Source organism: Piliocolobus tephrosceles, chromosome 17 (genome assembly GCF_002776525.5).
Source record: "Piliocolobus tephrosceles isolate RC106 chromosome 17, ASM277652v3, whole genome shotgun sequence".
Classification (NCBI taxonomy): Eukaryota; Metazoa; Chordata; class Mammalia; order Primates; family Cercopithecidae; genus Piliocolobus; species Piliocolobus tephrosceles.
In genome coordinates, this window is record NC_045450.1 from 70,458,817 (window position 1) to 70,528,754 (window position 69,938).

At 50.1% G+C, this 69,938-nt stretch overlaps 2 protein-coding genes and 1 pseudogene across 4 annotated transcripts; 1 reads left to right on the forward strand and 2 right to left on the reverse strand.

Moving 5' to 3' along the window:
- Positions 1-12,642: 12,642 nt before the first annotated feature.
- On the reverse strand, positions 12,643-34,722 carry EMC8 (ER membrane protein complex subunit 8). Of its 2 annotated transcripts, XM_023229024.2 has the most exons (5): positions 34,179-34,652; positions 23,227-23,303; positions 15,220-15,289; positions 14,386-14,480; positions 12,643-13,874 (listed from the first exon to the last, which is right to left on the reverse strand). In XM_023229024.2, exons 1-5 carry the CDS (start codon positions 34,407-34,409, stop codon positions 13,715-13,717), a joined length of 633 nt encoding a protein of 210 aa, XP_023084792.1. In that variant the 5' UTR covers positions 34,410-34,652; the 3' UTR covers positions 12,643-13,714. The 2 variants fall into 2 exon arrangements, with proteins under 2 accessions (XP_023084792.1, XP_023084793.1); XM_023229025.1 differs by lacking the exon at positions 14,386-14,480 and having other exon boundaries at positions 34,179-34,722.
- On the reverse strand, positions 15,764-15,897 carry LOC111553888 (annotated as a pseudogene).
- LOC111553886 lies at positions 34,650-41,877 on the forward strand. Of its 2 annotated transcripts, none has more exons than XM_023229026.3 (5): positions 34,650-34,865; positions 36,342-36,415; positions 39,958-40,125; positions 40,808-40,939; positions 41,628-41,877. In XM_023229026.3, exons 2-5 carry the CDS (start codon positions 36,343-36,345, stop codon positions 41,762-41,764), a joined length of 510 nt encoding a protein of 169 aa, XP_023084794.1. In that variant the 5' UTR covers positions 34,650-34,865; position 36,342; the 3' UTR covers positions 41,765-41,877. The 2 variants fall into 2 exon arrangements, with proteins under 2 accessions (XP_023084794.1, XP_023084795.1); XM_023229027.3 differs by having other exon boundaries at positions 39,961-40,125.
- The last annotated feature ends 28,061 nt before the right edge of the window (positions 41,878-69,938 follow it).

A 69,938-nucleotide genomic window follows, 5' to 3' on the forward strand; every position in this document is an offset into this window, starting at 1 on the left:
CCCACTCTTTGCAGACTCTGCCCATTCGGACTAAATGGCTGGCCTTTGCAGAGAAGGGAAATTATCCTTAAGCTCAGGCCTTGCTGTTGCCCCCGTGGCTGTGGGAAGCTTTAATCCCTTGTTCCATATCCCAGTGTTAGAGGAATGGACCAACCGGAGCCCACGCTGAAGACAGAAGCCCACGTGGTGGGGGAACCAAGCCACGGCCAGGGAGAAAGACTGACGGTGGGCGTGTTCCCGGAAAGAGGAGAGCACTTCTGCAAGTCTGTCCTGGGGAAGGCAGGTGTGGGGATCTTGGGGGACCCTAAGGGTGACACTGGGGTTAGTATGGGAGATTCAGGAAATGGTTTCCATACAGCACAGGGGGAAATTTCTGGCCATCAGCAGTGGGCTTGAGCTGCTCAAGACCCAGTGAGTTCCCCGCATGTTGGGGGTTAGGCACGGGATGGTCGCTGCCCTGGATTTATTGGAGAGGTTGGATCTGATGCCTCTTTCATTTCCTTGCAACTCTGAGAGGCTTGGAGGAGTTTCCAGTCTCCTCATGAGAACTAGCTGTGTGTGGCCTCAGCTCTTCGAGGCTGGGACCTCAGGGAGGAAAAGCCGAATCCAGTCCCCCCCATACCCAGCTGGGACTGTTAACATGGCGGTGGGAGAGAGGTGGTGGCTGCTGGTGATCCCCATAGTGGGGTTTCAGGTGGCCCAGGAGGGTTCCCCCTTCCCTGTGCCCCCTTTCCAGATCTCTTTTCCTGATGCTCCACTATTGTTTTCTTTAATTATTTATTTTGAGACAGGGCCTTGCTCTGTCACACAGGCCGGTGTGCAGTGGTGCAATGATGGCTCATGGCACCCTCGACCTCCCGGGCTCAAGTGATTCTCCCACCGCAGCCTCTGAGTAGTTGAGACTATAGATGCGTGTCACCACGCCCATCTAATTTTTGTATTTTTGAAAGAGACAGGGTTTTGCTATGTTGCTCGAGCTGGTCTCAAACTCCTGACCTTAAGCAATTCACCTGCCTCGGCCTCCAAAATTTCTGGGATTACAGGCATGAACCACCGAACCCCACCTTATTTCAAAATTAAGATAAAGTTCACGGCCAGGCACGGGGCTCACACCTGTAATCCTAGCACTTTAGGAGGCTGAGGATCACTTGAGTTCAGGAGTTCAAGGTCACCCACTGAGGCGAGGGTTCCTGTACCCACTGCCAGACTCTGTCCATCCCCCGGGGCTGCCCCACAAGGCACAGAGGGAGTGACGCTGCGTGGACCCGCGGCGCAGGAGGTGGCAGCTGGGGTGGGAAGAGGCAGCTGTGCTGTCTCAGCTGTGTCTCCTGACCTCTGCCCAAACCCCCACAGGCTGTCACCCCTGTGCCACCCGGACACGCAAATGGGAGCCCCACCTGAGACCCTTCTTGCTTGGGGTTCCATCCTCCCCAGATACCTTCCCGCCCCTCCAGGCACTCAGGTTCCTTCCTGTCTGCAGCCTTCCCCGCACCCCATTACACTCTCAACACTGCCCGCAGTCCCCAGGCTACCTTTTGTGCCTTCCGTTATCCCAAACACAGCACCCAGAAAGGCTGAGTAATAGGACAGTGCGTCAGCCTGGGTAAGACTTTCGAAGGCGGAGTCTGGGTGGGGCAGCTCAGAGCAGCTATGCCTAACATTCCTGGAGGTCCAGGGAAGATGTGGGATCTTCAGAACACCCAGGGCTGTGCCAGGGTGGGCTGCTTGGGATGTGCATACGGGAAGTGAACCAAGGGACCCCTTGCTGAAGATGGGGAGACACCCCGGGAAGCTGACACTTCCTTTGGGTCCTGGACTTTTCCCCACCTGCTTTGCCCCAGGGTTCCCCCAGTGAAAACGCATCCCTCCTTTCTCTACTTCCAGCCTACGCGCCTGCCCAGATGCAGTCCTGCCCGCTTCCCTCTGCCCAGGTGTAAAGGTGGAGTGGCTGTGTGTGCAGACGCTCTACCTACCGTGAGAACCACATCTTAGTAACCATGGAGACCACCACCCTGACGGGAGAGTCTGAGAATGTCTGTTTAAACACTGCCTTCCTCCCAAGGCCTCCAGTGGGTGAGGAGCTCTGGGTCTCTGGGACTCTCAGGCACGGTTTGGAAAACTGCCTCTTATTGCAGAAGTAATTTAGCACAGAGCTCAGCTGACCTCAGGGCAGCCATTTTACCAGCAGGGTCTGCAAATGGTTTTGAGCTCCTCAGAAAGCTGGCACTGAGAGAATTCCAGGCATCATAGGTGATTAACAGAACAATCAGATTCTGGGAGGTCTTGCTCTGAGCTCCAGGGCAGGACTGGTGGGAGGCCAGGCTGGTAGAGGCAGTAGGTGATGACAGCCAGGGTGGGACTCCAGTAACCTTTTTTAAAAGCCCCCCAGAGGAAAACCACTCAACAGTGCAGGAGAGATCCACGGCTGAAACCCTCAGACCACTGCTCCCTATGTGCCCAGACCAGGTACTGAGGCCGAGTTTCAAGAATGTTCGGGCCTAGGACTGAAAGAGGCAGTGGAGGCCGCTGTTTGTTTGAAGGCATCTGACACTCAGTCACACGTGTGAAAGTGTCCTGGGGGATCCAGGGCACTTGGACTGTGCACATAAAGAGGATTCCGTTTCTAAACATTTTCTTCCCATTAAGAAACACACTCATGGCCCTGTGCGGTGGATCACGCCTGTAATCCCAGCACTTCAGGAGGCCGAGTTGGGCGGATCACTTGAGCTCAGGAGTTTGAAACCAGCCTGCCTAACATGGTGAAACCCCGTCTCTACTAAAAATACAAAAAAAATTTGCCAGGCGTGGTGGTGCACACCTGTAATCCCAGCTACTTGGGAGGCTGAGGCAGGAGAATTCCTTGAACCCGGGAGGCAGAGGCTACAGTGAGCCGAGATCGTGCCACTGCATTCCAGCTTGGGTGACAGAGGGACACTCCACCTCCAAAAAACAAACAAACAAAACAAAACAGACTCATGGGTGGGCACGGTGGCCCACACCTGTAATTCCAGCACTTCAGGAGGCCAAGGTGGGCAGATCACTTGAGGTCAGGAGTTCGAGACCAGCCTGGCCAACATGGCGAAACCCTGTCTCTACTAAAAATACAAAAACTAACTGGCTATGGTGGTGGATGCCTGTAATCCCAGCCACTTGGGAGGCTGATGCACAAGAATTGCTTGAACCTAGGAGGCAGGGGTTGCAGCCGAGATTGTGCCACTACACCCCAGCCCGAGCAACACAGGGAGACTATTTCTTTTTTTTTTCTTTTTTTTTAGACGGAGTTTCCCTCTTGTTGCTCAGGCTGGAGTGCAGTGGTGCAATCTCAGCTCACCGCAACCTCCACCTCCTGGGTTCAAGCGATTCTCCTGCCTCAGCCTCCCTAGTAGCTGGGATTACAGGCATGCACCACCACACTGGGCTAATTTTGTATTTTTAATAGAAATGGGGTTTCTCCATGTTGATGAGGCTAGTCTTGAACTCCTGACCTCAGGTGATCTGCTCGCTTCGGCCTCCCAAAGTGCTGAGATTACAGGCGTGAGCCACTGTGCCCGGCTGAGATTATTAAAAAAAAAAAAAAAAAAAAAAAGGAAAGAAAGGAAAGAAAACAAGACTCGGCCGGGCGCGGTGGCTCAAGCCTGTAATCCCAGCACTTTGGGAGGCCGAGACGGGCGGATCACGAGGTCAGGAGATCGAGACCATCCTGGCTAACACGGTGAAACCCCGTCTCTACTAAAAATACAAAAAAACTAGCCGGGCGAGGTGGCGGGCGCCTATAGTCCCAGCTACTGGGGAGGCTGAGGCAGGAGAATGGCGTGGACCCGGGAGGCGGAGCTTGCAGTGAGCTGAGATCCGGCCACTGCACTCCAGCCCGGGCAACAGAGCAAGACTCTGTCTCAAAAAAAAAAAAAAAAAAAAAAAAAAAAAAAAAGAAAACAAGACTCATGGCCGGGTGCCATCGTCCAAGTCTGTAATCTCAGCACAGGGAGGTCAAGGGGGGAGGATCACTTGAGCAGTCCAGGCCAGGCAAAAGAGTGAGACCCCGTCTCAAAAAAAAAAAGCAAAAACAGACTCATGTTCTCACTTGGCTTCTCTTTGAGGACATTAGTGAGGCAATTTTCATGTTTCCTAGCCACTTGGATATCTTCTTTTGAGATGTGCCTAATCTGGAAAGAAGCCTTTTTGTTTTTTGTTTTTGGAGATGGGGTCTCGCTCTCTCATGCGGGCTGGAGTGCAGTGGTGTGATCATAGCTCACTGCAGCCTCAAACTCCTGGGCTCTAGCGATCCTCCCATCTCAGCCTCCCAGTTAGCTGGGACTACGGGCGTGTGCCATGGCACCTGGCTCTGCAAAGAAGTCTTTTGCTGGGTAATTGTATTACAGACATCTCCCACTGTGGGATTTCCCTTTTCACCATCCTGTGTTTTAATGAACAAAAGTTCTGAATTTTAATGTAGCACAACTTATCATTTATGTGTCCTCTTAAAAAATCTTTGCCAAGCCCAAGGTCCTGAATATATCCCCCTGTTATTGTCTAGAAGTTGTATCATTTTACTTTTCATATTTAGACCAAGAATCTAGGAGATACTGCTATATACCACCAAAATGTCTAAAATCAAAAAGACTGACGGCCGGGTGCAGTGGCTCAGGCCTATAATCCTAACACTTTGGGAGGCCATGGCAGGCAGATCACTTGAGCCCAGGAATTTGAGACCAGCCTGGGCAACAGGGCAAAGCTCTGTCTCTACAAAAAAAATTAGCTCGGTGTGGTGGCACACACCTGTAGTCCCAGCTCTACTCAGGAGGCTGAGGTGGGAGGATTGCTCGAGCCAGGAGGTCAAGGCTGCAGTGAGCCATGATTGCATCACTGCACTCCAACCTGGGCAACAGAGTGAGACCCCATCTCAAAAAAAAAAAAAAAAAAAGACTAACAGTGCAAAGTTCTGAAGATCTGAGGAAGTGGGAACTCTCAAGACACTGTGGGTGGGAGGTTCAGCTTGTACAGTCACTTTGTAAAACTGGCAACATGTCTTGAAAAGTGAACACACACACCCCTAGCAAGTCCACGCTATATATCCTGAAAGAAAAGCACACATAGGTGTGTGGCAAGGCACGTGCAGGAATGTTAACTGCAGCATTAGCTGTATCAGTCCAAGTCTGGAAATAACCCAAATATCCATCAACATAGAAATGGATAAATTGGGGTACATTGATATAACAAAATAACACACAGTGGTGAAAATGAAGAAAAGACTGCTACGTATCAGGTCACAGGCGAATCTCACACACACAGTAAGAATACTTATTGTCTGCTCCCACTTAACAGGCTCAAAGCCAGACAGAACTAGTCCAGGGTGGGGACACAAGGGCTCCTAGCTGTTGGGGCATCTTAGAGCCTGGGATTTTGCGCTTGGTGGTGCTTCCAGGAGCCTGTCCTTTTGCTCACCTTGTGAACCTTCACTGAGCTATACACTTGTGATTTGTGTCCTTTTCTGGGTACCTCTTAAACGTCAATAAAAAGTTTTATTTTCAAAACACCCTCTGCCAAATACATGTAAGATGAGGAAACAAACAAAATTTAGGGTATTCACATAGTGGGGAAACAGCAGTTCTGGAAATGAAGTGTTTACATAATCCTGAAAATATGAATTACACTTTTTTTTGTTTGTTTGTTTAGGCATCTCGCTCTGTCGCCCAGGCTGGAGTGCAGTGGCGCGATCTCGGCTCACTGCAAGCTCCACCTCTGGGTTCAGGCCATTCTCCTGCCTCAGCCTCCCGAGTAGCTGGGACTACAGGCGCCTGCCACCAAGCCTGGCTAATTTTTTGTATTTTTAGTAGAGATGGGGTTTCACCGTGTTAACCAGGATGGTCTCCATCTCCTGACCTTGTGATCCGCCTGCCTCGGCCTCCCAAAGTGTTATGATTACAGGTGTGAGCCACCGTGCCCGGCCTTGAAGTACAGTCTTGCCAATAAAAGTGTTCCACCACCAGGTGCGGTGGCTCATGCCTGTAATCCCAGCACTTTGGGAGGCTGAGGTGGGCAGATCACCTGAGGTCAGGAGTTCGAGACCAGCCTGACCAACATGTAGAACCCTCCTCTCTACTAAAAATACAAAATTAGCCTGCATGGTGGCACATGCCTGTCATCCCAGCTAATCAGAAGGCTGAGGCAGGAGAATCGCTTGAACCCGGGAGGCGGAGGTTTTAGTGAGCCGAGATCGCGCCACTGCACTCCAGCCAGGTGACAGTGCGAGACTCCGTCTAAAAAAAAAAAAAAAAAAAGTGTTCCACCATACATCTCTATCAACGAATTTAAATGTAAGACTTCAGAAGCCAAAAATAAAGAATCCCAACATTTAGGAGAGAGATGATTAGAAGGATATTCAGCAAACGGGGGGATTTTAGGTGATTTTGCTTTTTCAGTTTGTACCTTTTTGTGTTTGGATTAAAAAACAAAACAAAACCCAACAAGCCATTATCCTGGTGACAAAGGTAGAGCTATTTTGAAGGAAACAGGGATCAATACTCTGTCTCTGGGGGCATGTCCTGCATACGCAGGGACTGGGCCAGGGCCCCAGAGACCAGAGAGGCAGCTGACAGAGAGGCCTTGCTACAGAGCTGCCTGCTGGAAGTGGGGAGTGCGTGACAGACTAGAGACTCAACTTCTCAAAAATTAAGTAAACATAACAACTATGGCCGGGCGCGGTGGCTCACGCCTCTCATCCCAGCACTTCGGGAGGCCAAGGCGGGCGGATCACCTAAGGTCAGGAGTTCGAGACCAGTCTGGCCAATATGGTGAAACCCCCGTCTCTACTAATAATACAAAAATTAGCTAGGTGCAGTGGTGGGTGCCTGTAATCCCAGCTACTCAGGAGGCAAAGACAGGAGAATCGCTTGAACCCGGGAGATGGAGGTTGCAGTGTGCTGAGATCGCGCCATTGCACTCCAGCCTGGGTGACAAGAGTGAAACTCCATCCCAAAACAACAACAACAACAACAAAAAACAGCAAAAACAACTAGGTCTTCTATGTGTAGGATGCTTTGGGAGCCAGAAAGCAGTGCAAAGCCCTGTTCTTTCTTGCCATCCTGGCTCCAGGGTGGAGATGGTTCACAGTGTCTACTCGGTGTTGCTCCAATGTTCTTAAGCAAGATCACGTTCACGCATTCTCTGTGCAATACATTTTGAAAGAGAAGAAAATCAGATGGCCTCCTGTGGAGACAGATAACAGGGTTCATTCGGGAGGCCTGAATTCTGTTAGGTCAACTCCTGTGAAATTGCTGATGTTTGAGGTTTTGACCTAGTAAATTAGCAATTTCATAGCGTTCAACCTTATGGCCCAATTCTGCAGTCCCTGGTTGAACATGTGCCATTGGCCAAATTGCTTTATTTCTGCACATCCGATATTCTTAGGCCGGGTGCGGTAGCTCCGATCTGTAACCCCAGCATTTTGGGAGGCTGAGGTGAGAGGATTGCTTGAGTCCAAGAGTTCCAGACCAGCTTAAGCAACATAGTGAGACTTCATCTCCATAAAAAATTTTAAAAAAAATTAGCCAGGTGTAGTGGTACGCACTGGTGGTCCCAGCTACTTGGGAGGCGGAGGTGGGAGAATGGCTTGAGCCTGGAAGGTCAAGGCTGTATGTAGTGAGTCGTGACTGTGCCACTGCACTCCAGCCTGGGTGACAGACCAACTCTGTCTCAATAATAATAATAATAATAATAATAATAATAATAATAATAAATTCTTCATAGTAAAATGCAGGTTTTGGTTAAAGATCAGGGTTATTCATAGCATGGCCTGAATCCACCTGCTAAAAATGCAGGCTTTGGGCCCCAAATCTCAATGAATCTGAATTCTCTGGACCTGAGCCCAGGAATCTGCGCAAACTTTGTAATGTTTTACTTGTATTTATGCCTTTAGCTTTTTTTTCTTTTTTTTTTTTTTTAAAGAAATGGGGTGCTGGGTGTGGTTGCTCAGGTAAACCCAGCGCTTTGGGAGGCTGAGGCAGAAGGACTGCTTGAGCCCCAGAGTTAAAGGCTACCCTGGGCAACATATCAATACCCTGTTACCAAAAAAAAAAAAAAAAAAAAGAGAGAGAGAGAGATGGGGTCTTGCTCTGTCACCCAGGCTGGAGTGCTGTGGTATAATCATGGCTCGCTGCAGTCGCAAACTCTCAGGCCCAAACAATCTTCCTGCTTCAGCCTTCTGAGCAGCTGGGACTACAGTGTGCCCCACCACATCTGGCTCATTTTATTTTATTTTTTTTGTAGAGATGGGGTCTCAGTATGTTGTCTAGGGTGGTCGTGAACTCCTGGCCTAAAGTGATCCTTCCACCTCAGTCTCCCAAAGTGCTGGTATTTCAGGCATGAGCCACTGCACCCAGCCCACCTTTTACTTCTTAAATTACATTGTAAGCTCCTCAAATGCAGGTGCCATGCTTTCCATTTCTTTGTATCTCAGGATCTGGGACAATAAAGGTGTTCACAAAATCCCTGCCGGTTTCACTACTTTCTGTCTTTCTTACGCTTGTCTAGTGAAGGGGGGGTATGGGAGAATGGAGAGATTTGTATTTTCTCTTTGATTTTCTACCATGAACATACATCGATTTTGTATAAAGGAAGGAAGAAAATGTATTAAAACTGGGGTGGGGGGTGAGCAAGAATAGGGAAGGGGAGGATGGAAAGTAGAGGAAGAGATGGCTTCTGTGCTCCTCTCTGGCAGCAGCGGGTCGCCGGGTGCAGTCCTCTGCCACACCCTCTGCTGCTTACTGGGTGTGCAGCCTCAGGCAGTCCCTTCTGCAGCCTGGGCCTTGGTTTCCTTGTCTGTCAAATGGAACTGTCATAGGGTTGCTGGGAAGGCCCATGTAAACTGCTCTAATTTGGGAATGAATAGTTTGATTCACTCATTCAATCAATGTTCACTGAAGGTTTCCTATGAATAAGTACCTCTCAGATCAATCTGGTCAACAGAATGTTCTATATTTACCAAACCACAACAACAATAACAACAACAAACAAGTTCAGAACTTTTTTCATCATGGCTCTAATATTCTGCTAAGTATTAGCAAAAGCATTCTGGTCTCCATAATACCCATGCAAGCAGGTGTTATCACTAAGAGGTAACTTGCCCAAGGCCACAGAGCGAGAAAGTGGTACAGCTGAGATTTGCCCCCAAGAGGCTTTGGGAGCAGCACCCTAACCCCTAACCACACTAGCTCCCCCTGCTAGTGGAAATGGCAGGGGCTGTCGAAGCTCTGCCAGGTTATCTTAAGAATGGGGGCCAGGTGCAGCAGCTCATGCCTGGAATCCCAGCACTTTAGGAGGCCGAGGTGGGTGGCTCACTTGCGGTCAGGGGTTTGAGACCAGCCTGGCTAACATGGTGAAACCCTGTCTCTACCAAAAATACAAAAATTAGCTGGGCGTGGTGGTGGGCGCCTCTAATTCCAGCTACTCAGGAGGCCGAGGTGGGAGGATCACTTGAGCCTGGGAGGCGGAGGTTGCAGTGAGCTGAGATCGCACCATTGCACTCCAGCCTGGGTGACAGAGAGAGACTGTCACACAACATACACAGAGAGAGAGAAAGGGAAATAGGCACTGCTGGAAGCAAGAACAAGATTCTTTTTGAGAAAGTCCAGCCTTGAAGAAGAATCCGTATTCTTAGTAATGAAGGGAATGCAGAGAAAAGAACCTGGAGGCTACTGAATCCTGGCTGACCTTAGAGGTCTCACTGAACTCCTCAGTGAGGGGAGCACCCAGGCTGCTTGGTGGAACTTGGGGGTGCTGCCTTCTGGGGCCGAGAGGGCAGGCACTTGGGCCACAGAACGTCATGAATATTCTGAACTGCAATTCTTTAGGTGTATTTATGGAATCTAGAATTTTTTCAGCCAGCACTAAATACAGGATGCTATTCTGCTTTACAAGGTAACATAGCAAGTGGGAGCCGAAGGGCTCCTCTAGTTAAACTCAAGTGGCCGCTGTGGGGGTGCCTGTCACTTGGCTCTGAAAGCAAAAGACCAAGGAGAACACGATTCTTAGCTGTTCTAAAGCTGGGCTAGATCTCCTATTTCACAGAAGTCTTCAGATCGCTTCTCCAACCGCAGCACTTCAGAAACCTGCAAGGAAACATCTTCTCTAAGAAGTTAATCCTAAAAGGGAAAAAAGGCTCCTCAGAACAGTGATTCACTTTTTTTTTTTTTTGAGACAGAGTCTCACTCTGCTGCCCAGGCTGGAGTGCAGTGGCATGATCTTGGCTCACTGCAACCTTCGCCTCCTGGGTTCAAGTAATTCTCCTGCCTCAGTCTCCCAAGTAGCTGGGACTACAGGTGCACTCCACCACACCCGGCTCCTTTTTGTGTTTTTAGTAGAGATGGGGTTTCACCATATTGGTCAGGCTGGTCTCGAACTCCTCACCTCAGGTGATCCACCCCCCCCCGGCCTCCCAAAGTGCTGGGGTTACAGGCATGAGCCACCACGCTCAGCTGGTGATTCACTTCTAAGAAACAACAAACTCAATTAGATATTATGTCCCATTCAAGGATACTGTGAGCATTTTAAGGAGTAACAAGTCAACTTTATGAGGATGAAAATATTTACATTATCTCCCAGATTCTGAGACGTATGGAAATGAAGTCAGATTAAGACACCACATACCTGAGAGTTGGCAGGGGCAACACTAGCAATTCCTACCAGGCTTTTGATTGAACTGAAAGAAAAAAAAAAAAAGTCCAATGCATAAGAGGTACTGAGAGCTGATGGGAAGCCTCGAGAAATGTCAATTACTAAAGCGGAAGTCTATTTTTAAGTTCAGCTTTCTTCACTAAAATTGCTAAAAATGTCCATAGGATATAGAGTTTGCTGCTCAAGGCTATTTTTCCTGCTTCCATTTACCATGATGCCATAAAGTAGCTACTGTGGCAAGAGAAGTGTAATGCTAAAAAGGAGGGTTTGGAAACACTGTCTTGCCAATGCAAAACAAAACAAAAAAGGCAAGTGTGAAAAGCTGAGAAACACACTTTGCAGAGACAATAGGTTTTTCAACACAACTACCAGAAAAATACGCTGTTAAAGTAATATCAGGATGGAGTAGAGGATCACTTGAGCCCAGGAGTTCAAGGCTGTAACGAGCTATGATCCTGCCACTGCACTCCAGCCTGGGTGACAGAGCGAGACCCTGTCTAAAAACAAAATAAACCAAAGCTAATTATACAAGGCCTTTTTACATCCAGGAGGCTTACAAATACCAGATCCACAGAAAATTGACTTGAAAATTTAACAAAGATTTCTTAATTTTCTGCTCTAAAGCAATCCAATTTCATTAGATTAGCAAAGTTGACTTTTCCTTAGTAAGCGCACTGCTTTTTAGAGTATTTATGAAGTTACTTCCTTTCTTTCATGTTTAGTATCCTCAGATCTTAAAGGTAACCATGACTAGAAATAGAGTATGAGATTTTCATATAAACTAATAATGTATGTGTCTTACTTAATGGATGGATGCCATGTAAGATGAAAATGGCCACCAGAATGGCTGTAAGCAGATGGCTGGCTCTAAACACAGGTGTCTCTAAATGTACATCAACATAAGTGCAACCCCTTTCAGATTTAGTTTTTTTTTTTTTTTTTTTTTTTTTAAAGATATGGGATCTTGCTAGTCGTCTAGGCTGGCCTCGAAATCCTGGGCTCAAACCATCCTCCTGCTCAGCCTCCTGAGTAGCTGGAACTACAGGTGCATAGCACTGGACCTGGCTTCATTTTGTAGGGCAGATTTTCAACACACAAACATACTTTGTGTTGCTCCTGTCTTTTCCACAAAAAGGCGGAGTGTGAGGAAGTTTCCGGTGGGTCTGCAACAGGCTTGTTCTTTCATCCCGGGTGGGGCAAGATAGAGCCTAACTAAGCCCAGGGCCAGACTCTGTTTTTTGGGGGAGGTGGTAAGAGGGAGGCAGCACAAGCCACACAGCACAGTGTGTGGAGACCAAGAGAGAGGGCTCAGCACAGGGTCTAAGGGCTCAGCAGAGGTTTCTGCTATTTTTACAAGGAATATAGGAGCAGGTATCTGCACTTTGGAAATCTGTTTTGGCTTTTCACAATACATCCTTCCCTTCAGGGTATCTCACATGCTTGCTTTAGAAAATTTAAGCCTGACCCAGTCATAGACAGGGAACGGGTTATGGGACTTAAGCTTTGGCCTAAATCCAAAATAGAAGACAGCACATGCTCCTGGGAGGCAGGAGGAAAACCAAGGAAAATAATTCCGCAGGGAGGTGACAGATGGAAAGCCACCTTGAAAGGTTTTAGGAAGGCTGTATCGTTAAAATGCCTCCCAAACTAGCCCTCACCACACCTTCATCCCAAGTAGTTCTGCCAGTTCCCCTGGACTTCTAACTGGAGGTGGCCTATGCTGCTGTTTCAGTCTCAGCACAAAACAGCTTCTTACGTGCAAATGCTGGAGGTGATTCTCCTCCCTTTATGAAGCAAACCCAAGCCCATTCGGAACAAGATCTCGCTCCAGCTGTCATGTGTTGGCATCTGAGGGCAGGAGAGAGAAGGGGGCTACACGGGCACCTCACTCTTCCCTGTGCTCCGCATGTGAGAGAACGCCAGTTTAAAAAATCAAGAGTAAGAGGTATTTGAAGAAAGGGGAAGAGAGAATTTGGTGGATCCAATAAAGCACATTTATTGTAGCGATGTCTGAACGTTTTTCCTACGTGTTAAGAGAAAATAGTGACTGCTGTATCACAAACCCTTTCAGTAGGCCACACTGATTGTTACAAATTCCTCCACGGAGTCGAAGAAAAGACAGTAGGAAAGGTACCGCTCTCTGAACTTTGTACAAAATAATTCATATAAAAAGGAAAAAAGGTAAAGGTACCATAAAGTTTCCCTCTCAATTTCCTAAGGTTCGCTTAGAAAACTTGACCAAATGTTGTAAGTATAAAAAGTACAGACGTCACTCTGTACAACTCGGGAAGTCTAAGTCTTGTTTTCCTAATACAAAAGAAATGATCATTTCCCTTTCCTGGCCCTGCAGGCATGTGAGCTTTCTGGGTGGCTGAAGACTACCACCCTGAGCTCCTGTTACCACCAGCGATGTTTGCTTTTGCCCCTAAGGAGAAAGGCTTCTGTGGCATCAGTGGTGTCACTCCCACTGTGCAGAGCTGCAGCGGCTCCGAGAGGCGACACCGCGTGGAACAGTGCTGTTCACAGCCCAGGCTGACGACAGAAACACCCACACAGAGCTTCTCAAACAGCTCAGCACCGGCACTCCACCTGTCTACCCTGATCCCAGGATGCCTGGACATCAAAATTCAAACAGGATAAAAACTCACAAACACATTCATTGGAGTATAAGATGTGGGCTTTTTTTAAAAAAAAGATAGTTCAAAAGCCTTAAAAAGTATTCTCTCCAGATTATAAAAGGTTAGTTAAAACTGTTTAATAGGAACAATCTTGCACAAGCAGAAAGAGCTTTGATTTGGAGGATTATAGCAACATACAACTGAGAGAGTCCACAGGCACAGTCAGACGGGATGTCTGCACCTCTTCTAGAGACTGTGTTAAAAACACGACCGACTGAACATTCTGCCCCCTTTCAAGGCACGTGCCACTTCTTAAAACGGTCAGCTTTCCACACAGGCTACCAGATATTTTATTTACATTTAAAAATAGGTTTTCTTCTTCAACATAGTGGAAAGGCCTGGAGCCCAGTCACGGCGGTGCCTGCCTAGCACAGGTGCAGGACAGCTTTATTGATCTCTGGGTTTGTCCAGTCATTCCGAATGTCATCCAGGTGGTTATCGAAATCCACAAGCGTCTCGTAGGACCGGCTGTCCAGGAGCGAGGCTGAGATTCTCTGTGCCTCCGGCCAGTCTTCACAGTAGTCACTACGGGTCAAACATGAAGAAGTCAGCATCTAACAGTGAAAACGGGCAGCTTGTAACAGATCAAGAGAGAAGGCCAGCCATATGCACAGTGGGATGAGGAGAGATGGCGCAGAGCACTGAGAAACATGGGCATTTCAAACGCATGAAGACGTACACAGCATAGAAAACATGGTTAATATGTGGAAGGGACTCCCTTCACATGGAATTTTGAGAAAGTTGGAGGCAGATGACTGAAGCTTTCTGAGGGGCCACAGATACATCAAAGCAAAGGCCTGGGAAGAAGAATGTCTGTGCCCTAGGGCCTGGGGTGGGAAGACCTGTGAATACCACTGAGGTTCCCTCTACCGCCTGGAAGCGCTGGAGCACTGGGGCCTACAGCAGCTGGGGAATATGCTTGGTACCATGCCTCTGGAGAAAACGCTAACTGAAAACACAGGCTGGGCGAGAGCGGCTCTCGCGTGGCCAGGTGCTGACGAAGCCCCGCCTGCACGGCGGCATGGGGCGCACTCACTGGTGTGGGTCTCTGCACCGCCATCTGTTCTCATGGTGCTCGTACACGTGGATCGTAGGTGCTACGCAGTCCATCGTAAACTTGGTGTTGTCTACCTGAGCACAAGGCAAAGGACACGAGAGTGAACAGAATGCTAGCCAAACAGCAGCGGCAGGCGCCTCCTCGGGGCTCTCCCTGCAGCAGTGCCCATGCTGGCTGGGGCACAGACTCTTCCCACAGAGCCGGTATGCAGAGTGGCGCGAGTGTCTGGCCTGAGGAAAACTGTTGTGTTATGCAGGAAAATGTCAAGTCCTTCATTGTTTTTTCACAAAAGCGAAGCTTCCAAACAACTTCTTCCCTCATCCTAGGATTCTGTCTGAATCAAGGCTGTTCAGCAAGGCCCTCGATGTCATCTGCTCACATACAAGTGCCTTCCTTCCCTGCGCCCCTAGAGGCTGTGCTGGCTGTTCTAATTCTGTGCTTCTCGCACTTGGCATGTTCAGATCAGAATCACCTAGAAGGTGTGTTAACATGGACCGCTGGGCCCCACCCCCCCACATTTCTGATTCAGTGGGATCTGGGGTGGGTACCTGGGAATTCGCATTTCTAACAAGTTCCCAGGTGCTGCTGCTGGCAGGGGACACCACTCCTACTTGTGTAGTGATGCGGGAGCACATAAGCCACGGTTTGGGATTCGACTGGTCTGCAGCTTGGAGAAAACTGCAAGAGGCGGCAATGGTCTCAAGCAGATAAATGAGTGAAGGGGTTAGCGGAAAGGAAACCGCCGCAGAGCAAGCTCCATGTTGGTGAGGGGAGGTGCAAGGGCCTCCCGCATGCTGTCCAGAAGCGACTTACCATGATGAGTGCAGTGTCGCTGAAGCCCTCGGCGATTCTGGAGGCCACCTTCTCTGCAACCTGGTTTGGACTGTCAGAGAAATAGTCAGGCTACCACATTCCAATCAATGCCATCCAACACTGTTTACAAAAGGCACAGTCAACACCAAGACTTAACAAGCAATGACAGAAAGACTGGCGGAGTCAACAGGCTGCACGTGCTAGCTTCACTGGTTTACTTATTTAATCTTTTGGTAGAGACAGGGTCTTGCTCTGTTGCTCAAGCTGGAGTGCAGTGATGTAATCATAGCTCAATGTAACCTCAAATTCTTGGACTCAAGCAATTCCACCTCTGCCTCCTGAGTAGCTGGGACTATAGGCACAGGTCACCACACCCAGCTACTTTTTAGTGTTTTTTTTTTTTTTTTTTTGGTAGAGACGACATTTTGCTATGTTGCCCAGGCTGGTCTTGAACTCCTGGCCTCAAGCAATCTTACTGCCTTGGCCTCCCAAAGTCCTTACAGGCATGGGCCACTGTGCCTAGCCTACTTATTTATTTATATTGCTGGGAAGAGTCTGAGGGCAGTTCCCCACAGATGAAGAAATCGCAGGGGTCAGCACATCGGGAGTGCAATGGACGAACCTTGCCCTGGGAAAACCACCTTTGCGATCTTGGTGCTTCCCCTGCCAGGTAAATATGTTCTGCCCATTTAAAGTGGCTCTTGGTGATGACAGCCCCACTGTGATGGGTGTGGCCAGCAAGGACGGGGAACGCTGTTGGGTAACAGGGTGCATCATGCAAAGCAGGTCCTTGCCTCACTCCAACCAGAAAGCCCTGGTGATGGGATCCTGAGAGGCATCTCCTAACGGAAGGCTCCCAAGAACCTAGTGGAGAGTTGCCTGAAGCAGGCAGATAAACTCTACTGCGGGCACCTGCCAGCCCCTGGGTCACACTCCCAAGTCTCCCAGGCTGGCCTTCTCAAATTCTCCATCTGCACGCTAGCAAAGCAACCTGTCCACTGCAACAAGTAAGAGCAACCTCAGGGCAGCTGGCGGTCCATCACCCTCTGAGGAATTCCTCAGCCTTTCCACATCTTCTCCATGCTCATGAGCCTCCACTGCTGGCTCTGGCCCTGCCACCATCCAACCCTGATAAATGCTCCCTTTCTATCTTAAGTTAATAGAACTAATTACACAGCAGCTCCTACACCATTCCTGCTCCATGTCTCCAAACACAAAGTTACTCTTCTAGCCCATGTCGGGAAGGAGCCTTCTCCTCGGGGGCCTTATTTATATTCTTTCTGTGCCCGAGCCCCAGTTCTGCCTTCAAATCTGTGTTAAGTCTTTATTTTCAGGGAAAAACAAAAGCATTGAACTGGTTCTCTCTAGCTGCTGTCCAGCCTCCCTCCTCCCTTCCACGCCTGTTTCTTCAACTTCTTTAACAAGCCGCTAGTCTTGCGCCATGTCCTCACCACAGCTCTGTGCAATCTGCCATCTACCCCATTCCCTTGCAGAGCAGCACCTGGAAGTCTCCTGACCACTGCCTGATGGCCGCAAGACTGCTATCCCCTCAAAAGCCTCTCTGTGGGAACCCACCACACTCAGGCAGGCCAGCCCATTTCCAGCCTCTCCAACCTGAGGCCACCTTTCCCTTTGCTCTTCCCCACCCTGCAGGCCACAGGTCCCTTCCTGCATTCTCCCTGCCATTTATTTCCTTCAGGCTCTCACCTTAGGCAGGGGCTTCTAAAACTGCTTCCTAACTGGTCTCATAATTTCTAGGCTCGCTTGCTCTCTTTTTTAAAGAGATAGGGTCGATGGGTGCAGTGGCTCACGCCTGTAATCCCAGCACTTTGGGAGGCTGAGGCAGTTGGATCACCTGAGGTCAGGAGTTTGAGACCAGCCTGGCCAACATGGTGAAACCCCGTCTCTACTAAAAATACAAAAATTAGCTGGGTGTGGTGGTGCACGTCTGTAGTCTCAGCTACTTGGTAGGCTGAGGCAGGAGAATCGCTTGAACCTAGGAGGCGGGGGTTGCAGTGAGCCAAGGTCATGCCACTGCACTCCAACCTGTGCGTGTCAAAAAAAAAAAAAAAAAAAAAAGAGAGGGAGAGAGACAGTCTCGCTTCGTTGCCCAGGCTGGAGCATGGAGGCTATTCACAGTTGCGATCATGGCCATCAACTCCCGGTCTCAATCAATCCTCCCTGCTCAGCCTCACAAGCAGCTGGGACCACAGGCAAGAGCTACGAAGCTCAGCTTAGGCTCTTCTTATCCGATATAACCTGAAAATTCTCCTGAACTAAATTTTCCTAAAACAGAACTCCCATTGCATCCTCTGGTGCTCACGGCCCCACAGACTACTGCTCACCACTGCCTGCAAGATGAAGGCTGTCATTCTCAGGCTGGCAGAGGCAGGCCTTCGTCATGGTGAACTGAGCTACCATGCTCAGCCACAGGGGCAATGCTGTGTCTTCCATGTCAGGAAATCTGCCTACATGTCATCTCCCTCACATGCTCGTCTTGTTCACTCACACTGTCCCCGGCCTGGCCCTCCACACCAAGCCCTCCTTACTGAATTGCTTCCCCTTTTTCAGTGCCCAGAAGACATGCCACCCTCGCCACAAAGCCCTGCTAAACCGCCCTGGACGAGGCCCCCTGCCCTGTTGGAGTTCTAAGAGGCTCTAACACAGAGTCCATGGCACGTGCTGCTTTCCTTCTGTGCATCCTATCTGCCCTGCACAATCAAGAGTTTCAGCTTTTTGTGGCAGGTACCAACCCATCCATCTTTCTTTCTTTTTTTTTTTTTGAGGCGGAGTCTAGCTTTGTTGCCCAGGCTGGAGTGCAGTGGCGTGATCTCGGCTCACTGCAAGCTCTGCCTTCCGGGTTCACGCCATTCTCCTGTCTCAGCCTCCCAAGGAGTTGGGACTACAGGCGCTCACCACCACGCCCAGCTAATTTTTTGTATTTTTAGTAGAGACGGGGTTTCACCGTGTTAGCCAGGATGGTCGTGATCTCCTGACCTCATGATCCACCCACCTCAGCCTCCCAAAGTGCTGGGATTACAGGCGTGAGCCACCGCGCCTGGCCCCATCTTTCTTTTAATAGCCATAAAAATACATGGATTATTGTGAATTATTTAACAAAGCACACAATATACAATTACAATCCTTTCCTTGTGATTAGGCTACAAAATTAATGTTTAAAAAAACAAATTATTTTATATGATTATTCTATTTTCATTTTCAAAATTGACAAAGTGATGTACTGATTATAAGGCTGCAGTGTTAAGAAAAATATGACTTAAAAATGTGACTGTGTTAAGAAAAATATGACTTAAGAGGGAAGGTGAGATTTTCCAGGTAGAAGTCAATCGTATTGATGAAAGCAGCGTGATAGTTGCTCTTAGCGCAGAGGGAAGGCAGTGCTTCACTGCACCAACCAGGACTCAGTGGGCGGCAGGTCCCTACAGCACTGATGGCAAATGGTGAGAAGCGAGTACAGAGCCCTCAGGAAGCCTGACTGTGCACCCACCTCTGCCTGCTCCTGCATTTGCTGAGGAACTTGGAAAGCAAAAGGCAGGGCCGCTTGCCATGAAGAGCTTGCAAAGCCCTTACCCTCGTACTTAACACTGATCATGCTGGTCAGTGATTTTTATTGGCAAGAGGATAAGGAAACCTCATTAAAGAGAAAAACTACCATTTCAGATGCTCAAGAATTCTAAGCATGTATCTTTCTGTTCACCGATTTTTACATGGGGTCTTGTTCCATTGCCCAGGCTGGAGCACAGTGGCGAGATCATGGCTCACTGCAGCCTCAACTGCCCAGGCTCAAGTGATCCTCCCACCCTACCCTCCCTTGTAGCTGGGACCACAGGCGTAGGCCACTATGTCCAGCTAATTTTTGTATTTTTTTGTAGAGATGAGGTCTTGCTATGTTGCCCAGACTGGTCTTGAATTCCTGGCTCAAGTGATCCTCCCGCCTTGGCCTCTGAAAGTGCTGGGATTACAGGTGTGATCCACCATGACTGGCCTAAAATTTATTATTTTAAAAGAAGTTTAAAAATTTGTGGCTGGGCGCGGTGGCTCACGCCTGTAATCCTAGCACTTTGGGAGGCCAAGGCGGGCGGATCACGAGGTCAGGAGATGGAGATCATCCTGGATAACACAGTGAAACCCCGTCTCCACTAAAAAATACAAAAAAATTAGCCGAGCGTGGTGGCGGCGCCTGTAGTCCCAGCTACTTCAGAGGCTGAGGCAGGAGGATGGTGTGAACCAGGGGATGGATCTTGCAGTGAACTGAGATCGCACCACTGCACTCCAGCCTGGGTGACAGAGCAAGACTCCACCTCAAAAAAATAAAAATAAAATAAAATAAAGTAAAATAAAAATTGTAGTTGGCCAGGTGTGGTGGCTCATGCCTGTAATCCCAGCACTTTGGGGGGCCGAGGCGGGTGGCTCACTTGAGGTCAGGAGTTCGAGACCAGCCTAGCCAACATGGTGAAACCCCGCCTCTATCAAAAATACAAAAACTAGCCAGGCGTGGTGGCGGGTGCCTGTAATTCCAGCTACTCGGGAGGCTGAGAGAGGAGAATAGTTTGAACCTGGGAGGCGGAGGTTGCAGTGAGGTAAGATCATGCCACTGTGCTCCAGCCTGGGTGACAGAGTGAGGCTCTGTCTGCTCCCCACCCACCCCCCCAAAAAATGTATAGTTAATGAACTGTCAAAGTATTTGAAAGAGCTGCCAACTTTGCGTTTCTCTGTCTTAGGCACTGAATCTCCAATACCACTTGGATCCACTTCATCCTGAATGAAGACTGCCCCGCTGTGGTTCCTGCTGTCAGGAACTCCGTGTTCCTAGAAAGAAATAGCTGCCAACTGAAACTGCAGGCACCCTGAAGACAGACCACTCTGCTCACCCTCCCAACAGCACCATGTCGGGCCAGCGTGTAGGTGCCATCTTACACTGTGTATCTAAAAGCTTCTTCCTGAGTGTCTGCCTCAGGCCAGGGCTCTCTGCCGGGCACCGAAACCTGCCCATATCAAATGCTAACTGTGAAGAAAAACACTGGTCAACAACGAATCATATAATAAAACTTGACAGAATGACCTAAGGTTTACAAAATTCATAAAAGTTATAAACACTACATTAGAAAAATAATAGAAAAAGTCATCGCAGCACTAGTAACAGCACCAGCCACGACTGTAAACCAAGCACAAGGCCAAACACGCTGCGCTATTTCATTCTGTCCTCAAGACTACTCTCTGAGGCATGAACTCAGCTCCATTTTACAGATAGGGCCACGGAGGCCCAAGGAGGTTAATCAGTAAGTCACCTAGAATTTGAATCCAGGTCTACTTGGCTCCAATTCATGCTGCAAGACACTGTGAATCAGGCAATATTTCTAGAATAAGAGCAAATTTCCAGCTAGGTCTGGCTGAAGAGAGGCGAAGGTTTTCCAGGCAGAAGCAAAACCATACATAAGTCAGAAGTTGGCAAGATCCTAGCTCCTAAGCTCCCAAGCTGTGTGGCCTCTGAGAAGCCACCTTGTCTGGCTGGAGTTTCTTCACTTGTACATTGCTGTGAGGATGAAATAAAATGACCCTAACAGAGCCCAAGGATAGGACAGCATTAACTACCTGAGGTTTACTCCTCAAACAACTGGGCACACCGGGGGGTGGATTCCCTATTCCAGGGTGGCAGACCCCTACCTAAGGTTTATCCTCTCTACACATCTGACAAATGGCTGCTAGGGATGCATTTAAAAGTCTATTAATGAAGGACTGCAAAACCTCCTGGAGGATGCAGAAGGACATGGACTAGGTGAGGACAGGGAGGACATTCTAGAAGGAAGGTATGGAGAGCAGGAAAACTGTGTCTGAGTAGGATAATTCCAGGCTGGGCTGTAATGAGATCAGCACAGAGGTAAGAACATGAGGGCTGTGAGCCAGATGAGGTGTGTGCAGAGAGGACAGGACAGCCTGCACGGGTCCATGTGGGGTGACCACATCAGACATGGATTTGCGCGTGGGGGGTGAAGGAAAGGGAGGCCCCTGCACTCATCTGACAACCTGATGCCATTCCCACTTGCCCAGTCTCCTCTCCCTTCTGCAGGGACAGCCGTGGGAGACACTACTTGGTCCAGGAACACCTTCCTGCCAAGGGCGCTCCCCACTGCTTGCAAGGTGAAGTTCAAAATGCTTCTGAGCACGGAGGAGCCTTAGGTGTGGCCCAACCTACCTGTGCAGCCTCACTTCCTAGCATCTCCCTCCATGTGGGCACGGCCCCAGCCACTGCCACGTCTTCACCTGTGTATTCTATCCCCCAACCAGGAATGCTGACCTCCTGGTCTCCACATATGCACTTGACAAGGCCCTGCCCACTCTCGAGGGCCTGGTTTACAGGACACCATGCCCTGTGGCTTCTGGGATCATTCTACCAGGTCTAAGTCTCCCGGCCCCTGCCGCCAAGCCCCCTGCAGGGGCCGCTGTCCTGCACTGCAGCCTGCGTTTGCACTGTCCTTCATGTTCAACTCAGCCACGGGAGGGCAAGGGCTAGAGGGTTGCGTTTCCTCAGCCACGCCTAGTCTTTCACGTAACAAAGACTAAGATGGATGTGGCCCCGTGGGTAGGCTCTCGCTCAGTGAAGGACGGGAGACACGGAGTCATCAACAAAGGGAGGCAGGCAATATCAAACAGAGGACATCCCAGTGAGAGTCAGAAGAGATGCGCTGAAGCCGGACAGGCCAGTGCTGCTCGTGGGCTCAGAGGAAGCAGCAGAAGAGCCAGCGTGCATGAGGCTTCTATGCGCTCCCAACCGCCCCAGCAGACGCTTCAGTGGACTGAGTTTGAGCGCCGCATCTCCTAGGACATCTGCCTCCCTCAGGATCCAGTGCGTGGACCCAGCCCTCCAAAAGGGTAAGATAATTATGTTTCTAAATTTGGGTTTCTTTTATGATACCATGTTTCTCATCAGAAACACTGGTGCCTCATCAGTGATAGCAATGCGGTCACCAGCTTACAGTATTATTTCCAAAGTGCTCGAGCTCACCTTCTCATCTGTGCTGAGCAAGCGGACCCAATGGCAGGGTCTTTCACTGCACCCCCATCTCCTTGGACACTGGAGGGTCGGCTCTATCTGACAACATGAGGAAGCCACATCAGGGCAGCATGACGCATGCCCCTGTTATATACTGCGTGGACCTTCCAGCTGCCCGTCTGGCTTCTGGCTGGGTTTAGCCAAAGGAAAATGAAAGAGGGACAGATGGGAGGCCATGTCAGGCTGGCTGTGACCACCTGCCCAAGGGCACTGCTCTTCTCAAGGTGGACTTCTTTACCCGGCATCTTCCACCCCACCCTCTGGACTGTTGTCGCCAGTCTTGGTTACTGCACAACCCCCTGTGTGTTCTCTTAGCTACGGCCCATGACTTGTGAACAGCCTGCTTATTAAGCCCTTCTCAGATGATCCCAACCCGAGGATGTCATCTGTTTTTCTGTTGGGACCAAGATAACGCAGACATACAGAAAAATTCTCAGCTTTGTTATTAGTGAGAGCCCCAGTGGGGGAAGGATCCGGATAAAAGGAAGAAGGAACCAGTATAAATGGGGCAGCAAATACCACATTTTCATCAGAGTACTGACCCCAAACCTACAGGCTGGTCTATTTGTTGGCAAATAGAGCAGCATTCCTTCCCAGTGCTCTGCCCAAAACCACCCCTAGTCTGTGAAGAGGAAGCAAGGCAGAGCTGAGCAGGGACAGAAACCGGAACCCTGACTGTCGCTTTCATTGTATGAATTCCCTTCATGCAAAATAAAGAAGACACAGAACAGAATCCCAAAGTTAATAGAAATGTTTGGAATTTCTGTTGTTTGGAATTATCCACACCACAGTTCGCCTCAAATACCATAAATAAGCACAGAGGGAAGGGGCGTGGGTCTTACAGGTTTCCTATCTGGTTGAAAAGCACACGAGAGACAGGCTCTGCCCGTCACGTGCTCACTTCCTCGCCTACGGACGGTTTCGCATCCACATACCTGGCATCCTTCACTCGCTCATTAGCTTGATAATAACCAGCAATCACGTAGCTATGATCTTTGCACCATGAATCAATCTGAAAGAGGAACAAAAATTGGGAAAAGATGAATGATTCTCCCTTAAATAGCAAGTCACAAAAACCACAGATCTCACTCCCACGTGCTGGGATAAGACATGACAGGATCTTAATCCTCATACCCTGCTCCCCACAAGAAAGGCTAGGACTCAGGAAAACATGGTCAGGAAGGGCAGGACTTTGACCATAAGGAATGACCGCTTGCCTCAGTCCCAGCAAGAGGACCCTTTGTCCACAGGTTTGGTACAGCGCTGCAGAGAGTCAGAAGGAGAATAATCTTTATCCACCTTCTCTTATAAAGAACCAGGGCTTTAGAAATCCTTAAAATGATTTAAATCATTATCCTTCATAGTTAAGGAAACAAAGCTTAGAGAGGTTCTAAGTTTGCGCAACCAGGTAGGAACAGAGCCAGAAGGGGAATCTCAGTCTCTTTCGAAACAAGTTGTTTAGGCCAGGTACAGTGGCTCACGCCTGTAACACCAACACCTTGGGAGGCTGAGGTGGGCGGATCACCTGAGGTCAAGAGTTCGAGACAATTTGGAGAAACCCCATCTCTACTAAAAATTAAAAAATTAGCTGGGCATGGTGGTGGGCGCTTGTAATCCCAGCTACTTGGGAGGCTGAGGCAGGAGAATCACTCGAACCCCAGAGTGGGACGTTGCAGTGAGCCAAGATCATGTCTCTGCACTCCAGCCTGGGCAACAAGAGTGAAACTCTGTCTCCAAAAAAAATGTCTTTTCATACTCGATCTCAGCATTCTAAGCATCACATCGTGAAATACCCCGCAGCTGGGGTGGAGGGTAAAGAGGTCCCAAGTTAGGAAGGGGCACGTGCACATGTCCTTAGTTCTCTATGGTGTGCTTTGAAATGGGAGCATGGTGGCAGGCCTTTGGAGTTTTTGGGTTTCTTTTATGGTACCATGTTTCTCATCACATGCAGCTTCCTGCAGGTCTAAGGCCATTATTCAAAACAACAAAAGGTCATCCTGTTTTGGCATAATGGAATTTGAATACACTGTAATAAAGTCTATTCTCAGTCTGCACAAGAGGAAACAAAATTGGTACTTGATTTTTTTTGTAGGGAATAAACTGGTTAAAAATGCATGTGTGTGTTTTTTAAACACAATCCTATTGCTCTTTTTCCTGAATTCTGGTTTGGGCCTCTGAGTCTCCTTCATGACCAAAAGCAGACAAGACAGTTACAGTCCAAGGGTCCCTGGCTCGCACAGGATTAGGATATTTCTGGCCTCCTAAGAGTTCACAAATTACCGTATTGGGTCAAAATCAGGGCTCAGTGAACCAACCAGACATTCTGGTCATCCACCCAAAAGATCAGGATTATGTCCCTAAAATATCTATAATGGTGCTATCATTGTGACTTTGCTGAAAACAACTCCAAAACAACTCATATTTTGTTTCTATCACCTCTTAATGGAATAGATTCCGGAAGCTTTCGATTGCTGCTTAGAACAAACATCTCTACGCACGATCACAGGGCCTTGCTCTAACTTTGGTCAAGTTCCTTGATGAGCTGATCCTTGAGCACCATGCTCCCAGCCTTCATGTGCCATCACGGGCTGGCCTCCTGAGCGTGTTCTCCCCTGAGGTGACCCATGTCTCTGCCCCCACCCGGGTGTCCCTATCCCGGCTCTCCAGTGTAGCCTGCCCTTATTTTCATAGTCAGATTGGCCACTGTCTTAGTTTCCTATTGCCCTTGTGACAAGATACACACATTTAGTGGCTTAAAACAATACTTTTTTTCTTTTTTTTCAGACAGTCTCACTCCGGCTGTCGAGGCAGGAGTGCAGTGGTGAGATCACAGTTCACTGCAGCCTTGAACTCCTGGGCTCAAATGATCCTCCCACCTCAGCCTCCTGATTAGCTGGGACTACAGGTGTGCGCCACCCTGTCCAGCTTATTTTTTTGAGACGGAGTCTCGCTCTGTTGCCCAGGCTGGAGTGCACTTGCCGGATCTCAGTTCATTGCAAGCTCCGCCTCCCGGGTTTATGTCATTCTCCTGCCTCAGCCTCCCGAGTAGCTGGGACTACAGGCGCCCGCCACCTCGCCCAGCTAGTTTTTTGTATTTTTTTTTTTAGTAGAGACGGGGTTTCACCGGGTTAGCCGGGATGGTCTCGATCTCCTGACCGCGTGATCCACCCGTCTCGGCCTCCCAAAGTGCTGGGATTACAGGCTTGAGCCACCGCGCCCAGCCGCTAATTTTTAAATTTTTTGTAGAGACAAGGTTTCATCATGTTGCCCAGGTTGATCTTGGACTCCGGGGTTCAAGCAATCCTCCTGCCTTGGCCTCCCAAAGTATTGAGATCCATAGAGATTATTGTATGATTGTTTTTCTTAGAATTTTTAATGTATATATTTTCAGATTTTCTAACTTCGAATTCCCTAATTTCTTCCATTTCTGAAACAAACTGTACTTGATTAAAGTGTATGTCTTATTTTTTAATTTTTATTTAAGTTGTGGGATACATGTGCAGAATACACAGGTTTGTTACGTAGGAATCCATGTGCCACGGTGGTTTGCTGCACCTACCAATCTGTCACCTAGGTTTTAAGCCCCGCATGCATTAGCTATTTGTCCTGATGCTCTTCCTCCCCTCACTCTCCTGCTTTGACAGGCACTGATGTGTGTTGTTCCCCTCCCTGTGTCTGTGTGTTCTCATTGTTCAACTCCCACTTATGACAACATTCTAGCCTGAAATCATGGTGACGAGGCCAATGAGCAAGCAAGTCACCTGAGCTGAGGATGATGCCAGCCAGAATGTTTTATCTTACTGGTCAGAAGTCTATAATGGGTCAGCAGAGCTGTGCTTCTTCAGGACGCTCTAGGGGGGAATCCTTTTCCTTGCCTTTTCCAGCACCTACAGGCTGCCTGCATTCCTTGGCTCACGGCCACCTCACTCTGACCTCTGCTTCCACCATCCATCTCTTCCTTTCTCTCTGACCTTCCTGCCTCCCTTTGACAAAGGACCTTTGTGATTACATGAGGTACACCCAGGTAATCCAGGATAATCTCTCCAACCTCAAGTCCTTAACTTAATCACATCTGCAAAATCCCTTTTGCTACGTAAGGCCTAGGGATTAGGACGTGGACATATTTGGGGGGTTATTACTCAGCTGACCACACCATACAACATTTTCTAGGAAAAGCACAGGATATATTTTTTATTCAGCTACAGGCAACTTCCCGAAGACCCCCAGCAGCAGTCTCAGTTGGCTCCTCCATTTCTTTCCAGGGCTGAAGCCACCTGGTCAGGACTCGTAGCCCAGTAAACACATATGGTATCACCTTGTACCCGCTCTCAGAGCACAGAAAGCACCTGGTACAAAAGATGATTCCTATGACAAACACCATGTATATCTCAACTCACATTTTGCCTGCTGAGGGACGAATTCCTGTAAGAAAACTCCAAGGGCCCAACCAAACTCCAGCAGAAAAATGTCATGACCTGGAACTTCCAGTAGACTGCTTTGAAGAGGTTGCCCTTAAAGTGAATCAGGTCACAAAAGCTCTGGCCTGGCTTTAGAATTTAGAACTTTTGGCCAGGCACGGTGGCTCAAGCCTGTAATCCCAGCACTTTGGGAGGCCGAGACGGGCAGATCACGAGGTCAGGAGATCGAGACCACCCGGCTAACATGGTGAAATCCCGTTTCTACTAAAAAATACAAAAAGCTAGCCGGGCGAGGTGGCGGGTGCCTGTAGTCCCAGCTACTCGGGAGGCTGAGGCAGGAGAATGGTGTGAACCTGGGAGGCGGAGCTTGCAGTGAGCTGAGATCCAGCCACTGCACTCCAGCCTGGGCGACAGAGCGACACTTCGTCTCAAAACAAACAAACAAACAAACAAAAAACCAAAGAATTCAGAACCTCTGAATGACACACACAAGAACAACCAAGCTAGCTGCATGGATAACTATGAGGGGCACACACAGCCTGTTCACCAACTGAGGAACGGAGAACTCAAAGGGAGGAACGGAGGCTCGGCCACGCCTCAGCACTCACAGTGGCAGGGTGGACGACTTCTAATAAGAAGGGCAGTTTCCTCTGACAGGCCGGAATCTGGAACTAGGCAGCAGGTGAGAGCACCCTGGAGTTGAGTGGGCTAGGGAAAGAGGATGGGGCGTGCTGGTGGTGTGGGTGTGGGTGTGGCAGCCAGGTCTCCAGTGGCTGCAGGGTCCTGTCCTCAGCCCAAATGGCTCCCGCATGAAAAGCTGCGGTGGATCTAAGTGGCAGCTACACTCCAGGCAACTAGCTTCCTCCGAAGCGAGGCAAGACAAGGCAGGGCTGAGAAGCCACCCAACCTCTGTTCCCAACGAATCCATTTCCATGTCCCTGCTTCGCTGTATGACACCCCATACCCTGATGCGCATCTTGTGAAAAATCAAGATGAGAATAACAGTCCAGGAGAAAACTCTGCGGAGACTGTTGTCAATGTAGTCAAACTGACTCTGAATACAGACACCTTCCACATCCTGCACTTACTCATGCAATTTCATTTACTTTTGGGGAGACAGGACATTTTCACCTCAGCAGGAGTCTACCTACCACCCCTTTTTGGCTCAATGCCCTTTTTGGCTGCCTCTGTTCCAGACATGGAAGAGAACCACGAAAAGGGCTGGGGCCACCCCATTCATTCCCAACTAGACTCTGCACAGAGGCAGTAACTTCTCCCGGCAGCCTTGCAAACATCTGCACTGGCCCCCCACGCCCCTTGTGTAAAAGGGACTGTACAATAACTGTAAAGAAGGCGAGGAAGGCCGGGCGCGGTGGCTCAAGCCTGTAATCCCAGCACTTTGGGAGGCCGAGACGGGTGGATCACGAGGTCAGGAGATCGAGACCATCCTGGCTAATACGGTGAAACCCCGTCTCTACTAAAAAAATACAAAAAACTAGCCGGGCAACGAGGCGGGCGCCTGTAGTCCCAGCTACTCGGGAGGCTGAGGCAGGAGAATGGCGTGAACCCGGGAGGCGGAGCTTGCAGTGAGCTGAGATCCGGCCACTGCACTCCAGCCTGGGCAGCAGAGCAAGACTCCGTCTCAAAAAAAAAAAAAAAAAAAAAGAAGGCGAGGAAGGGACCACAACTTGCCATTTACCAACAAGCTGAGGGTAACCGGCTGAGCCTTCTTATCTGTAGCAAAAAGTAGGCCTTGAAGTTCAGAAGCAGAGGAATTGTTATTTTCACTGAGAAGGAAAGCTTTCTCAAGTCAGCTGCTGATTTTTCTATGGAATGAGAAGAGCGGGAACCATGAAAGAAGAGCTTGGGAAGTCAAAGGGACCGAGATGGAGGGTGAAGTTCAGGGGGAAGAACTCAAAGGGGGAACCAGAGCAGCCCTCTCCGCATTCCCAAGGTGGCACGTGAATGTTCTGGAGATGAACAAAGGGCAGGAGGGAGTAGGGGCATAGGAGAGCTCCAGGGCAGCTGCTGTGTAGAGGAGCAGGGGGCAGGCCCACATGGAGGCCACAGCAAGAATTCTAGCCTGAAATCATGGTGATGAGGCCAGTGAGCAAGCAAGTCATCTGAGCAGAACGTAACAGAAAGCTGCTCCACCGCACTAGAAATCAACGAGGGGAAAAGGGCAAAAAGGGATTAGAGAAACAGGTTCAAGCTAATTTTCCTACTAACATTTTATGGGTTTCTGCTATTAAAAATAATTCCTTCACTACCTACGTCAAAGGGTTATAAGGATAAATAAGTTAATAGGCGTAAGTACTTAAAAAAATAAAAAGCATGCACAAATGCAAGGATTTTTTTTTAATGGAAAATAACGAAAAGCCTTTCAAAGGAATCTAATGTTGCCCTTTGATGGACAGTCTATGGTCTTTCTCCCTTATCAAAAACAATTCCAATAAGAAGCTCTCTGCATAGAACAGAGCCATGAGAATAAGGCCTCATTTACACAGCTGCATGGATTTAGATGTTTTGTTAAAACCGCATCTTCTATGGCTGATAACCTCATAAACTACGGCTCAAACACTGAGAGTTTTCATTGCCTTCAGGTTAGAAAGTCACTAAGTCAAAAGGGGAATAATATAAATAGCTTAACTGAAGTACAAAATTCGTGGATGGACTCCAGCTGCAAATTTTCCTCTGTAACTTTCCTCTGAATGTTATTTCATGGGCACTGGATTGCTGTCTTTTTCATATTTGTCAACTGCTGAGGGAATGAGTTTTCGTGAATATGAGAAAATTCTCGTTAGGGCCGGGCACGGTGGCTCACGTCTGTAATCCTAGCACTTTGGGAGGGTGAGGCAAGCAGATTGCTTGAGCTCAGGAGATTGAGACCAGCCTGGGCGACACGGTGAAACCCTGTCTCTACTAAAATAAAAAGGAACTAGCCGGGCATGGCGGTGTGCGCTGGTAGTCCCAGCGACTCCACAGGCTGAGGCAGGAGCATTGCTTGAATCTGGGAGGTGGGGGTCGCAGTGAGCCGAGATCACTCCACTGCACTCCAGCCTCGGTGACAGAGCGAGACTCCATCTCGGAAGAGTCAGTACAAATAACTACTGCTTAGCAAAACTTACTGCTTGTTTTCACTGCTGAAGAGTAGTTACTGCAGGGAGTCTAGTGTGGCCCTAACTTGCTGGATGGACTCATGTGGTGAGCGGAGGTGCTGGAGGCTGGATGTCCACAGTGCAGAGTTTAACTAGGAACAAGGTGAGGGAGCAAGGTCAGAGCAGGCCCCTGCGGTGCCCGGTGCCCTGTGCCCTCTCACGCTCAGGCAGCAGGCAGTCAAGGTCCCCTCTGGGCATCTTCCCTCCCTGGTAAGTGGTCTGGGAGGCAGCCCTGCTCCCTGGGGAAAATTCACGTACAGGTGACTTGAATGCAGTTGTTTACAGTTCCTGGGTTTAACTCTATCAAGTACTGCATTCATATCCCATAGTCGGAACAGAAGTGTTCAACTCTGTCAAGGTTACTTAAGAATGAGAAGAATAAGCGATATCTGACATTCCAAGTGAGGTTCAAGTTTGTCTTCAAGAAGCTCCTAGAAGTTTCTGGCAGGATTTTACATGGCTAGCAGCCACATCTTCTTCTCCCACCCCTGGGCTGGTCCTTATTTGCTCTGTGACTCCTCCTCCACTCAACCCATAAAAGCCAGCGTGTTCGCCACGCCACGTTCCTGGGGTGTGATGAGAGATACTGGTTTTCCTTCCCGTTCCTGGCTCCTCACTGCCCTGGTTAGTCTTGTTAGAATGCCAGGTGTGTGAGCCTCAGGGGTGCTAGGACCCCACCTTCTCCTGCCCTCCTTCCACTCCATTGCTCCCCTCTCCACCTTGCTGACGGTGGGTCTTAAGATCCTCCAGGAGAGGGTCCCCCCTAGATCCCGGGGGAAGGAATGCTGATGTCATGAAGCTCCCATAAAAACCCAAGAGGGCAGGGAGCTTCCTTGCCCCTTCCCCACACCTTGCCCTGTGTGTCTCTTCATCTGTATCCTTTGCAGCGTCCTGTATAATAAACCGAAAAACATAAGGGTTTCCCTGAGCACTGTGAGTTGTTCCAGCAAATTAATCAAATCCAAACAGGAGGCCAAGGAAATCCCACCTTGAAGCTGGGGGGTCAGAAGTTCCAGAGCCTGGACTTGCTGCTGAGCCCTCAACCTGTGGGCTCTGACACTATCTCCAGGTAGGTAGTGTCAGAACAGAACGCGGGGACACCTAGCTGATGCCCGCTCCTTGGTGTGTGGGGAAACTCCTACACATCTGGTCACAGAAGTCTTCTTCTGTGTTGACTGTTGGTGGTGAGAGCAGAAGAAACATGCAGTTGGAGAGCTTCTCCCTACGCAGTCCCCAAGCGTTATGACCTGCTCTCATGGCTTCAGAAGTCATTGGCACACTGTTAGTTCTCAGTCTACATCTCTGGTCTCTGAACCCAGACCCATTCTTCACCTTTCAACCTAGGACTTCTTCATTTGAACATCTCGAACTTAACATACCCCAATCAGAAGTAATCACCCCCTCCCAGACCTGTTTCTCGGCCTCTTCCCTCAACAAATGGCACCACCGCACCATCACCATCGTCCCAGCGCACAAGCTAGAAACCTAGGTACACCCTCACTTCTTTTCCCCTAGGTCCACGCACGATTAGTCACCAAGACCTGTGGATTCTCCCGCTTGCCCTTTCTTCTGTCCCCTTCTCCGTACCCACGCTGCACTCAGTTCTGCCACTTCCCTGCCTCTAGTCTTGGGTGTAGGGTGTACTCTTGTCTCCAGCATCCTCTCTGCTAAAGGCTGGGGCCATCACTTGAAGGCACAGATCTGATCATGCACCTCTCCTCCAGTGGTTTCCATCTGTCCTCAGGATGGTGCCCAAATGCCTCTGCATGATCTACAAAGTCACTACAAAGCAACCTGTCCACCACTCAACTCTCTCTGCCCACTGCCCCTTTACACTCCATCCTATTGCTCTCTCCAAACTCCCCTACCTGCTCTCCTCTTCTGCCCACTATTTTCTCCTGCTCTTTGCACATGCCGGTACCTTGAATGCTCTCCCTCCATCCCCCATCTCCTGAGGGTCAAGGGCTGGCCCACTACTTGCATGACCCTTTCTCTGGGCAACCTGACTGCCCTGACTGCCCAAGCCTAGGCTAGCTGACTTCTCTCGAATCCCTTGCCACTTTTTTACTAAGTTCCGCCTGTGAGGTTCAGGTACTGTGCCTGTTGGCTTGCTGCACCTTCAAGTGCTAAGCAGGTACTGTGTTTCATCCACAGCCATATCCCTCCTCAGCACAGGCCTGGCGCAAAGCAGACACTCAAAAACATTTATTAGAAAAGTGAATGAATAATCCTGCATAAATGCTACTGATGAATCTAGCTCCCTGCAAGTCAATGCATTTCACAGATCCAATAATTCTCTTGATAACAGAACAATTAAGATGGTTAGAAAGGCTGGGCGCAGTGGCTCATGACTAGAATCCCAGTACTTTGGAATGTGGAGGCGGGCCTATTACCTGAGGTAAGGAGTTCAAGACCAGCCTGGTCAACATGGTGAAACACCATCTCTACTAAAAACACAAAAATTAGCTGGGTGTGGTGGTGGGCGCCTGGATTCCCAGCTACCCGGGAGGCTGAGGCAGGAGAATCACCTGAACCCGGGAGGCGGAGGTTGCAGGGAGCCGAGATCATGCCAATGCACTCCAGGCTGGGTGACAAGAGCGAAATTCCATCTCAAAAAAACAAAAAGATGGTTGGAAAGACCTGGATTAAAACATACACATCCCCCCCCCAGTGGTGTTTCAGTACTGACAGCACATTTCTTCAAGAGCTAAAATATTTGGTTTTATAAATATCACCTAAGTATTATAATCATCTGAATCCTACCCGGAAATTATATGAAGTTTAACTTCAACAGGCACTCAAGGATGTGCCCAGTAACCTTACGCCAGGACTGTTTGCCCAAAGATACTTCTTGCTTGCCCACAACTGACTTGGATGTCATAATTAGGTAAGTTATGAAACGGTAGATTATGAAATGGCTTCGTTTTACTTGGTGGCAGGGACACAGATAAAGAAATTCTACTTATGCCTTCTCAAGCTTAGCTACTTCTTACATGAATTAGCTACTATTTTTTGGCATCACAGTATATTTTTAAATGAAAAACAAACAGCATCTCAGTTCAGGTATGTAGGTCTCAGGCTACGGTTTACTTTTCCTTCAAGTTTTAACCACTCGATAGAATTTATAGATGGTCTTTTTCCCTTCATTCATCACCGTAACTGAAAAGATACTGCCTAAAATTCAGTTACCAACTAGTCTACCTGCATGCTACATCTTTTTCCCACTGTATTTCAATAAAGCTGTCATTGCAAACAAAACCATAAAGGCGTGTTGGATAGATCGTCTGCTCCTGCTGTTTAATTTCACAGAAATTTTTTTTTTTCTTTGAGACGGAGTCTTGCTCTGCTGCCCAGGCTGGAGTGCAGTGGCGCGATCTCAGCTCACTGCAACCTGTGCCTCCTGGGTTCAAGCGATTCTCTTGCCTCAGCCTCCCGAGTAGCTGGGATTACAGGTGCCTGCCACCACGCCTGGCTAATTTTTGTATTTTTAGTAGAGACGGGGTTTCACCATGTTGGTCAGAATGGTCTCAAACTCCCGACCTCAGGTGATCCGCCTGCCTTGGCCTCCCAAAGTGTTGGGATTACAGGCGTGAGCCACCGCGCCCGGCCCCACAGAAATTCTCTAGCTTTTAAAAGCCATGGAAGCATTCTAGATAAGTTGTTAACCACTAGCGACTCGCACCTCTGGGAAGCCGCAGCCCCAGACCCCACTCGCGCTCCTTATACAAAGCTCAGGCACATTCAAGGGGAGCGAGGCCTGAGATGCATCACTGGAAGACACAGCTCTGATCTGGCAACTCTACCTTTCTAGAAGCGTCCGAGCTCCAGGGTGCCCGAGTACCGACAGCCAAAGACTCACAGCATTTACACTCTGCCAGATAAGGAATCGGCTCTGTGAAGGTGCGAAGAACCAAATGCTAGCGATTAATGTCCCAACAACGTGAAAACTTCCTGCAACTCGAAATCCTCAATGGAAACTCTTGTCGAATCCTTGTCGAAACCAAATTAACGATGACTTGTTTCTACAAAGGCTACTGATTTCAGGAAACTAACGTATAACTGGTCGCCTTAAAGCGCCTCTACAAGCATCCACGACGGTTAAAGTCGCTGCTACTACGAGACGCCATTTATTCAGCGCCAAGACCCAAGCGCCGTCGTGGATCACCCCATTCCTGGCCACGGCCACCCTAGGGAGCGGGTCCTGGGATAGGAGCCTGCTGGAGGGCGGCCGCTGGGCCAGCTGCCTCGCTGCTGACTGAGGGGAGGCCAGCCTGCCTGCAAGGGCGGGGAAGGGGCCCTTTCCGCGCTTACCAGGGTGAGGGCCACCTCCAGCATGGGGGCGAGGGCCAGGGTGCCGTGGAAGAGGGGGATGCAGTCCACGAAGAGGGTGTGGTGGGCGCCCGGGCCGCCCAGGGGGAGGTGCTCCTTACGCGGCTTCTGCTTCTCGGCCACCAGGAGCCCGTTGACGGCGCAGTGCGGGTACTTGGCGCCGTGCAGCACCATCTTGCAGTAGGCCTGGGTGGTCAGCTTCACCCCGGGCATGCTGACCCGGGAGGGCCCCGAGGCCCCTGGGCGCGCGGCTGAGGCCTGGACCCGCTGCCCGGCCGCGCGGCGCCTCAGCCGAGAAGCGGGACGAGTCGGCGGCGATTGATGGCGCGGCCGCGGGCTGGTGGGGGGACCCCTCAGGCCCGGTCCCGTTCGGGCCTCGGCTGCTCGAAAAGCGACTCGCACCTCTGGGAAGCCGCAGCCCCAGACCCCACTCGCGCTTCTCGCCCGGCGCCGCCGGAAAGCGGCCTCTCCAACGCCTGCCGGAAAGCAGCCCGGCCCGGCATTTTACGACGTTCTCAGCGCTACCCTTTTCCGCTCCACGGTGACCTCCGCGCGGCCGGGTGCAGGCGGAGTCTTCCTCGATCCCGTGGTGCTCCGCGGCGCGGCCTTGCTCTCTTCCGGTAGCGGGACACCGGGCGTAGAGGGCGGTCGCAGAGGCAGTGGCGGCAGGTGAGGCAGGAGGTGGCCGGTGCGGGGCCGTCGGGCCGGGTCGGGGGACCGGGAGCCGTCGAGTCTGCACGCCCGCAACCTGGCCGCCCGGCTTCCGCAGGAAGCACTGAATGGGCCTCGGAGCCAGGTGACATTGAGGCCGGCCCGCGGGCACTCCGGCCTCCGTGGCTCCAGGCTTGGGGGGCCGTCCCGAAGCTCCCGGTCCGTCTTCGCAGGTCGCGCGGCGGCTGCGGGCCGGCCTCGGTCACTGACCTTGGGAGCGCCCGCTGACCGAGGGCGCAGGCTATGGGGAGGCGGGCCCGCGCTCTGTACCTGCAGCCTCCGCCCTTGCTCCTTCAAAGGTCCCTGCAACCCCTCCTGGGTTTTGCGGGGCTCCCGGGCGGCGCTCGGCTTCCTAGCCTGGAGGGCACCAGTTTCCAGTTGTTTCCAGTTGTTTGCTCACGCAAGGGCTAGGCCCAAGGAGAGAAGTTAGACGCGGGCGTTCAGCCCTGACGTCATGCTTGTTTATTCTGCCCCGAGGAGGGTATTTTCCCACATCACCCTCACCATTCCTCCGAAGGGTCGATTTAAAGGGGGCGGTGTAGGGTAGATGGACCTGAATCGAGGAGGACCGGGGGGAGGCGGGGGTCTACCAGGTTTTCCGCTCTCCTCAGGGATTGGAAATTGACCGGGGCAGTGTTGGCAGCCTTCTCCAATTTCCCCTTCTAGTCTATGTATATGCGGTGTTAGGTTTTAAACAAATACTCAGTTGAATGTGATGCGTGCCACCATCCCTGTGAGCTGTTACCTCCCCCCACCGCCCCCTGAAGAATGGAGCCTGTAACGGCAGCACAGTGCTTTAATGATCTCTAGCGTTTTCACAGTCGCCTTGTTAACATTTTTTCTTCTTGCCTTTTTTTGTTTGTTTGAGACGAAGTCTTGCTCTCGTTGCCCAGGCTGGGATGCAGTGGTGCGGTCTCGGCTCACTGCAATCTCTACCTCCCGGGTTCAAGCGATTCTCCTACCTCAGCCTCCCAAGTAGCTGGCATTACAGGCGCTCACTACCATGCCTGGCTAATTTTTGTATTTTTAGTAGAGACGGGATTTCACCGTGTTGGCCAGGCTGGTCTCGAACTCCTGACCTCAGGTGATCCGTCCGCCTCGGCCTCCCAAAGTGCTGGGATTACCAGCGTGAGCCACTGTGCCTGGCCTTTCCTTGTTTTTTTAAAAAGACCAATGTTCTGTTAATTGCCTGAAGCTCGTATATATTATGGCAGTTGATTTATAATGAAGCTCCTTAAAAGCATGCCAACTACTAAGAAAAACCTCATCCTAGGTTATTTTATGAGTTCAAAGACAGTAGTAAAGAATGGATCATTTGCGTTGGGGAGAAGCAACCAAAAGAATTTAATTCCAAAATGCTCTGGGGCAAAAAGAAGACTCATTCCTTGCTGTTTGCCCTTATTCATAGAGAAGGTGTACATTTTTATCTTTCAGAATGTTGGCTACCAGGGTATTTAGCCTAGTTGGCAAGCGAGCAATTTCCACCTCTGTGTGTGCACGAGCACATGGTAAGTGTGACTTTTCTTACTTTTGAATAGGCTGAGCTAATTTCATTTTGCTCCTACTGTGTATAAGGCCTTGTGCTGGAGTTTTAAAGACCTTAGTTTGGCTCTTGAGGGTCTTTAGGGGAGATACAAATATTCTCACAAGGCTGGGTTCTAGATTAAGAAGTGTTTAGGAATCAAATTGAATCTCTTCTGGATCTTTGGTGATACCGGTATTTCCCCCCTTACCCTTCCCTTCCTTTCCACTTTTTTAAGCTTCAAGATCTACCCCTTTCAAAAGATCTTCTGCACCAAAACTAACCTTAATGACCTCCCTCCCCACCTTGCCCCCACAGCTCCCAACCATTTGCATCACGTCTGTTTACATAATAGAGACAATGGAAACGGAAGAACCTGGGCTTCATAGCCTGAGCTGGGTTTTCATCTCATTTCTGTCAAGGACTAGCTACTGAAGCTTAGGAATCTCTTTGCTCACCTGAAGTATATGGACAGAGCTTAGTTCTGTGTCTGGCATACAGCACATTTAGTTTTGCATGTATCTGGCATCTATCTACTTTATACCAGACACTGTTAGGCACCGAGAAGAAAAAGAAGATGAAATACACACTCTTTCCAGGAGGCTGTTTGCAATCTGAAGAGGGACAGATGGATGAAGACAGTGTTTTATTAAGAGATGGCTCCTGGGTAGAAGCCTTTAGCCCGATGTGGGGTTCAGGGAAGGCTTCTGGAAGAAACTCTCCATGTAGCCTCTGTAGAGTCTGCACCCTGCCTGGTTAGAGTTGGTCTTGCCTGCCTTTCTGATCTCATTACTGACTGTTGTACTCAAAAACCAAAAACCACCATCAGAACCACCCCTCCCCACTTGCTCACTGCCCCAGCCCCCGGCCTTACACCATTCCTCCCGTAGAGCCCTGAGTTGTGGATGGTCACTTCTGTCTAATCATTCACCCTCAATACAAATGTGCTTTTAGAACGGCCTCTCCTGACCACCCTTTGTCAGGAAGCTCCCTGTCACTTCACCTTGCTGTGCTTTTCCTTATAACACTGGATGCCTCATGAATGCATGTCTGTTTGAGTATCGTCTCAGCCTGTTCGAGTTAAGCCTTTTGAGGCTGGGGACCCTGCCTGTCTTACTCATTGCTGTATCTCCAGCACACAGGAGGCAGATGAAGACGAACTGCAGGCTCTTAGACAAGTCTTGTCTGTTAACTTTTAACTTATGTAAGTCACACATGAATAATACATGAAATGTTCTCAACATAAGATATTAAAGCAGTCTGGAATATCATCAGCCGTCACTGAAGTCAGTTAGGATATTTGCATGGTGATGCACCTGAGTGAGGAGCACCCAGATATACTACATCTCCCCAGGAGAGGCTCAGCAGAAATCTGTCCATGTTGAAGCAGTGACAAACATTCATTAGAATCTGGAGTCTGTTTTTCTCTCTCTTTAGAAGAAATGTTTGGTATATTAACCATTGCTTTTCCCTTAATTGCTGGGGGACCAGGCCTGAAGCTCTGAAGAACCCCTGAAACCATGAATTGGTCATTCTTATTCTGGAAGATGCAATTTTAAGGTTTGCATGCGCCAAGGTTTTGAAGGTTTACATCCTGGTTTTTAGTATATTCATATAATGAGTTTTGTCATTAGCACCACAGTCGATTCTAGAACATTCTCCTCATCCATATTAACATTTGTTTTTAATAACTCTCGTGTAAGCTGAGTGTTTTAAACTTTAGAAACCTCTTGGGGGGGTGCTGAACTTGATAAAAATATTCAGTATACAACTGTTCTTTATAGTTCACTAATCATTTTCATAGAATTAGGGTTTTAAAATTAGAAAGTAATTCAGGCCATTTCCATCTCATGTCCCTCAAATCCCACCTCAGTTTTGGGATGAGGTGTCAAGTATAAGTTTGCAAGTACACTAGTCATTTGCATGGCTAAGATAAACGTGTAGAGAACTCTGTATATGACTTTGCTTAAAGCTGAATGTTGATTTACTGTTCACATGATTTGGGAGATTTTAGTCCCTGGGATTGAGCTAATGGAGTTGAAGCATTGTTGTGGGCATCGTACCTCCAGACCAGTGTGTAACACAAAGAATTCTTGCAGATGTAGGACAGAATTGGAGAAACAGCTTCTAACAGTGGGACGACTAAGTACAACCAAGCTATTCCTTACCTGTCTGATTTCTGAACTTTTTCCCTCATGATACCTGTTGCTTTGAAGGCACTAAAATAACAGAAGCAGATAGAGCAGAAATCCTCACTCAGATCTTCCTGCCTCCTACGTGTAACAGTTTGTGGCTTGCCTTGTCAGTTTTGTGTGTTTCATTACATGTATGTGAGTATGTGCACATGATTTCCGGAAAGGAGAAGCGCACGACGTTGCCCATGCTCTGTGACTCCTGAGTGCACACTCCCTCTGCATTCGGGCTCCTAGGTCGGCCTCATCCTGTGGACGTTGCCCCTTGTTTCCTGCCATCCACACATTCCTGATGACCCCCTGCTCTACTCTTTCTCCAGAGTACTTTTTCCAAACATGTGATTTGCACATTTGTTATGTTTATTGTTTGTTCTCCACTTTTAGAAGTGTAAGTGCCACTAGGCAGGAGTGACCAATTTGTTCACTGATGATCCCAGATCTCTAGAACCCTGCCTTGCCTGTAGAGGGTGCTTGGTAAATATGTTTTGAATGAATGGCTCCATGATCCTCATTTCTAAGAGCTAGCACGATTTCTTAGTCCTGGTTGGACACAGGTTCCCTGGAACAGTGCTGTCGTGGTTATCTTTTCACGTGTCTTTGTTTCTGAACTTGAAACGCTTTCAGTGTTTTATAGTTTTTGTTCTTCCTCATTAGTTTGAGTCCCTTGCAGATAGGCTTTCAGTTTGTCCAGTCTCCTGTTCAGGGAGCCCTGAGGGCCTTGGACCACGTCTGCAGGTAGCTGTTTTTTATTTTTATTTTTTATTTTTTATTTTGAGATGAAGTCTCGCTCTGTCGCCAGGCTGGAGTGCAGCGGTGCGATCTCAGCTTATTGCAACCTCTGCCTCCCGGGTTCAAACGATTCTTCTGCCTTAGCCTTCCAAGTAGCTGGGATTACAGGTGTGTGCCACCACGCCCGGCTAATTTTTTGTATTTTTAGTAGAGACAGGGTTTCAGCATATTAGCCAGGATGGTCTCGATCTCCTGACCTCATGATCCGCCAGCCTCGGCCTCCCAAAGTGCTGGGATTACAGGTGTGAGCCACCGCGCCCGGCCCTGTAGGTAACTGTTAATGTAGGAAGTGCTGGCTCTGGGCACCTTGGCCCCAGGATTCATTAGCAGCTGCCCCGGTGGGTTTTTGTTGGCCGTGATGAAAAGCGCTTCTGTTCCGCCTCCACCACACTCCTGCAGCTGTTTAAACAGTGGATGTGACCCCCTGAGATGACCCAGGGTTTCAAGGTGTGCACACGTGTGTGTGTTTTGGTTTTCAGAAGTATCACCTTGTGTGTGACTCTCAACCTACATGGATTTTCGAAGATTTATTCAATGTGTTTTTCAGAAGGTGTTGTGAAGAGGGAAGACTTTTCGCTCCCAGCTTACGTGGATCGGCGTGACTATCCCTTGCCGGATGTGGCCCATGTCAAGCACCTGTCCGCCAGCCAGAAGGCCTTGAAGGAGAAGGAGAAGGCGTCCTGGAGCAGCCTGTCCATGGATGAGAAAGTCGAGTGTGGGTATTGAGGGAACTCACAGGCGTGCCCAGCAGCTCTGGGACGTGTTTGTGTGTGTGTGTGTGTGTGTGTGTGTGTGAGAGTGTGTGTGTGTGTGTGTGTGTGTGTGTGAGAGCCTCTGCTCACTTCTGGGCCTGCTGTCTAGAGAGCAGTCTTGCACAGGAGGGCTGCTCTGCTGGGTTTCGGGGTCACTGTCCCAGGGCCCTAGTTTTTGTGCTCTGCCAGCTGATGGGATCTTTGGCTAGGCCCCCTTCTCTGTGCTGAGTGGAGGTAGCCTCTCAGCATATCTGCTGGGTAAGACATTGTTTACTGTAACTTATTAAAAGAAACTCAGCAAAATGCATACTGTTTGGTATGAAAGGGGCATAAAAATAACGAGATTAAATAGACCCTAACACTGTAATTCAAGTAAGAAATAATTTTGCAGTTTTAATTTCCACCTAAAGGAAACTCCATGCATTTTCTTCCTTCCTTTTCCCGTCACATGCTTGCGTGGGCACGTGTGTGCACATGCCCACGTGCATGGTACATGCATGACCACGATGTGGCCCGGGTTGGTGTATCCTTCAGCTCTGTGTTTCCTCCCTCACAAGTGTGGTTTTGAGGAGAAGTGGTTGAACGTTGCAGAGGAGGGAGCTGCTGACCTTTGTGCCTGTAAATGGCTGTCCTCTCTGCCCCCAGTGTATCGCATTAAGTTCAAGGAGACCTTTGCTGAGATGAACAGGGGCTCGAATGAGTGGAAGACGGTTGTGGGCACTGCCATGTTCTTCATCGGCTTCACTGCTCTCGTTATCATGTGGCAGAAGCTCTATGGTGAGTAGAGAGGGAGGAAGGCCCGGGCGCCTGGACTGGGGCTCCAGCCTGCAGTGCCCAGCGGTGGGCTGTGGGGCCTCCACACCTTGAGGCCATGAGGTAGGGACTCCATTCCATCGTTCATCTCAGGATTGTTCTCCAGGCCTTGGTGACCTGGAGAACTGAAGTGGTGGGAGGTTAGTTTATAAGCCAGCATCTGATTATTCATAGTTGACCATGCGTGTTGGGTGGTGAAATATCTTGACTACTTTGGACAGCGCACCACGTTTTCAGTAGCGGTTTATGTGCTCACCAGTCACTTAGCATCTTTTGCTAAGGGTTCTGTCCAGGCAGAACAGGCATTTTTGATGGTTTGAATGTGGATGTGGGTTAGTAACAGACCCGAATCTATTGATCTATTTGATCTTCCAGGTCACCTTGGGCTCTGTTTATTAGATCTTGTTATCCATAGCCTTTAGAGAGGACCTTAGGCTTTTAGCTTATTTTGTTGCTATCTTTTTACAAACAAAGGAATAATTTTAAAATGTCAATGTCAGTTGTCAGAAACCATGTGTTTGAGCGGGTGTTGGGTGGCAGGTGGCTCTGCTGATCTAGTGGCTGATACGTTGGGAGGATTTAACCTGTGTAAGGGATTGGCGTAGAAACAACCTGTTGAGACACCTTGCCAATAACCTGTCTCCTACCGTAGTGTACGGCCCCCTCCCGCAAACCTTTGACAAAGAGTGGGTGGCCATGCAGACCAAGAGGATGCTGGACATGAAGGTGAACCCCATCCAGGGCTTAGCTTCCAAGTGGGACTACGAAAAGAACGAGTGGAAGAAGTGAGTGAAGCTGGCCTACGCCTGCCTCTGTCACCTCCATGCAACTCCATGCCTATTTACTAGAAACCTGTTACGCCAAACAGTACTACTGCTAATAAATGACCAGTTTACGTGAAACCCTTTGTGATCAGTTCTTTAATGATGCCTAAATGAAAGCTAATTAAAACAATAGGTTTCTCCCAAGGGTCTGGAGTTAATATATTTTGGGTGCAAATGAAATGGCAAAAATCTAGTATCTTAAATTGTGTAAGGGGACATTATATAAAGACTGAAAATACAGAATCCCTTGATGTAGGAAATTTGAGGTTTTTGGCAAGAGATCGTTATGTAAGTAAAATCCCATTATACTAGGCACACCAGCAGGAGTTACCACAACCCTTTTTTTTTTTTTTGGGAGACAGAGTCTTGCTCTTGTCGCCCAGGCTGGAGTGCAACGGTGCGATCTTGGCTCACTGCAACCTCCACTTCCCCGGTTTAAGTGATTCTCCTGCCTCAGCCTCCCGAGTAGCTGGGATTACAGGTGCCCACCACCACGACCGGCTAATTTTAGTATTTTTTAGTAGAGACGGGGTATTACCATGTTGGCCAGGCTGGTCTTGAATGCCTGACCTCAGATGATCTGCCCGCCTTGGTCTCCCAAAGTGCTGGGATTACAGGTGTGAGCCACCGCGCCTGGCCTATGAACCACTTTTCTTCTGGGGCTGTACCTCCCTCCCTGCAGTTGTCACGTTGCTAGGGTGACAGCCCCACTCTGAGCTCTGACTGAGGTGTGGGTGCTGGCCCCGTCTCCCTTGGACTGCTTGTGGCCTGCTGAGCTCCCTGGCTACTCACAGCTCTTTGCTCTAAAAAGTAGTCACAAGGCCAATGTCAAAGCGGTGGTCTTACGAGCATTATCCTGGCCCCTGGCAAGCTCTCTCCAGGACTCATCCTGTTACCTGTGCCACCCAAGACCAGTTCCCAAACTGTAGACCCTGTCTGGAGAAGAGAACAAATCTTTGAATGCAGCCTGTGTGCTGAGAGTAGCAGAGATGGCTGGCAGAGAGGGGTCTCCTGCCAGCACTGGTGGGTAGGAATGAGGCAAGGGGAGAGAATGGCCCCAGAGAAGCACAGCTGTAGCCAGGAAGGGAAAGGGGCCCCTTAGAGCTTGCCCAGAGGAAGTGCGTGGGACAAGGACCTTGGCTGGCTGGAAGGTTTGGGCTAAGTTCAAAATCAAGAGCCGGCCAAATACATCCCAATCGAGTGTCTTCCAGTGCTGTAGAAACGCCCTTGATCCCTTGTTCTCCAAGGACCAGCTGAGCCCCTTGGGAGAGTGGGCTGTGGGGGGCTACAGGGCCTTGTGGAGTCTTGCCATGAGAACTAGTGCGGACCCGTTGATGGCTTAACTACAAAAGCCCACACAGCCCTGTGGGGGATGCCATTTTCAGTTCCTTGTCCAAGGGTGGGTTCCTGGGGGTGGTGGGGGAAGCTGAAGTGGTTGACCCCGGCCCCACTGGTCCCTCATCCTTTCCCTGGCTCCGGTGGAGTCACCTGCCCAGGGCCAGGCAGCAGGTCAGGCTCATCACCACCCGCATCTCCTCAGGAGAGGCCGGGAGGAAGGAGCTGTCACCCCAGGATGGAGGCAGAGGTGTCTGCCTGTGCAATCCAGCCTGCTGTACACGCCCTCTGCTTTTAACCTGGAGGAGCTCTGAGTGAATCCTCTTGAGAATAGTCAGGCTCTTCCTGGCCTTTCCCTCCTACTGCTTAGGAAGCTGTGCTCTTGACCTTTCTAAGAGAACTGCCATTTGTCCATCAGATGCAGATTCCAAAACGTGGCTGTCCATCCTGATTTTGTCCTCACGCTTAAAAAAAATGAAAATCCCTTTACTGCCATTTTAGTGGGAATTTGGGAGGCCGCAGGGGTTCATGGCTGGATTCAGCCCATGATCCTTCATTGGTCACCCACGGGCCATGGGGACGTGATGCTGACCTGACTCCAGGTGCTCACTTTCCCAGGCTCACGGGAGACAGACAGCAAGCAAAACAAATACACAGAGAAGGAGAGGATCCAGCAGGGTGGAGGGAGGGGGCACAGGGAGAAAAGGTTATGGGTGGGGGTTGGTTGGGCAGCTGTCACTGAAGAGGTGACATTTTGGCTGAGACTTGAAGATGAGATGAGCCACTCATGCTGAAGCCTGAGGGGAGGTCGGGCTGGCAGGTGGACACAGCACCAAGCATGCACGGAGGCACGATGCTGGAGGCAGAATGGGGCTTGGTGTGTTCAAAGGACAGCAAGACGGCCGCCAGGCAGAAGCACTGTGGGAGGAGGCAGGGTGGGTGCGTGGCAGGGGTCCTCAGATGCCAGGGCACATGGGCCGCAGCCCGCAGGAAGAGGAGGACCGAGCTCTTTCTGAGTGTGTGTGGTCTCATTTCACCCCTAGACTGTCCCTCCCAGGGTGCTCAGGGAAAATATTGAGGCTCCTTATTGAGGCATGAAATTGGAGCAGGAGGGCCGGGCGCGGTGGTTCAAGCCTGTAATCCCAGCACTTTGGGAGGCCGAGACGGGCGGATCACGAGGTCAGGAGATCGAGACCATCCTGGCTAACAAGGTGAAACCCCATCTCTACTAAAAAATACAAAAAACTAGCTGAGCAAGGTGGTGGGCGCCTGTAGTCCCAGCTACACAGGAGGCTGAGGCAGGAGAATGGCGTAAACCTGGGAGGCGGAGCTTGCAGTGAGCTGAGATCCGGCCACTACACTCCAGCCCGGGCAACAGAGCAAGACTCCATCTCAAAAAAAAAAAAAAAAGAAAAAAAAGAAATTGGAGCAGGAGGACTTTGAGCAAGGTGAGCCCTTGAAACAACCCAGCTTAGCTCACTGGAGGCGAGAGGGGGTCCTGTCTCCCCAGGCCTGGGCCTCAAGGGAAGATGGCTCAGACATGAGGCTCCTGACCCATCCAGGGCCTGCATCTCCGTGTGGGTCATCACAGAGACCTCGCCCTTCAGCCTAACCTTGAAGCTCCTTGGAATTTAAGATACTCCGTGCCTCTTTGCTACTCTTCTTCCTTCTGTGCTCATCTTCCTCCCAGCTGGCAGTTTTCTACTCTCCAGAATTTAAAAATTCCCGGACAGGCATGGTGTCTTGAGCCTGCAATCCCAGCTACTTGTGAGGCTTAGGTGGGAAGATTGCTTGAGGCCAGCAGTTTTTTGTTTTTTTCTTTTTTGAGACGGAGTCTCACTCTGTTGCCCAGTCTGGAGTGCAGTGGTGTGATCTCAGCTAACTGCAGTCTCTGCCTCCTGGGTTCAAGCAGTTCTTCTGGTTCAGCCTCCCAAGTAGCTGGGATTACAGGTGCACACCACCACACCTGGCTAATTTTTGTATTTTTAGTAGAGGTGGGGTTTTGCCATGTTGGCCAGGCTGGTCTCGAACTCCTGACCTAAGGTGATCCACCTGCCTCGGCCTCCCAAAGTGCTGGGATTACAGGCGTGAGCCACCGTGCCCAGCTGAGGGCTGCAGTTTTGAGACCAGCCTGGGCAACACAGCAAGAACCTGTCTTACAAAAAAAAAAAAAAAAAAAAAGCCGGGCACAGTGGCTCACGCCTGTAATCCCAGCACTTTGGGAGGCCGAGGCGGGCGGATCACGAGGTCAGGAGATCGAGACCATCCTGGCTAACACGGTGAAACTCCGTCTCTACTAAAAAGTACAAAAAAAATTAGCTGGGCGTGGTAGCAGGCACCTGTAGTCCCAGCTACTCAGGAGGCTGAGGCAGGAGAATGGCGTGAACCTGGGAGGCGGAGCTTGCAGTGAGCCGAGATCGTGCCACTGCACTCCAGCCTGGGCAGCAGAGCAAGACTCCATCTCAAAAAACAAACAAACAAACAAACAAAAAACCAAAAAAAGCAAAGGGGGAGGGGGTTCCGGGAAGATGGTGGTAGAGTGTTTGGATTTCCCTGAATCCCCATGTAAAGACAGAGTAACCAGAGAGCAAAACCATAAACCCAGTGGACAATACTAGGTGAGGAGATAGTCCCGCGGACCCCTCATGATCTGCAGAATACAAATGGGTGGGGACAAGTCACTTGCGCCACAGTCCGGCACAGCATCAACTTTGGTGCAGTAGGATGCCGAGGGAAGCAAGGGGACAGCAGGTGGACCTGGGACACAGCAGCGGGACACTCACTGGGAAGCACGGCGACCCTCCCGTGAAGCTGAGAGGCTGCCCCCTGCAGAAGCAGGTGATTGTGGGGCTTCTCAGTGGGTCCCGAAGGGGCTGGAGCGCTCTCTACACCCACCGTCCCCGGACAGGGACCCACACTGCAGAGAAACTGCTGGGAGTGGAAGGGGACTCACCAGGACAGGCAAAGAGAGCACAGGCAAGATCCAGATTCTTGTGGGGAAAGTGTAGAGCCCGAAATCCCAGAGGCCAGGTCCATGCTTTTGAACCTCAAAAGAAAACAACCCCAGCGGCAGCTCTTGTGTGTAGAAAAGTTTTCCTCCTTCCAGAAGTGCAGGAAAGTGAATTTGGGCTGCAATGAAAAATCTGCGCTGTTTGAAATCCCTGGGTGAAGAGACAGGCAAAGCGGCAGGAGAGCACGGGCAGGGCTCAGAACGAGAGCAGGGACAAGAGCTGGGGCTGTGGAGAAGGAACCATGGCACAGGGACAGAGACATGGCATGGCCCGGGCCACGTGGGTTTCTATTCCTCGGTGAGCAGGTCTGTGCAGACCCCACCCTCAAAGGCTGAGGGAGCCCAGAGGCTGAAGAAAGAGGCTGACAAATTCAGTTTCTCTGAAATAATTAATTAATTAATTACTTTTTTTTTTTTTTTAAGATACAGGATCTCCATCTGTCCCCCAGGTTGGAGTGCAGTGGTGCAATCATTGCTAACTGCAGCCTCGACCTCCTGGGCTCAGGCGATCCTCCTGCGTCAGGTAGCTGAGTAGCTGGGACTACAGGCATGTGCCACCAGACCCAGCTAATCTAAAATTTTTGTGTGCAGACAGCATCTGGCTACGTTGCTCAGGCTGGTCTTGAGCTCCCGGCTTTAAGCGATCCTCCCACCTGGGCCTCTCAAAGTGTTGAGAGTACGGGCGTGAACCACCGCACCTGGCCAGAAATAATAGGAACTTAGGAACAGAAACAGGGACTTACGAACAGATAGTGGCTCCCCATTCCAGAAAGTCATCTTTATACGGCAAGCGTTTAGGGTAAAGACATGGGCGGCTGATCACACCTCAGACTTTCTTGACAAAACTCGTTACCACTGGGGAGGTTAGATCAGCATCTTTGGGAGGGGTTATGAATGCCAAAGGCGCGGTTTAAGGACTTTCCTGCAGAACAGCTTGGTGCACAGGAGTCCAGCATTGGGCATCATGGCAGTTTTGCTTCAAGATGGCATCACTCTTGCCATGCAACAGACTGCCTCCCTACCGCTTCCTCTCCCCCGGGCTGCCCGCAGGCACTGCTGTTGAGATGCCCTGATGTGGCAGCTTCATGAGGGAGCACCAGGCAGCCACTCAGTGGCAGGTGGGTGACATCAGACCCCTCCTCCAGGAGAGGGGCCGAGACTTGTCCTCCAAGAATAAGCCCATATTCAGGAAATGCAGTTGCCTTCCCTGCACAGCACCGTGCATGCGTCAGTTGCTGCCTGGGCATCCCACACGTCACTCTAATCAAGAAACTCACTTCACAGCCAGAGAGTAAAGGGTCAGGGCTCATGCCTCAGTGGTGAGGACGCCACTGGCCTCCCCGTTGCCCTCACCGGAAGCAGCCGCCCAGTTGGAGTGGTCATCCCGACACTCCGCAACAGGCCAGTGAGCGCTAACCCACTGAAGAGATGGGGCGCCATCCCGCCCGATGCAGTACATTATTTTGTAAAAAAATACCGATTTTTAAAATTGCGGCAGAATATACATAAAACAGAATTTCCCATTTTAACCTTTTTGTTTTGTTTTGTTTTCATTTTCTTTTTCTTTTTGAGACGGAGTCTCGCTCTGTGACCCAGGCTGGAGTGCAGTGGCGCCATCTCGGCTCACTGCAAGCTCCGCCTCCCAGGTTCATGCCATTCTCCTGCCTCAACTTCCCGAGTAGCTGGGACAACAGGTGCCTGCCACTTCGCCTGGCTAATTTTTTTTTTTGTATTTTTAGTAGAGACGGGGTTTCACCATGTTAACCGGGATGGTCTCGATCTCCTGACCTCGTGATCTGCCCGCCTTGGCCTCCCAAGGTGCTGGGATTACAGTTGTGAGCCACTGCGCCCCGCCTATTTTTTAGTAGAGACAGGGTTTCACTATGTTACCCAGGCTGATCTCAAACTCCTGGGCTCAAGTGATCCTCTTGCCTTGGCTCCCCAAAGTGCTGGGACGATAGATGTGAGCCATTATGTCTGGCTGCCTATTATTTTTTTAGAGACAGGGTCTCTGTTGCCCAGGCTGGAGTGGCAGTGGTGCAATTGTAGCTCACACTTGCAGGATTTTTTTTTTTTGAGATGGAGTCTTGCTCTGTCACTCAGGGTGGAGTGCAGTGGCACGATCTTGGCTCACTGCAACCTCTGCCTCCCGGTTCAAGTGATTCTCCTGTCTCAGCCTCCCAAGTAGCTGGAATTACAGGCATGCACCACCACAGCTGGCTAATATTTGTATTTTTAGTAGAGATGGGATTTCACTGTGTTGGCCAGGCTGGTCTTGAACTCCTGGCCTCAAGTGATTCTCCCGTCCTGGCCCCCCAAAGTGCTGGGACTACAGGTGTGAGCCACTGTGCCTGGCCACCTATTGTGTTTTCAGACACAGAGTCTCTGTTGCCCAGGCTGGAATGGCAGTGGCACAATCATAGCTCACATTTGCAGGGTTTCTGTCTACCATTTCTAAACATTTTCTCTGCTGGTTTGGAGGTCTTGATTCCCAAGGGAATGAATAATTCTACCAGGAGACAGAACAATAGCTCTAATGAACTAGGAATTGAGATTGCCACAACTGTTTGGGGCTCTTCCTGCCACTGAACCATCAGGAAAAGAAGCGGGACTTCCTCTCCTACCGTCTGGAGTGAGGGATCCTGGGGAATCCCTTATGAAGGGGAAAACGGGTTTGTGCTACACAAATGGGGACAGGGAAGTCTATGTCTAGAACACAGGGGATTCTCTCGGGTGCCTCTTAGAACTTTGCAGTCCTATCGTAAAAGTTAATGTAAAGCTACATAAACAGAAGTTTTATAAAAATCACAGTAAGGCAGAACCACTGAGGATTTGGACCCTACATAAATGAAGATTTGGGTTAACCCATGATGTGAAGAACCCCAACCAGCTGAGGCCTGGATAAGGGCAAAGGAAATACGGGGTGGAGAGTGGAAGAAGGAAGCTGTGAACACGAGTGACGGTTTCATGACCAATTTCAGAAATAAGGACTCTAGCACCTCTGCATATATTTTTCCTTGCTGGTTGAGTGTGCATGCACATGTGTCTATTAATATTTTTTCTTCTCTATCTTCCTTTCCTTAACTGTTTCATACAAGTTTGTTGGAGGTTAATTTTACAACGTAGCCTTTAGATAATATTTGGAATATTCAGATGGGAGTGTGACTGAATTTGAGTGGTAATTCGCATAGCTGAGAGATCTGTACAATGACTGTTGGAACTCAGCAAGTCTTCATTTTGGGGTGAGGATGCGAATATCTTCCTTTGTATGAAGACTATTTGCATCTGTTTGCTGGGGACTTAGAGTTGTTTTGATATCACATGGAAGTTCACAATGTGCGGAGGAACATGCATGGTAGGTAAAGAGGTGACCACACCAGGCAAGTCATTGTCTCTCAGCTCTAAACCCACCTTCCATACTCGGCTGATGGATGCGGGGGCTGGGGTGCTACACACCAGTTTTGCTTGGCCAGCTGGCTTGGTCTCTGCCAATGGGGCACTTGGGAGCCTGGAATGCTGAGGGAGAAGGAAGAGACCTGCCCTTCCTGTCTGCATCCTGTCTGCTTCCTGTCTGCTTCCTATTTCCTGTGAGCTTCCTGTCTGCTTCCTATTTCCTGTGAGCTTCCTGACTGCCATTCTATTTCCTGTCTGCTTCCTATTTCCTATGAGCTTTCTGTCTGCTTCTTGTTACTTCCTGTGCGCTCCCCACAGCATGCTGCTTCACCCTGACAGTAACAATTCCTTTTGTAGCAGTAGCTGAGTCCAGTCTTGAGTTTTTCCCACACTTGCAGGTGTCAGCCCATCATGCCTCTCAGAGACACTAGCACCAATCAAATGGCACCCCCTCTTCTGGATCTGAGTTTCAGCTCTGCATGGTCCCTCCCCAAATTTCTAGATTTTTAATAGTTTCAACCTCTTCCCTTTATCTTTTAGTCTTAGGAATGGTGGTCACTTCTTGAGCTGCTGCTTCCATGATACTTTCTTTTTACCCTTTGAATGACCTAGTTAACAGTAACCTGGTTAAACATTCTGCATATTCAATTCTGTCTGTTCAAACAGTCATTATGGTTTCTGTCTCCTGACTGATACAGCTTTTCTGTAATGCAGAGACAGGCTACATCTCCCAATCTCCTTTTCAGCTCAAGTTTTGGATGCAAATTGTGTGAATTAGATGCACTTGGAGGAAACTGGAAAGGCAGGAGTGAAGCAGTGGCCCTCTTGCTAGGAAGATTGCATTTTCTGCCAGGAAACATAGTCACACTGGGTTTTCTGCAGCAGCATCAGAGGACCTGTTGCTAACCTTGGTGGGTGTCAGTTTGACCCTCACTGACAACAATGGCAGGTTTTTTGTTTTGTTTTGTTTTGCTTTGTTTTTTAATTTGAGGCAGAGACTCACTCTGTTGCCCAGACTGGAAAATCAGTGGTGTGATCATGGCTCCCTGAAGTGTTGACCTCCTGGGCTCAAGCAATCCCCCTGACTCAGCCTCCTGAGTAGCTGTGACTATAGATGTGCACCACCACGCCCAGCTAATGTTTTAATGTTTTGTAGAGATGGGGTCTTGTTATGTAATCCAGGCCAGTCTCACACTCTTGGCCTCAGGTGATCTTCCTACCTCGGCCTCCCAAAGTGCTGGGATTATATTTGTGAGCCACCACTCCTGGCCTGATGGCAGTTCTTGAAGTGGTCCCAGCGTCAGCCTGGGTCTGCCACCCTACAAGTTGTGTGGAAGACAGAGCTCCTCCAGTGAGTCAGCTCTGTTTTCTAAAATTCCTCTGAAGGCCCAGGCTACTGCTCCGTTTTCCAGCCTCTCCTGTGGTTTTGTAAGCACCCAATTATCTGTATTCAACCCCTTTCAGCATAAAATTCCTGGAGTGGTTTTGCACAACTATATCCTAACTGACAGAGACGTTATGCATTCTGGTTTTTTATTGGTTTAGGGGTTACTCATCACATTTTCACAAGCTTACTTCACTTCACGAAGTCAGTATCACTCTCCCTTTCATTTTCTCATCAGTGGCTCTCAATCGTATTAGCCTTTCTCACAATTTTGTCATTGCTGATAATCTGTGTTGTTTTCTTTCTGTTTCATTAATTTGTGCTCTTTATTTGTTCTTTTTTCAGGCTAATTTGTTATTTTTCTAACTTCTTGATTTGTATTTTTACAATTAGCCTTACTAATTTTCAGCCTTTTTTTTTTTTTGAGATGGAGTCTTGCTCTGTCGCCCAGGCTGGAGTGCAGTGGCCGGATCTCGGCTCACTGCAAGCTCCGCCTCCTGGATTTACGCCATTCTCCTACCTCAGCCTCCCGAGTAGCTGAGACTACAGGCGCCCGCCACCTCGCCCAGCTAATTTTTTGGTATTTTTTAGTAGAGACGTGGTTTCACTGTGTTAGCCAGGATGGTCTCTATCTCCTGACCTCGTGATCCGCCCGTCTCGGCCTCCCAAAGTGCTGGGATTACAGGCTTGAGCCACCGCGCCCGGCCTATTTTCATCCTTTTTCCACACATTTTGATACTGCTTCAGTTGCAGCCCACAAGTTATGATCTGTTCAGTGAAATATATGAATACTTTCTAATTTCCATTAGGATTTCTTTTCTGACCCATGTTATTTCCAACCATCTAGGAATTTTCTAGTTACCTTGTTACTGTTAACTTCAAGTGTAATTGCATTATGATCAGAGAATATGCTCTGTGTGATCTTAATCCTTTAGATTTTGTTGATACCTGTTTTAAGGCTTTACACCTGGACATTTTGGCTCCATTCTATGTGTGCTGGAACATGACACTTGCTTCTCAGCTGCCCTGTGCAGTGTTCTTTCTGTGTGTACGATGGGCCCGTGTTTGTTAGTTGTGTTGTTCATATCATCTGTTTTTTTCTCTTTTTTTAAAAAATTTTTTGAGACAGTCTCACTCTGTTGCCCAGGCTGGAGTGCAGGGTGTAATCTTGGCTCACTGCAACCTCTGCCTCCCAGGTTCAAGTGATTCTCCTGCCTCAGCCTCCCAAGTAGCTGGGAGTACAGGTGCGTGCCATCAAGCCTGACTAATTTTTTGTATTTTTAGCAGAGATGGAGTTTCACTATGTTGGCCAGGCTGGTCTTGAACTTCCAACCTCAGGTGATCTGCCTGCCCCAGCCTCCCAAAGTGCTGGGATCACAGGCATGAGTCACTGCATACATCATCTCTTATTGATATTTTCGTCTGCTCATTCTATTCCTCTCTGATATTTTCATTTGCTTGTTCTATTTCTGAGACAAATTTTTGTCTGTTTCCTTGTAGTTTTTGTAAATTTTTGTTTTATATACTTAAGACTGTACCATTAGGCATTTACAAATTAAAATTGATTATAACGTCCTGAAAGTTGAAATTCTGACATTATGAAGTGATTCTCTTTATCTCCAATAATACTTTAAAGTCTATTTTGCCTAATATTTTGGTTATTATTTTCATAGCGTATCTTTTTGCATTCTTTTTTTCGAGTCAGAGTCTTGCCCTGTCTCCCAGGCTGGAGTGCAGTGGCACGATCTCGGCTTACTGCAACCTCCGCCTCTTGGGTTCAAGCGATTCTCTTTCCTCAGCCTCCTGAGTAGCTGGGATTACAGGTGACTGCCACCATGCCTGGCTAGTTTTTTTTGTATTTTTAGTAGAGAGAGGGTTTCACTATGCTGGCCAGGCTGGTCTTGAACTCCTGACCTCAGGTGATCCACCCACCTCGGCCTCTCAAAGTGCTGGAATTACAGGCGTGAGCCACTGTGCCCAGCCCATATAGCAGTTTTATATGTCATTTTTTTTTTTTTTTGGAGAAACTTCCGAACTGTTTTCCAAAGTGTTCTACACCATTTTACGTTCCCACCATCAAGCTGGTGTGGTTCCCGTTTCTTTGAGAAGTCCAAGCACGGGTGGAGAGCAGCCCGCAGCAAGGCCTAGGATGCTGAGGAGCGTCCTCGTGACCTTGAGTGCGGTTTTGTGGCTGTCAGGTGTCAGGTGGGGCTCTGAGCCTAAGAGATGCCTGGGCCTCACGAAGAGTCACACGCTGCCCTCTGAAAGGGAGTGTCACCACGGGAGGTTCATTTGTGTTTGTGTCCTTTGTCACCCGTGATGCCCAGTTCCTGCCCCCAGAGCCGGGGCTCAGATGCCTTTTAAAGGGTTGTTTCCGGCTTGCAGGCGTCTCACACCGCAGCGATGGGAGGCACCGGGACCTGCATCTTGGAGTTAGACTTGCATTTCTGTGGGCTGCATTCTCAGCTCTAGACAGCAGAGGGCGCTCTGAGACACAACCCGTCCTGTTTGTAGAGCGGGGACATCCAGAAACTGGTCCCACGGCTCGGTGAGCTTCTCTTTGGAGCTTCTTCCAGCTCAGAGGGCAAGGGAGGGACACACGCTCCCTCCCCTTCAGGCATCTCTCTCTCTCTTTCTGTCTCCCTCCCTCCCTCCCTTTCTCTCTTTCTTTTTCTTTTTGAGACAGAGTCTCATTCTGTTGCCCAGGCTGGAGTGCAGTGACACAATCTCGGCTCACTGCAACCTCTGCCTCCTAGGTTCAAGCGATTCTCCTGCCTCAGCTTCCCGACGAGCCGAAATTACAGGTCCCCACCACCACACCCGGTTAACTTATGTGTTTTTAGTAGAGACAGGGTTTCACCGTGTTGGCCAGGCCGGTCTCAAACTCCTAACCTAAAGAGATTCTCATGCCTCGGCCTCCCAAAGTGCTGGGATTACAGGTGTGAGCCACCGTGCCTGGCCACATCTCTTCTTGCAGTGGCACTTTGCCCACAGGCAGGGGACTTGCAGGATGGCTCTGGCCAAACCCATTACTCACCAGGCGGCTGCTGTGATTCTCTCTCCTCTAGCTGCTGGGCTTTGCCTCCTACAGCGTCCTTGCCAGCAGGAACGTCTTGCAGCAGGTCACAGCTCTGCAGGCTGGAAACATAATTTCACCACCAAGAATTCTTTGCACAGACTCTGACTTGGCACAGCCCCTGAAAGCAAGCACACTGTTTATAAGGGTCTGCGGCAGGCTTACAATGCTGGGAAAATGTGCCTTTTCCCTGCTTCAGTTACATGTAGCATCTGGCATTGCTTTGCCCTAACTCACAGTGCACAAGGGCTTTCTTCTTGAAGTAGCCTGGCACAGGGGTAAGTGCAGGGTCGCTGACTCCACAGACCTGGATGCGAGCCCTGGCCCACTGCCTCGCATGCATTATTTCCTTACTATAGCCCATGGGGTTTTTAACCTTTTTAACCCTCAGTTTACAAGTTAAGAGTCAGAAGCAAAGAGAGGTTAAGTAACTTTCACAAGGTCAGACAGCCAATAACGCTGGAGCTGGGATTTGAATTTGCATCAGCCTACCCCAGAATTCCGTCAGTCCAATCCAGTGGAGTACCTTGTGAGCACCTAGCACATGGTTAGTGTTTACTGAATCAATGAACACGTGCAAACCTCGGCATGGGTCAACCTCTGAGGGTCTTTTCAAAAAACGTCCTCATCTTCTGTCCCTTTGCCACCACTCCAAACCTAATCAAAGGTCAACAATGAAAGCAGGTAACTCAGATGTCCACTGGTCTCCAACTAACCAATTACTCCCCGAGCCACTCCGAGACCTGTGCTGTGGGCAGCACCTCGTTTTGGGATGTTAAGATTCCCATTCCTAGGCTGGGCGTGGTGGCTCACGCCTGTAATCCCACACTTTGGGAGGCCGAGGCGGGCGGATCACAAGGTCAGGAATTTGAGACCAGCCTGGCCAACATGGTGAAACCCCGTCTCTATAAAAATAAAAAAATTAGCTAGGCGTGGTGGTGGGCGCCTGTAATCCCAGTTACAGGCTGAGGCAGGAGAATTGTTTGAACCCCAGAGGCGACGTTGCAGTGATTCGAGATCACGCCGCTGCACTCCAGCCTGGGCAACAGAGAGAGACCTTGTCACAAAACAAAACAAAACAAAACACCATATTGGCCCAAGGCCTTCATTGCAGCATGTCTCAGTGAAGGCTGCACATTAGAATCACCTGGGCAACTGTTTCAAGGCGCCCACCCCAGATGCAGCTAGTTTCAAGTTCCCCTCAGGTGATTCTAATGCAGGTTCATTAAGCCACTGCATGCATCCGACGTTGCCTAATCATGACAATCACCTGGGAAACTGGTTGAAAACAGATCTCTTGGCGCCAACCCAGAGCTACTGAATCAGAATCTCCAGGGGAACAGATCTGAGCTTAACAGGCCTACAGGTGAGCATCTTGAGGCCAAAGGAACCCGTTCACAAAGGGGTGGGGGCCCAGCTTCTTCTGAAGAAGGCTGGTGGGGGTTGGGGGGAGGTCCGCAATGCAAGGTTGCCCTCCACACAGCAACCCCTCACCCGGGACTGTACCCACCTGCTGGCATTTGAAGCTGGCGGTCATATCCCATGTGAACACCAGGTGGCGCCAGGGCCCCGCGCTTGTCCTGGAGCCCCGGCGGCTGCTCCGCTTCCCCCCATTAATCGCTCTTCTGAAACCGTCTGCTGAGAAGCTGGAGAGGGAGCCTGCGCCCCTGGATTACGGGGCATTGACCCGATTGTCGTGCCATGCAAGTCGAGTTCCTTTAAAAGTCTTGTGCTCGATCTCGGAAATCCATGGGAATTTCCCATTTTGCTCCATGGTACACTACTGTGTTTGTTTTAACACAGAAATAAGTATTTCCATAAATTCCACAAGTTACATCTCCCAAAGATGCACCTGCTTTTACGGGCTCCTTGGCCCTGCACACCCTCAGAGGCGAATGGAACCTCCCTGGTGTGAGAAGTGCAGTCCACGCTGTCGGGGTGTAGGTCTCCCTCCCGACCTAAGAGGGAGAAAATGAGATGGGTGGGCTCTCCCCACACCCGTTTCCTCATCTTTGCCACAGTTCTGCTAGGGGAAGACGGGGCATCCATCCTCAGGGCCAAGCCAGGGCATTCTCATCTGCTCGATAAATTTCAATTTACTTCTGAGCACGTGTTGTTATCAAATTATCTGTGTGGCACTTTCCACTCCCATTCTTCTGAAGATGAGAGTGTGTAACAGAGCGGAACACATATGGGCAGCCGGGGAGAGGCCTCACTTTAGAAACCGGGAAATAGAAACTCAGGGAGGCGGCAGAGAGGCCAGGTACTGCGGGGCAAGCGGCGGGGGAGCCATGGTGGGACCCAGCTCTGGATGGAACTCTGGGCTGCGCCGCATCCTAGGTGAGGGCCCTGCCTGCTTCCTGCTTGCTTTTACCATCGGGAAGGGGCCTAGTCATAGAACTTCTGGCAGCAGGAACTTGTGAGGATTCGAGAGCAGATCCCATTGTGCTGGCTGTATATAGTGCTGGCTCACTAAGTCGCTGGCTTCTCGTGGACTATCTGGCAGAGGTGATACTGGAACCCACACTGCTGCATCCAAGTGATCCAGGGGCTGTGCAGCCCCATTATGTGGCCCCTCTGCTGGAAATACCCGGTTTTAAAGGGAAAACAAAGTTTCCAGAGACCTTTTCAGGGCCTTCTTATTTTAATATCCTTTTGGCTCTAAGAATACAGTGGTTGCATGCAGGCCTAGTTTCCTTGTCTATTCAGATCACAGAGACACTTGAGTTGGCAGAAGAGACCCCTGTCGTCAAAGGCTCGCCCCACCCCAACACCACTGGGAGAGAGAAGTGTTTTTTCCAGAGCAGCTTAGCAGCCTGGGTCTGTGCATCCTACCCCGGGCTCTGTGGACCTCCAGACATATGCGGTGGTAGCCCGAGGGGTTTGGGGTGGGAGAGTCAGTGAGTGTGTGGGGGTGGTTAGTGTCTCAAAAGCCACAGATATAAACAAGCCATGTTTTCCTGGGGTATCATTTTCTCTCAAAGTTTTGGAAAAAAGTTCTTGTTGTTTATAAGTAAAGCAAACATGGATATACAGTGGAATGAAATAAAAAGCTCAAGTCAATCTTAAAATACACAAATTCAAAGAAATTTGCATTGCAGGCCAGCTTGAGCTACTCTTGGGAGGGGGTTCTCCTTTGGTTAAAGCAACCTGGAGAAGAATTAAGTCCATCAACACATATTTCTTGAGTACCTCCCCTGTCCTAGCACCATGCTAGATGCTGAAGGGGATAGAAAATGTGAGATACGGTTCCAGTTCAGGAGGATCTTGTGGTCTAGAGAGTAGTCTTGATTTCACCTTCATCATCACCATCACCATCATCATTATCATTGCCATCATCACCATCACCACCATCACCATCACCATAATCACCATCACCATCTTCATCATCATCACCATCACCATCACCATAATCACCATCACCATCATCGTCATCACCATCAACATCACCATCATCACCATCATCACCATCACCATCATCACCATCACCATCATCACCATCACCATCATCATCACCATCATCACTATCATCATCATCATCACTGTCACCATCACCATTATCACCATCGCCATCAGCATCATCTTCATCCTCGTTGTCATTGCCACCATCACCATTGTCATCTTCATAGGCTTAAAGACAATGGTGTCTGTTTTGTTTCTCCTGTAACCTTAGCTTCTAGGATATTGTCTGGCACATATTAGGCATTCAATAAACACTTAATGAATGCCTTGTCATCATAAATCATGCTAACAGCTATGTTGTACATTGTGTCACCTATTCCTACAATCCTAAGAGATAGGAAGTATGGTTTTCTGTTCCAGATGGAGACACCAAGAAAAGGCTATATGCCAAATAGGTGATAGGATCGGGATTCAGACTCAGGTCTGTCCACTTCCAGGACCTGGGCGTTCAGCCGTGAGCCATGGTAGCCTGGCTAATAGCACAGACTTCAGATAAGAGTTGAGCTCAGGGGGAGCAAATCCTTGAGGCCAACTTGGTCAGGGGTGGCTGTGGCTTGGCTCCTCCACTGGATATCAAGGCAAGCCATATCCAGCTACCAGAGAGTGCCAACTGGAGGTGACCACATGTGGTCAGAGGGTGTGGTCATCGGGGACTCAGGCAGTCATTCTGTGTCTGGGCTTCCTGGCTAATGGCCGTGTAGGTTTCTGGTACTGCCCAGGCATCCTACACAAGCTGTGGGTGTGCTGGGCTGGAGGGGGGTCCCTGGGATTTCCCCTTTGATCAGGAGCCTTCTGGGGATTTGGGGGAGGACGCGTCTTCAGACTCTCTGGGGTCACCTGGGAAGCAGAGTCATGAGGCTGCCCAGAGGACTTTCCCAGCCATTGGGGCCACTACTTCCTCAAACCTCCTCGTGGCCTTTTTGGAAAACCCCAGGTTGGGATCCTCATGGGTGTGGAGGAGCCAGTGGTCTGGGGCTGTGAGGGATATGAGCCAGGGTGACCGTGCACCCACGTCGGGTTGCCTGGGTGCACCGCCTGCTCAGAGCCAATGGTGGGACTGGACAGTGGATATGACAGTGTCCTGGGGCTGTTGCAACAAACGGCCCCACACTAGGGGGCCTAGAACAACAGAGAAGTGTTCCCCACGGTCCTGGAGGCCCTAGTCTTCATCAAAGCATTGCCAGGGGGCATGCTGCCTGCGGGCTGCGGGGGAGGGGCTGCCTTGCCTCTTCCAGCTTCTGGTGCTCCCTGGAGTTGCTTGGCTCTGGTCACTTCACCCCAGTCTCTGCCTCTGTTGTCTCACCGTCGTCTCCCTGGTGCCTGCAAATCCCTCTCAGCTTTTTCTTATAAGGACAGCTGTCATTGGATTTAGGGCCCACCCTGATCCAGCATGATCTCATCTTAACTTGATTATATCAGCAAAGACCCTGTCTCCAAATAAGGTCATATCCATTGGCTTAGGACTTCAACAACTGTAATATACTTCTGCGGTGGGGGGACCGAATCCAGCCCACGACAGAGGGCACTGCCTTCCCCAGTACATCCTGCAGACAGGGCATGAGGGTCACCAGGCCTCATCCAGGACTGGCCACAGTAAACTACCCGAGAACTTAGCTTGAGGCTTAGGAGTTTGCCTGTTCCAGAATACAAGGGTTGTTCAGTGCCCCGCCCTGCTCTGTAACCCCTTCGGCAGAGCATCACTTGGGTTTCTGGTGGGGAGTCACACTTCCCATGCCCAACCACGTGGGGGCATGGACTCAGCATCCCCTAGGGCAGGGGTGGGTGAGGGACCCGGCCCGAGCCCACCTGCACATCCCAGTTTTCTGGGAGAGGGATTGTTCATAGGTCATGGGCATGTGACCTATATGGGTTCACTGGACTCTAGGACTTCTGCTGGAGTGACTGAGGGACAGCATTGCTTTCTGGTGCATGTGGAGGTGCAAGGGTATGTGTGTGGACCCGTTTGGGGGACCCCAGGTGGAAGGCGCTCGCCTGGCGATGAAGCCCTTGGAGACCTCGTTTTCTCGTGTGATTGGCAAGCCCTAGTTACTCCTGGGCTTTTTGCTTATGTGAGCCAATGCTTTCCATCTCTTCTCCTTTTTTCACTCAAGCCAGTTTAGGTTGGATTTTTTTTTTTTTTTTTTCATTCATAAGAGAAAGAGCCCTGACCTAACACACAGAGCCTAAGACTTTTGGAGTTCCCAGTCCCTGAAAATCCAACACAGGCTGACAATCCCCTCCCAGAAGTATGTGCAAGATCACAGCATCTCTTGCACGCAGGCTGCTGGGCCCATGGATCTCTTCCATGGACCTTCAAGGTACCAGGAATCTCCGGCTAAAATTTACTTTAAAAATGTTTAAAAAGTCCTCGGAAGCCTGCCCTGGGGGCTTCCTGAGCCTTTGCGGGCTGGGAGATTGGATAGGACGGGCTGTTGATGGGCCGGCTGTTCCTCCCAGGTGTCACCAAGCCAGTGGAAGCGTGGGATATCCGTGTCTCCAGCTCCTGCTGCAGTGTAGGTGCCTTCCTCTTCTCTATCATCGGTCCCTGCCGCATCCCCTGCTCACCTTGTTTTGAGTAGAAAGATGTCCTCCAGTCTCAAATGCGGAGGGGAGGAGAGTAAACAGGTGTGACTACGCTGGGGGGCTGTCTGGCCATGCCCGGCGCAGCTGGCGGTGGAGGTCCCTGCCCGAGCATTTATCAAGGGAGGAATAAAGAAACAGACTGTGGTGGGGCCACAGCCGAGACTTGCACCAAGTAGTTAATCTGGAAGCAGCAGAGGTACCTGTATCAACAGGAAGGATTTTGGAAACATGTCGGGGGCATGAGAAGAGAGGCTGCTGAGAGTCTGTGCCATAGGAAGCCTCTACCGACAGATGCTAAACAGAAGGTGGCAACGGACTGTTCCTACAGGTGCCTTCAGCTGTAGCAGAAGAAATACAGGCATGTGGGATCCATACCAACCCCAGGAAAGGAGGGCAGGGAGGGGACTTGGGAGAACGAAGGGGCCACTGTATCTGAGATGTTTTCGTTCTCTGAAGCAAACACAGGAAAAGTCTCCTGCCAGGGGTTTTTGCTCCAGGAAGCACAACGAACTCCCCGAAATCCTGCGTCCGGAGGCCTCACCACGCCGCGGGCTTCACACAGCCATGCACAAAGCACGCACACATGTGTACACACATACACATGAACAAAGCACACACACGGACACCATACACGTGCACACACATGCACAAAGCACACACGGGCACACGTGTGCACACACTGACGAGTCTCTACACCCCTTCACACTGGGTCCATTCGGGGCCTTCCTGGTCACGTGAGTCCGTACATTTCTTTTTCCCTTGCTTCATCAGGGTGGGCGGGCTTCTGTTACTTGTCACCACAGACCCCTAACTCCGATGCACTTCACAGGGTCGATGTGGACACCTTGGGTGTGTGGAGGACCTTTTATGCACTGATCCAGCCCACCCACCCGTGTCATGGACAGAAAGACCTCAGGCTCAGACACTTGACCTGTTAAGATGTAAAACAGGCAGGGCACAGTGGCTCATGCCTGTCATCCCAGCACTTTGGGAGGCCGAGGCGGGTGGATCACTTGAGCCCAGAAGTTTGAGACCAGCCTGGTCAACATAGTGAACTCCCATCGCTACTAAAAATAAAAAAATTAGCCAGGTCTGGTGGTGTATGCCTGTAATCCCAGCTCCTTGGGTGGCTGAGGCGTGAGAATCTGTTGAACCCGGGAGGCAAAGGTTTCTATAAGCCCAGATCGTGCCACTGCACTCCAGCCTGGCACTCCAGCCTGACACTCCAGCCTGGCAACAGATTGAGATTCTGTATCAAAAAATAAAGATGTAAAGCATAGTTCCCTGTCCTGTAAAAACATTTTCAAATTGAAGTAATCCCAGTATTTGAAACTTCAGAATCTAGCCCCCACCCCATACCAGATGCACAAAAGGGGGCTGGGAGTGGGCATGGGGATGGGGACCCCCAGTGCCTCAAGTTATCACCCCCAAGTCCAGGTTCTCTCCACACTCTCTCCCTGCAGAGCTGCTGCTGCCCGATTTCTGCTCGTGGAGACGAGCGTTAGTCACTGGCCATGAAACCCTTCGTGAAGTTTTTGAAATAAAAATAATAACATAGTTGGGGACTGGAGCACGGGATGCTGGGCTGTTTACGCTGTGAGTGAATTATGTATTTTGTCTGTTTCCAGAGAACGGATCTTTCAGATGTTTATGTAATAAAGATCCTTGTGGAACTCAGGGTCAGAAAAGCCAAGTCAGTGTTTGTTTCAGGTGTCTGAGCAGCCTACATTTTTCTTCCTTTGGGTTTGAAAAGTGTAACAGGTTCCTTGAGTCAGGGTTGCTGTTTTTATACAGCTGGTGGTGGAGGCGGGGGGATGGGCCTTGGGAGTGACCTGCACAGGCTGATGGCAGAGGGCGGAGTCAGATGGCCCCCGGAGGCCAGAGAGGCTGTGGCGGGACCCTCAATAAACCCACGATTCCAATTCCACTGTGACACCTTAGGGTGGGCCTGGCCTCGCTTTCATGCTGTCTGTTGGGTACTTGAATCCTGAATGTGTGTTTTGGGATAAATAGTGGAGCCCAGTGTCTCTGATGCAAAGACTACCAGCCACTTGGCTAATATTCTTGCTTGTATTTTCTCAGGGCCAGGGAGGAAAACTGTACATTTTTTTTCTTTAAAATTATACGATTATTATATAATTATATTATTAAAGTTTTTTGCTTTAAAGTTGTTATAAAAGATTTCAAACACAGTATGTATAAAGGGTAATGCAGTGAACCCCCATGGATCCATCAGCTGGCATAAGAATGCCACATTACCCAGGACCCGGTGTTAATCTCAACCCCCACCCTCCCTGCAGAAGGGATTCTCCTGGGTGCAGGTGTTTTGTGTTTTTGGGTGTAGGTGTTTTTGGTTGTAGGTGTTTTTGGGTGTAGGTGTTTTTGGGTGTAGGTGTTTTTGGGTGTAGGTGTTTTGGGTGTAGGTTTTCTGGGTGTAGGTGTTTTTGGTTGCAGGTGTTTTTGGGTGTAGGTGTTTTGGGTATAGGTGTTTTTGGGTGTAGGTGTTTTTGGTTGCAGGTGTTTTGGGTGTAGGTGTTTTTGGGTGTTGGTGTTTTGGGGTGTAGGTGCTTTGGGTGTAGGTGTTTTTGGTTGCAGGTGTTTTTAGTTGCAGGTGTTTTTGGTTGCAGGTGTTTTTCTCTGCCCCTTGATATTTCCTTCTGAAAAGGGTGAACTCAGGCCTGAGTCTCCACTCACCAAAAGATCTTCCCATGTCTGTGTGGCCTGGGCAGTACATGGGCACCTGTGGGCACCTGGTGAGGTGCTAGGTGAGCCTGACTGGGGAAGTGGTTCCATCTGCTTCCCTGAGCCTAACACAGTTATCTTGTCGGCACACCCAGGGTCACAGCAGCACCCCTTTGGAGGTCTCCCGGGAGGGTGGGATGGGATAGCACTCGCTCCTCGGGTCAACAGGAAGTCTCTGTAAACACCAGCAGTAATGACTGCGCAGCCTCCGGGCACGCTCGGGCACCATCACCCGGGGACGGGGAGGAGAGGTGCTTCCAGTGGCTCTCGGGTCTGCTGGGGCCTTGTCCTTAGGACCATTATAGCGTCTTCCCAGACAGACAAACTGGGCTCCTTCCTCAAAATAAAAAAGCAAATGAAAGGGGTTTTTTCATCAACTGTTTAGCAACCCAGGCAGGGAAAAAGCAATCAGAGACGTGGAAACAGCCCTGGGGGCCACCATGCAGGGGCTGTGCTTCCCTGCGGTGAGCCCACAGGGGCCAGGACCACACCGGCAGGAGCTGCGCCCGCCTGGGAAAAGGGGAACAGGAAAAGCATGGCCGGTTGAGCAACTCGGAGTCCAGATTGGGGCCGAGGCAACCACAAGCCCATGGACGCCGCAGCGGGAGGCGAAGGGGCAGGAAGCGCCCTCCATGGGGCCTGCTGCTGCTGGGTGGACGCTGAGGTCCCTTCCCTGCCAGGGCCGTTTCTCAGGACAGACCTGGCCCATTGCATCCCTCGGGAGCCAGCAGCGATTGGCCTAAACAAGCCGTAGCCGCAAAGGATGGACCTCTGAGAGAATAGAATGTGGGCAGGAGTGGGTAGGACTGGGCAGGCTTGAAGGCCCATGGCAAGGTCCCTGGGCAGCAGAGGCACAGGTCGGTGTGGGAAGGTGGACGGGCTCCTTTGTAGACTGGCTGCCTCCTTCATTTCCATTGCAACCAGCACCGTGTCCATTCGGGGTGGGAGTCCAGCCTTCAAATCCGAGGGCCAGACAGCTGGTGGCAGAGCCCCTGAGCTCCTTGCTCTGGGCTATGGCTGTCCTGGTAGACCCCTGGCCTGCCTCTCCCAGGAAGCCGCTGGGCTCTCTGGAGTGATGTTGCCATATCCTTGCCTTGGTTACTTCCTGACATCCTCTCTCCTATTCCTGTCTTGGGTGGACATAATTTACTTATAAAACTCTACAAGGGACTGGGCACAGTGGCTCACAACTATAATCTCAGAAATTTGGGAGGTCAAGGTCAGAAGTTTGCCTGAGGTCAGGAGTTCAAGACCAACCTGGCCAACATGGTAGAACTGCCATGTCTACTAAAAATACAAAAATTAGTCGGGCGTGGTGGCATGCACCTGTAGTCCAGCTACTCAGGAGGCTGAGGCAGGAGAATTGGTTGAACCTGGAAGGCCGAGGTTGCAGTGAGCCGAGATTGCACCACTGTCCTCCAGCCTGGGCGACAGAGCCAGGCTCCATCTCAAAAACAACAAACAAGCAAATAAACTCTACAAGGAACTCTATCAGAGAAAGTTCAGAAAAAGAAAAACTATGACCGCTTATCCCACTACCTGAACACCGTGGCTATTGTAATTTTGTTATATTTCCTTTCAGACTTTTCCCCTAATGCCTATTTTTGCATATAATTGAAATCATATCATAGACATAGTTGGGTAGCCAGATTTTCCCCCACACAATCCCATGATCGTTTCACATGCGCTTTCATGCATTTCCTCATCAGCCCTGATGGACTTGGATTAGGATTGCTGTTTTACACTGAACTTTTTTTTTTGAGACGGAGTCTCTCTCTGTCGCTCAGGCTGGAGTGCAGCGGCGCTATCTTGGCTCACTGCAAGCTCCGCCTCCCGGGTTCCCGCCATTCTCCTGCCTCAGCCTCCCCGAGTAGCTGGGACCACAGGTGCCCACCACCATGCCCGGCTCATTTTTTGTATTTTTTAGTAGAGATGGGGTTTCACTGTTTTAGCCAGGATGATCTTGATCTCCTGACTTCGTGATCCGCCCATTTTGGCCTCCCAAAGTGCTGGGATTACAGGCGTGAGCCACTGCACCCAGCCTACTCTGAACTTTTAAAGTAAGTATTTTCATGTGGAAGATTTCAGACACACAAAAATGCAGTGGATACTCAAAGAGCTCCCCATGTGCTCCCACGTCCAGTTTCAATGGTGATTGGCACTGCGCTCACCCACCCTGGTATTTTCAAAATTATTTTGGCAAAATATACATAGCCTAAATGTTACCATTTCAACCTTCTTTTTTTTTTTTTTTTTTTTTTTGAGACAGAGTCTCGCTCTGTCACCCAGGCTGGAGTGCAGTGGCCGGATCTCAGCTCACTGCAAGCTCCGCCTCCCAGGTTCACGCCATTCTCCTGCCTCAGCTTCCCAAGTAGCTGGGACTACAGGCGCCCACCACCTCGCCCAGCTAGTTTTTTGTATTTTTTAGTAGAGACGGGGTTTCACCGTATTAGCCAGGATGGTCTCGATCTCCTGACCTCGTGATCCGCCCGTCTCGGCCTCCCAAAGTGCTGGGATTACAGGCTTGAGCCACCGCGCCCGGCCCCAACCTTCTTTAAGTGCACACTTCAGTGGCATTAAGCACGTTGACATTGTTGTGCAAACAGCACCACATCCGTCTCCAGAACTTTTCATCTTTGAAACGGAAACTGTGTCCCCATTAAACATTCACTCCCATTCTCCGTTCCCCAGACTCTGAATGTCACCAGTCGACTTTCTGCCGCTAACTGAAACTTTGTCCCTGTTAAACATTTGCTCTCATTCCCCGTTCCCCAGCCTCTGAACACCACCGTGGAACTTTCTGCTGCTACAATGTTGACTACTCTAGGAACCTCATATGCATGGAATCACAGTATTGGTCCTTTTTGTTTGGCTCGTTTCACCGAGCATAATGTTTTCAAGGTTCATCCAGGTCATAGTATTATCAGAATTTCCTTTTCAAGGTTGAGTAATAGTCTAACATCTGAACATCTGAATATATCACCCTTTGTTTATCATTCATCTGTTGATGGACATTTATGTAGTTTGACCCTACATTTATGTAGTTTTTTTATTTGTTTGTTTGTTTGTTTGTTTTTTCAGACAGATTCTCGCTCTGTCCCCCAGGCTGGAGTGTAGTAGCGCAATCTTGGCTCCCTGCAAGCTCCGCCTCCCGGGTTTGCACCATTCTCCTGCCTTAGCCTCCCGAGTAGCTTGGACTACAGGTGCCTGCCACCTCGCCTGGCTAATGTTTTGTATCTTTAGTAGAGATGGGGTTTCACCATGTTAGCCAGGATGGTCTCGATCTCCTGACCTTGTGATCTGCCCGTCTCGGCCTCCCAAAGTGCTGGGATTACAGGTGTGAGCCACCACGCCCAGTCGACCCTGGTGGTTTTTAAACAAGTTTCAGACATTATCTTGTTTCATCCATGAATGTGTCTAAGTAGTCTTAGAGATGAAGACTTCAAAAAAAAGGAAAATTGGCCAGGCACTGTGGCTTGCGTCTATAATCCCAGCACTTTGGGAGGCTGTGGTGGGCAGATCACTTGTGCCCAGGAGTTTGAGACCAGCCTCCACAACATGGTGAGACTCTGTCTCTACAAAAAATTAAAGAATTAGCCAGGTGAGGTGGTGTGCACCTGTAGCTCCAGCTACTCAAGAGGCTGAGGTGGGAAGATTGCTTGAGCCCAGAAGGTCAAGGCTGTAATGAACTATGATCCTACCACTAAACTCCAGCCTGGGTGACAGAGTGAGACCTTGTCTCAAAAACCAAAACAGCCCAGGCACAGCGGCTCACGCCTGTAATCCTAGCACTTTTGAAGGCTGAGGCAAGCCAATCACCTGAAGTCAGGAGTTCGAGACCAGCCTGGCCAACATGGTGAAGCCCCCGTCTCTACTAAAATACCAAAATTAGCTGGGCGTGGTGGTGTGCATCTGTAATCCCAGCTACTCGGGAGGCTGAGGCAAGATAATTGCTTGAACCCAGGAGGTGAAGTTTGCAGTGATCTGGGATCATGCCACTGCACTCCAGCCTGGGCAACAGAGCAAGATTCCATCTAAAAACAAAACAAAGCAAACAAACAAACAAAAATCAGAAAAAGCAACCTTCACAGCAATATCATCATTCCTCGCAGACCATTTAACAATAATTTCTTTATATCATGTAATATCCAGGCAACATTCAGGTTTCGCTGATTTTCTCATGAATGTCTTCCTAAAGTTGGTTTGTTGGTTTGCTCAAATTCAGATGCAAAAAGATCGATTCGTGTCTTAAATCTCCCTCAGTTCTTTCTTTCTAGTCGTCTATTCATTGAGGAAGCTGGACCACCATCTGGAGGCCGCCTCGCACGCGGGAAATGCGTGGGGGACCTCCCAGGTGCCAGTTGGCAGCCATCTGTCCCCAAGGCGTTCTGTCTCAGGGTCAGCTTTCAGCGAGGACATGGCAGAATTTGTGTCCATCGCCCTCGTCCTGTCAGGGGGCACCGCAGCTCTGTCACCCTCTGTTCCGCCTGTTTTTGTTTTTTCTCCTCCCATTTATTGTGACTGTTTATTTTGAAACCATTTCGAACTTACAGAAAGGTTGTAAGACTATTTCAGAGAACTCCTATGTTCCCCATCCCCATCCGCAGAGACCCCACTTGGATTTCTCAATAGACGGGCGCCTGCTGCTGCGGTCCCACCCCCTCCGGGCACAGGTCCCGGTCCTGGCTGACCCCATAGCCACGCCTCCCTCACCTGCCATTGTCTGGAATAGTCCTGTCTTTCCTCATATCCGTGGCCTTGCCCTGTTTGGGTATGACAGGCTCGTATTGTGTCAAATGCCCCTCAGTTTGGTTTTGTCTGACGTTTCCTCATGATGGGGCCCACGTGAGGCATTTTGGCTGGGAAAGCACAGAAGGGAAGCCGAGATATTCTCAGTGCACCCTGCGGGCACATGGTGGGGTCTGTCCAGCCCGATGGTACCAGCTTTCATTGCCCAGTGCACATGGCGTTTGCTGGGTTTCTCCATAGGAAACGTGCTTCCTCCCTTTGTTTTAATATGTGTTTGGGGAGAGGTGCCAAATCCTGTTCCTCATTTCCCTTCGAGTCAGGGGAGATTCTGGCACCGAGGTTTAGTGTGCTGTCCAAGGCCCCAGATGAGATCGAGGGTGGGGGCTGCGTAACACCCGGGCTCCAGACCAGGACTGAGCTCACCTCCGCCACTTTCCCCCGACTCCCACTCTTGAAATCAGACACATGCAGCTACAGTGCAGGTCACGGCGCAGGTCCCCTTCACCCCAGTGTTCACTGAATCAGCGAGGGAGAGGGCTGTTCTGCCATCAGCCGGGCCGCAGCAGATGCCCAAGGTGGGGCACCAAGCTTACCGGGCCTGGCCCAGCCGGGGCTGGCGGGAGAGGAATGGGCTGTCCTCCCACCCAGGGTGGGGTCCCTGCTCCTCCACAGCAGGCGGCTGGCTTGCCTGGAAGGAGCCTTTTCCGATGGGAGGCATTCTCCTGCAGAGAAGGTGGTGAGATGGCACCACTCACTTTATTCCACTTGGTCTGCTGGACGGGAAGAGGCGGAAACAATGCCGGCTGAGTATCAGCATCAGATTTGACTGCGTCAAAGGAAGAAAGGAGGGGGGGAGGCAGAAAGGTTGGAGGAAGGAAGGGGGAAAAGGAAAGAGGAAAGAAGGAAGGAGGGAGGGAGGGAGGGAAGGAAGAATAGGGAAAGAGGAAACAGAGCGAGAGGAGCTGTGTTTTTTCTCTAGACAGGCCATTTCCCCCCAACGTATTAAAACAAGAAAACTACACAGGTATCGGCAGCAGCTCAGGGCTGACCATGGCGTGGTCCACGGTACCTGCCCTCTCTTCTCATGCTCCTCTGCCATTCTAGCATAGCACCTCAGGGTCTAAGACAGTTGCAGAGGCTCCAGCCATCGTGTCTGCATTTAAGCCAGCAAGAGGGGAAGACAGGGAGACAGAGCCAGCTCTTTTGCTTTGAGGAGAATGCATGGAAGTGATGGACTGCACTTCAGCTCACATGTCATTTGGTTCAGTGCTTAATGGTGGGGGCCACTGGGGGTGGGGATGGGGATAGGGTGGCACTCTTGATTTCTGCCTAAGGAGAAACTCCTCTGCTTACCAGGAGTTGACCAGCGAGGGTGCAGCTGGAGTGCAGAGACCTGAGCAAGCTGGCGAGGAGTGAGGAGCAGCGAAGGGGGCTTGGTGAGTGCTGCAACCCCGAGCCATGCAAGGGCCGTCATGCAGGGAAGGGAGTAGGACTCTGAGTGGCTGTGGGCCCAGGGCAGATGCAGAAGCCGGGTTTCAACATCAGCAGCACAATCAGTATCGGGTGGTGCAATGGATTTTCTCCGGGTGTTTGGGACGGGTTGGGGGGCAACCTCCTGCGCCTCAGTGTACCTCCAAGAATTGAGAGTTTAGGAGCTCCTGTCCACTGAGGCGTTCCTGAACCATGTGGAGAGGGGGGTGAAAAGGAAAGAACTTGGTCCTCTGAGCTCAGCTCTGACCCCGTTTTGGGGAGCCACCAGTCCTCCTGTTGTGCGTCCTTGCCCTGTGCTGGGTGCTGCTCCAGGTGCCTGCCAGGTGTCATCTCACACAGCCCTCCAGGCCTAGCAGGTGAGCCCAGCCCCCTCCTGACCTGAGGCTGAGCACACAGAGCCGGGGAGCAGTCTGTGGTATACCCCACATCCACCACTGCCAGGCTGGAACCTGGGCAGCCTTGACCAGCACTCGAACATGTGTCAGGCAACTGGACCAGTGCAGAGACAAAAGTTGGCAAAAGTCAAAAGGGTCTTCCAGGCATGCATGATCTGGCAGGACCCCGGGGGACATGGGCATGGCAGAGGCAAGGGCGGCTCCACGCAGGGGGAGGAGCTCAGCTGTCCCACCAGGTTGCGCCTGGGCAGCAGGTGTCGGCTGTGCCACGCGGTGTCCCAGGCCTGCTGGCTGTGAGCGACCGGCTGTCGTAGGAGAGAGGCCCAGGCATCTCAGCAGAGGCCATGGGTTGTCTGCTTCATGCAGCTCCTGCTGTCTAAGTCCGAGCTCGCCAAGAAACTGCCTGTTTATGACCTGGCTTCTGCACAGACGTTCAAGCGAGAGACTGTGCAGGTAATGCTGACAGGCGTATTCCAGGCTGTGACACGCAGAATGTTCAACGCTGATCACCGCCTCAGC

What these genes read in the sequence shown, in the direction of transcription:
- LOC111553886 (XM_023229026.3), top strand. Translation starts at nt 36,343, where the DNA reads ATGTTGGCTACCAGGGTATTTAGCCTAGTTGGCAAGCGAGCAATTTCC. An exon ending in CATGGATGAGAAAGTCGAGT is followed by an intron (nt 40,126 to 40,807) that starts GTGGGTATTGAG and finishes CTCTGCCCCCAG; the next exon opens with TGTATCGCATTAAGTTCAAG. An exon ending in CATGTGGCAGAAGCTCTATG is followed by an intron (nt 40,940 to 41,627) that starts GTGAGTAGAGAG and finishes CTCCTACCGTAG; the next exon opens with TGTACGGCCCCCTCCCGCAA.
- EMC8 (XM_023229024.2), bottom strand. Translation starts at nt 34,409, where the DNA reads ATGCCCGGGGTGAAGCTGACCACCCAGGCCTACTGCAAGATGGTGCTG. An exon ending in TGGAGGTGGCCCTCACCCTG is followed by an intron (nt 23,304 to 34,178) that starts GTAAGCGCGGAA and finishes TTCCTCTTTCAG; the next exon opens with ATTGATTCATGGTGCAAAGA. An exon ending in GAGCGAGTGAAGGATGCCAG is followed by an intron (nt 15,290 to 23,226) that starts GTATGTGGATGC and finishes TTTCTCTGACAG; the next exon opens with TCCAAACCAGGTTGCAGAGA.